The 72,089-nt window shown below is 44.5% G+C and overlaps 1 protein-coding gene across 1 annotated transcript; it reads right to left on the reverse strand.

Annotated features, from left to right (window-relative positions):
• Positions 1 to 40,523: 40,523 nt before the first annotated feature.
• LOC129342350 (uncharacterized) lies at positions 40,524 to 43,205 on the reverse strand. Its single transcript, XM_054998056.1, has 4 exons — positions 42,334 to 43,205; positions 42,148 to 42,222; positions 41,106 to 41,189; positions 40,524 to 40,987 (listed from the first exon to the last, which is right to left on the reverse strand). Exons 1-4 carry the CDS (start codon positions 42,866 to 42,868, stop codon positions 40,524 to 40,526), a joined length of 1,158 nt encoding a protein of 385 aa, XP_054854031.1. The 5' UTR covers positions 42,869 to 43,205.
• Positions 43,206 to 72,089: the final 28,884 nt, after the last annotated feature.

Here is a 72,089-nt window from a genome sequence, read left to right on the forward strand (position 1 = left end):
GATAGGAGACCACTGGGATCTCCATGGAAGAAATAGTTGTATTTCATTCATTCATTTATGGACTTTGTTTATACCTCACCTTTTCTCCCTAGTGGGGATACAAAGAGGCTTTAATGGTTCTTTTCGCCATTTTTAACTCACATCAACCTTGTGAAATAGGTTATGCTGAGAGCATGTGTCTAGCATAGGGATCCCATTCCCCCAGTGGGGGTGGAGGATTCTCCGCTCCCAGCCTCCTCCCCTGCCTACACCTCTCACTTGACCGGTGGGGGGAAAGGTGCAGAAATGGGGAAAGAACCCTGCAGAGTGAGCTCCTGAGCTGAAAATGATGTCACTCCTGCCCCAATGTAGAAGCATGGAGTTGTGCCAGGATCTGATTGGGTAAACATCAGCCCCAAACACCAGATTAAGCCCCCACCCAAAGCCCCCTTGTCCCCTGCTTTCATGTCAGGGGAACCAGGCAACCTTAATCTGGTCCAGTGTCACATACAAGCTTCCATGGCAGAGTGGGGGTTCAAACCTGGGTCTCCCAGATCTTAGTCTAACCACTAGACCACTCTCAGAGTCAGTTATAGAGTTACAGGGGCTGAGCAATCATGGTTTGGATCTAAGCCACGAGGGAATGGATCCAAAATTGCCCTTAGACTCACAAAACGAAGTCTTCTGCTTGTGAAAGGGCTCATTTAATGGGTTGGATCCCACCACTTTGTTCATCGAATCTTGTCCAATTCTCCTCCCTCTTCCAGCCCCTTTTCTACATGGCTTGTGTCCATGCAGGTCTTATGATCCCCAGCATAAAGTATTGGGTGGTCAGATGGGACTCTCTCCACTTTTTCTTCAGCATGAGAAAAAATGGCTGGATCCAACCCGATGGGAGAACTCTCCTTTTGTTGTGGACAAAGACTTCTGGATCCAACCCAGTTGTTTATTTCAGGCCTTCCAGTGAGATCATGGCTGTGCTCAGAACTGAATATTGGGCTTGTAGTTCAGGTTTTTCATGATTCAGTTACACAAGCTCTGAGAAATGTGCAAAGAGGAAGCTCTAGTGCACAAAACAAGCAATTTTTTTGTAGACACAACATCTCTGGGCCACATTGACAGCAGCACACTCCGTAGGCCAGAAGCAAGTTCATTCAAAGTCATTCCTCTAAAGGTCTACACAGTGCGTGCGTGCATATGTGTGTGTGTGTAAGTGTAAGGAGAGGGAGAGAGTCACTGTTCTAGGAGATCAAATAAACTCCTTGCTTGCTCTGCCCAGCTAGTGCTGCTTTATGTTTACACCTCCACTGACAAGCAAAAGCCCCTTGACAGCCCAATTACAATCCGCTTGGGTGTTCCTCTTTCCAACACAAAGGATCTCTAAATGTTCTCTCCGCGAGTCCTTAAACTCACTGTTCGCCGAGGAGCAGTGACAGGTATGGCATGAAGGCCTTATTAAGAGTGCAAGAAAGATCATTTGGGTTTGAATACACACGCTGCCATAGGAGCCCAGCCTGAGAAAATTTGGCTGTTGTAATTCTGTTCCATGGCTCCCAATTAACAAGCAACAGCCTGTCACCAAGCTGTTAACACATGGAGTTCTCCGAGGAAGAGCAACACAGAGCAAACCAGAACAAGAGGAGAAGGTGCTGGGAAGTTGAGTAAGCAGCATAAGTATTTTGGATGTTGCAACAACGAGGCTGAATATGTTACATGGCATCCAACTTCTTTCAGAGATTTATACACCACCTTTTAATGAAAAGATAGCATTCTCCAAGCGGCTTACTCAACATGAGGGTTAAAATGAAAGAAGAGGATAAAAGCGATCGTTATGAAAAACTGAACACAGCTAAGACCAGCAGCACTGCCAACTGTTAAAAAGCAATAATAATGGCAAAGCAATTAATTACACACACATATATACTCCAGTCAATCACAGTAAAACATTAGAATCAGGGGACAGTAAGACAAACTCGCAGTGCAGATAAAAACTACATTTTATCAGATTCTCAGAATCACCTTAAGTCCTCTGCAGGGAAAAAGGGGACATCTTTGGAAGACCAAAAGTGGGTGGGTGGAGAGAACTCCTGGGACAAGGAGGTCAGGAGTTTGGGGAGGGGAAAAAACTAAGAAAGTTCTGCCAAATATATAGGGTTGTCAGCCTCCAGGTAGTGGCTGGAGATCTCCTGGAATTACAACTGGTCTCCAGGCCACAGAGATCAGTTCACCTGGAGAAAATGGCTACTTTGGGGGTGGACTGTATGGAATTATGCCATGTCAAGGTCCTTTCCCTCCCCAAACCCCACTTTTTCCAGGTTTCTCCAGGTTCCTTCCCTCCCCCAGATCTCCAGGAATTTCCCAACTTGGAGCTGGCAACCCTACCAATATACCCACCAACCTCACCTCTATCCATGTGAGAACATAGGCTTCCCAACTCTGGGTTAGGAGATTCATGGAAATTTGGGGCAGCAGTCTGGGGAGGGAAAGTCTTGGGGAGGGGAGGGACCTCAACAGGATTTAGTGCTATAGAATCTGCCCTCCACAGCAGCCATTTTCTCTAGGGGAACTAATCTCTGCAGTCTGAAGAGCAGTTATCCCTGGAGATCTCTAGGCCCCACCAGGAGGTTGGCAATCCTAGAACAGAAAGCAGCATACTAATAGTGACTGATCACTGCTCACAGGCAGGCTCAAGCAATTTAGGGCTCCAAGTAGGGTTGCCAGCTCCAACTTGGGAAATTCCTGGAGATCTGTGTGGGGGGGGTGAAACCTGGAGAAACCTGGAGAAAGTGGGTTTTGGGACCTTGGCATGGCATAATTCCATAGAGTCCATCCCCCAAAGTAGCCATTTTCTCCAGGTGAACTGATCTCTGTGGCCTGGAGACCAGTTGTAGTTCCGGGGGATCTCCAGCCACTACCTGGAGACTGGCAACCCTAGCTCTAAGGGTAAACATGAGCTCTTTGGACTGGGCCAGGAAACAAAGTGGTAGTCTGTGCGGTTGGCTCAACTTTTGTTCAAAATTATCTCTTCATCTGGCCCAGTCACAAATCTTTACAGCCACGTTTGGACTAATTGAAGTTTCTGGAAGTGCTTTAAGGACAGCCCAAGGCAAACTCCAGAAACCCAATCAGGAGGTTATCAAAGCAAGTGTGACTGATCAGCTATGGATTAATAAACTCTTCCTTTCTCAATTGATCTCCAGATTTGGGGGTTCTAAATTCGCTGGTCTTGTTAGCAGTGTTATTCATTCATTTCTGATGAGCTTTGTACCATTTGCTAGGCACACTATTTACCACAATTGTCCATTCTTTTTGTTCACTTTTTCATCTGTCCTGTTTACCAATGCCTGCAAGCACTTGTGTGCATAGATGCAAAAAAAGCATTTTGAATATTTTTTACCAGATTTCACAGAGGAGGATTTCAGCAGCTCAGGACGGGCAGCAAACACATTTTAGATGGCGCTCCAGTCACAGACACCTGTTAAGCTACAGAAAAGGTCAAGAGTCCTCAGAATTGGCAGGCTGTATGAAACCTCTGTACACCTTAGAAAAAGAGTAGGCAATGTGACCTTGTGGAGTTTCTATCTTAAAGTACCAGCTCCAAGAACTAAGAGTTCCCAGTCTGGAGAATAAATCCACCTGGTCTGTATTCAGGCATAACTCAGCCCGGTTCTACTTGGTTGCTCCCATTTTTCTTGACAAAGGCCCTATGCTTCCAACAGCTACGTACCCATATCTTTTCCTGGGTGATGTTAGGTGTGGTGGAAGATGCTATTCCTACTTGAACACTCAAAGGAGCGTCGGGGGATTCTTAAATTAGCTGGAGACCCTACCAACTTTTGGGCTGGTGAAGGCAGGAAGTTTGGCTTCTTTTGAACACTAAAAAGGCCAGTCCAGGAATTTGGAATTGGAGCTGCAATGAGGATGGGAACTGAGTGAGAGCAAATGGAAGGAGGTTTACCTCTAACCCAATGTAAAGCAACACTGGAGCTTGTTGATTTTTTATGGATTGTTTAGCCAGTCGTTAATTTTATTTATTAAAATACCCCCAAGTGTTTACAAATGTTCACTGGCACTACTACACAGATCCACTAAAAACAAAACATAGAATCATAACCATCTAAAACACCTACACACAGCTCCCATCGAAATCACACACAGATGCGATAAACTTCCCTGCTGTCAAAGGCCTTTTAGATAAGACAGCTTTGCAAAGCTGTGCTGATTGTGCTAGTGTGTTTGGATTTACAATCCCCATGTGGAATTGCAGGCGTATCAGTGCATCTAAAACCTGCAACTTCTTTGGTTTGTCAGCACCTTCACATTTCGATTTCATTTAGGCCTTCTTTAAAAGGGTACAAGCATAAGAGCAAGCACCATCAAGGAGCTTCATTATTTTGTATGTTTAGCAGTGGTTACTTGCTTTCCTCAGAACGTTTGCAAGCTCAAATGTGTTGTGAACATTTCTCCTTCTCTCAATATTTCTGTTCTGTAAGGATGGGTAAGATTAGATAAAACAAATACATGTTTTCAGGGGATCCGAATTCTTGCAAAGAAGGGGTACTTGTTTTACCAAGAGCAAGATTTGGGTCCAGTAGCACCTTAAAGACCAACTGGATTTCCAGAGTATGAGCTTTTGGGAGTCAAAGCCCACATAACCTGGAAATCTAGTTGGTCTTTAAGGAGCCACTGGACCCAAATCTTGCTCTTCTACTACAGGCCAACATGGCTACCCACCTGAAATTATGTTACCAAGTTTTTTGGTTGAAGGACCTGGAAGCTCAAGTAAAATACAATTCCCAAAGTTCTTTGCAATGGGATAGGGCAGCCCGGCCTCCCACTATGTCGAGAGGCTATGTTGCTACATCAGTTCTGGGGAAAACACAGAAATGATATAGGGTATCTCTAGGAATCACTGGAAACTTTATGGTTTCCCGCTAGAGTTTCCAGAAATTTCTATGGTTACCTGCCGCTTCCAGGTTTTCCCAAGATTTAATGATGAGGCCGACCTCACCTCCTTCCATCCACCATTTCCCTGCCTCCATCCCTACAGTGGTAATTTCCTGTTGGTAAGGATTTGAGGCCCAATGAAGGTCCAAAGAGTAGCTGCTCTTTCTCCTCACCCTGCTGGAAAGTTAATTTTGAGAAAATGGGAATCAAAGAGAGGAATCACAAGCCAGGGCTGTGACTCAGTAGTAGAGCATCTGCTTTGTATGCCAAAGATCCTCAGTTCAGTCCTGGGTATCTCCAGTTAAAAGGATTAGGTAGCAGGTGGTGTGAAAGCAAGCTAGCCAGGCTCCAGGCAGGGTAGGGGATTCCATGCCTGGAGGCTGTCTAGCCCCTGGCACGTGGAGCAGCAGTGAAAGAAAAAAAATTTAAATGGCCCTTGGGCTGATGCATGACGTCACTTCTAGGAAAAAATCAGAAATGATGCCATGCCTCTCTAGGCACAGTTGGGAAATCTATAAATTTACTGTAGAGTTTCTGGCAATTGCTAAAGAGGCATATTGTCTGGGTCTTCCTAGAAGTGATGTCACGCCATTGATAATGGCTCCCCCCATGTCCCCACCCCCTGGGTTTCCTACTGATTGCTAGGCCATGCCTAGGAATCCTATGAGAAAGACCTCTGCCTGAGACTGGATCAGCCACTGCCAGCCATAGTAGATAATAATGACCCTGACAGCCCAATGGTCTGAAGGTTCATTCATGTGAGAAAACTGGGGACACTGGACAGGGGGTACTTAGGAGGCATTTGGCATGATGAGAGGACTCTCACAAAAAGCCCAAGCTCAGAAAGAACAAGCCCATCCTGAATCAAGATGAACACATACCAATCTCTAGCAAGGACTGCTGCTTGAGCTGCCCAGATCTTGCAAAACTGGCCATTTTTAGACTAAAACATTTTCAACATTATTTTGGATGTGCAACCAAAGGATTAATGTAATCCTTCAAACAGAACTGGCAACCAACCCACACAGTCCGGGTGACCCATGTGATCATTCGTTATTCACATCAGCAGTGCAATGTAGAAAATGACCGCGGAGAAGCTGTTTTGCCCCGTGCAGTTGTATTTGGAGGCTGCACACACCCTTGTTGGTTGTTCCCGTAATCACAAGGCATTCACTTGCCCCCTCTAGCAAACCAGGGCCATGGAATCCTGCTTTGCAGTTCTTGTGGTGCTCATTGCCATATGGTGCTCATTGAGGTCCTTTGCGGTGCCCCTTAGTGAATGCGACAGCCTCCTCGGTGCCTTTGCTTTGCAGGAATTTTATCAGTCCTTTGAGTTTCTCCTCTAGCTGATTCACACAGCAACATTTCCAGAAACATAGACTGCTTATTAAACCTGAGTCCAGAAGAAGAGGCTGCCTTCTGGCATTTGCTGCTTGCAGGAGTCCAGCCCCCAAATTGCCATGAAACCTGTCCAACTGGTTGAGGTTTTTATAAGTCTGTTTGAGCTCTTAATTAATGAAAAGCCGTGCTGAATGGTAGCAGTGCAGAACACAGCCCCAAAGTGTTTATGGCTGGGCTGCAGAACTGTAAGCGCTCTGCACAACCCTCCCCGAATTGATAAAACCAGTGTAGGGAAGTTTCCATACATTTTCTCTCCTCCTAATTTCTCTCCATTTTCTGAAATACCTGGTTTTGTTTCCTCATTGTAAACCACATGCATTAGGCAATTTTTCTTGCCCCTTTATTTCAAATTTTCTATTTTCAGGTGTAATTGACTGGGAACCCAAGAACTGCATGTTGGAGAATGCGCTACCTGTGATGCTTCTGATATGCATACTCACCACGTTGCCTGAAAAGAGAAACGTGTGTTTTGCATGCATTCAGTGGTTGGAAAAGTCAGTGGTTGTTTCCTGCATACTGAAGATGTACATGCATGCAAAATACACATGTTGCTCCGATTTATTTAGATAATTTGTATGTTGCCTCTTCGGAGACCTGCTTGAAACAACTCACAAAAGAAAATAAAACTAATAAAAACATAAAATAATGACAAAATATATAAAATTAATAAAATTGCCATTAAAAACCAACTAAATAAAACCTAGAAGCAGAAATGCAAATAAAAGCCTAGAAGCATAAAAACACTGCTGAGACAATGTTGACGATTGATACCACGGCCAAGCTCAGCTATAATAATTAATAATTAATTGTATGCTGGTGGGCCTAATGCAATCAGTGATTTCTTATGTGTTTGCTATATAAGCAGTTCACAATTGCTTAGTAACTTTGAGAAGCTGTGCTTAGTTACATTGAGTACCAAAAGCAAGAATTCAGAGCTTTGTCTCAGAAGAGAACGGTACAGGCTAGCATTGTGTATTTGCCAGATATATCCAGGCAGAAAGGAATTCTTAAAAGGTAACATACTCACCTACTCAGACAATGGCTTATTCTGTAGAATCACACATGTGCAAGTGTAACAGGAGCTGACTTTGCACTAAAGCAGGTGACATGCGTACTAAAATTTCGAACTACAACATAACTATGAACCAATCATATTGTAATTAAGTACTCTGATATTTTGATGTCATAATTGTTATAAAAACTCTGCTGCTCAAGGAAGGAGCGAGAGGGAAACAATTTGGGGGGCTTCTAAGGCTTGGTTTCCTCCCACTGTTGCAACAATAAAATAAATCAAACCCTCTTCCTACTCCTGGCCTCCAGTGTCTTATTGGGTGGGGCACTTGAGGAGATATCCTTTTGCAGGCATAACACTATGAGCATCTGTGTGGCATCCTGGTATACGTGGACATAACATCTGAAAAAGTCTGCCCCAGCACAGCAATCTCCCTCCCCCTCTAGGCTATCAACGCACAGGTGCATATTGATAAAACACTGCAAAAGAGATGTTTTGATGTTATTGTAGATACAGCAGTATTAAGAGTTTGTGGAGGTTCGCTGGTGCACAGGACTGCATGTATGCATTAGTGCATGCACACCTCTCCGGGAGGAACAGAACATGGGAAATCTGACTGTCCCTGCATCAGTAAAATAATAATGCCATATAAAACCTTTCTATGAATCCAAAATCCAGATTGAGGATTTTAACAATTCAAGGGTTAATCCCAAAGAATATCAGAGAGCACTCGGAGCACATGAACACAGAAACAGCAGTGCTATGCAACACATAATGCATTCACCGGTCACCACTGCCAAATTTACATTGTGCACCACCAATCATGTCTAATCCTACCCGCCATATTGTGCTGCTTTCTTCTTTTTTCACTGCTGATAGCAGGGCCCACCACACCCAGGTGTCATATCAGACAGAGATCAATCGATTTCCCATATCAAACTAGAAAGCAAGGGGCATGTTTTACTCTGCCTCTGGTCTCCTTCCCACACTTTGCATACAAACTGCACCCCAAACCACAAAGCTGTCTCTCATTAATGGCAGCCATGTCAGTAAACATGCACTTCCTCCAAACGATTTACCCGTCCCTTTTTGTTGTTGTTATTTTGTCTTTAGGCCACAGTGCAGGAGAAAGCATTCTGGTACGCCAGTTCCCTTGGAGGAAATGGCTGATTTGGAAGGTGAACTCCTCAAGCCCCGCCCTCTTCATGCTCCACCCCTCAGGAACCTCCCAACCTCCAGGCAATCCTAGGCAGAAATCCATTTGGTGGGCTCCATGGCAGACATTCACACCACAATGGAGATTGCTGCCCCTGTACTCGTGATTCAGCGTTAACGCTGTGGATCACAAAGACTGAAATAACTGAAAGGGCTATGAACATCAAACCCATTCAGTGAACGTCATGCCAACACAAATGGCCCTCACAACAGCGCTCACATTCTTTTAAGCACAGACTTCACCCAGGATACTAGTTGACTTGCAGCTGATCAGTACAGGTGCCTGCAGGAATAGTCATCCAAATAATAGTCTCAAGGAGATTGGTACAGTGTTGGGGAGTGGGGGGTGGTAAAAAACTAGGCTTGCCAAGTCTGGGTTGGGACATTCATGGAGAATTGGAGGTGGATCCTGGGAAAGGCAGAGTTTGGGGCAGGGAGGGAGCTCACTTGCGTGTAATTCCACAGAACCCATCCTTCAAAGCCGTCAGCTTCTCAAGGGGAACGGAGCTCTGTCATCTGAAGAGCAGTTGTAATTCTAGGAGATCTCCAGGTCCCACTTGGAGGTTGGCAACTGTACAAAATGAAGATAGTGACGATGACAATAAGTCAAAAAAGGAGAGGTGTTTATCTCATAAAGCACTTTTAAAAGCCAGCTCAATCTCCCATTTACTTTTAAACTCTGGAACTCGGCTGAATATTGGGGAGGAAAGCACTCAGTATCGATCAAAAGTGACAGAACCACCAAATGCAAACAGCGCGGGGGGGGGGGGGAGCTAAAGGAGCCTGGCTGATCGGCCGCAAGTCAGTCACACCGCTTCAGAGGGTCTTGTAAGCATCATGCTCAAAGAATGTGCCATCTTTTGATTTGCGCATGACGTTTTCCCTCAAGCCATAAAAATAAGAGCTCTGCATTCATACTTGGAAGTCTGGCTGGAACAGCAATTTTATACACTCTTAGTCGCTTCTCTCTCTCTAGGACAAGAATCAGCCTGGGATAAGAATGCCTGCATTCTCTTAGCTCAGTGTGATATACTAGATGTGCACGATATTTCCACTAAATAGCATGAAAACATGCAGTGGGGAACAAAGATGCCATTCACCAGCAGCTCAGAACTGATTTTTCTCTAACAAATTCCTGGAAATCTTAAATTTTTATAATCTCTACATCAGAACATCAAATACCTCACATAGCAGAAGATCCACCAACCTTAGTATCCCTTCTCTGATGGTGTCCACATGTTTCAACACATGGGTACAACAACTTGAGGCAGAAGTCACATCTGCTTCCAGCCTTCGACAGCCTAGGGGGCCATGAGAAGTAATTCACAGTGGCACAATTTTTCAGTCCTGGTTAATGCAAAAAAGTAGGCAAAGAGGGTAGAGAATCACTCCATCATGGGAGTATTATCCAAAGGCTCTAATATAGATTATCAGCATTCTTGTCTGTCACTGCTCATGCCTCTTATGAGCATTGGAAGACCTAGCCCCAGTCCGTGATAACTAGGCATCCAAGCCCAAGCCCACCATAAGCCACAAGTCTATCAGAATTCTGCGGGGAGGTTATGTTATGTCACATTTCCTCCCCAGCTGGTTCTACGGGAGGTTCATCCCTTTGTTAGCCATCAATGAACACAGGCTCCATTAAGCCACTTCCTGATCCTCTGTGGCATAGGGGGGTCTAGGGATCCAGGGCATCCCTCACTCCCACCTTTTGCCCCCCACCATCACTTACCTGGTGGAGAATGGGCCTCTCGGACATGCTCCTGGGGGCTGGCACAGCAACGTCACTAACGTCATCACATTGCCCCAAGAGCTCTCCCACACTTAGCAGCAGGCTGATTTGGGCCCCAAATGGGCCGAATCAGGCCTGTTTGGGGCCCCAATCGGCCCCCTGCAAAGCCCACACACGCTACTCAGCTTTGTGCAATGATGTCACTTCCCAGAAGTGATGTCATTGTGGTGGTACAGGGCTGTGCACATGCAGTACACTCCCAGGAGCATCAAGAAGGTGAGCACTGGGTACTCCCCCTCCCACCAGGAGAGGAACGGGACCTGGCAACCTTAGGGGGATCCTAGACAATCCTGCCTCCTGCCAGCCCGCCTCAGTGAGCTCCTCTGCTGCTCCTGTACTCCCTTTTGTTCCCCCTGGTAGCTTTTCTAATGCTTTTTGCATTACCCAGGCTTCTGGCAGCATCGGATCCACTTCTGGATGCCAGATGCACCTGATTGTGTCTTCTTATTTTAACAACGTATCCTTGACCGGATTTTAACCAAGTAGCCCTAAAAATTTCCTAAAATCAAAAAATGGAGATGTTTAGTAAGTCCAGGCTACAGGTCTCAAGCAGATCTCTGGATAGGTGGCATATACATTTTCTAAATAAATAAATACAGGGCATCAGAAAACAGAGACTTTCCTTGGAAAATGGGGGCATATTGAAAGTCTGAATTACCGGCAGCTGTACTAGGAACAAAGCAGGATCAGTGTTTCTCTTTCATTCTCATGCTTCACAGATCCCTTCACCAACAACAAAATATTACTTCATGTCTACTCAGAAGTAAACCCCACCATATTTAGCGGGGTTAATCTTAGCTAAACATGCTTAGGATTCCATCTTAAGTGGGACCTCTTTCCCATTTTGGAGCAGCTGTTAATCCCATATCAGGCAGATGGACATTGAAACAGAAATAATGTATTCAGGAAGATTAAAAATTATTCTACCTCCAAAGGCATTAGATTTACAGAGTTTGCTTTCTTACCCATTACTTACGATCACCATAAATTATATTGCTGCCAATCTTGAGTCTGAGTTCTATAGTATCAGCCCACGGGTTATGCAAGGTTTCCTTGCCCTGTTCTACCATATAATTTCTTCCCATTTTTTTTAAAAAACTGTTCTCCTCTGGAGTCTTTACACAATGGGGTTTTGCTCAGAAATAAGGGTCAACACAGCAGCAAGACATTGCCTATCTGAATGAGCAGTTAGCAACTTTCTATTAAGTTTTCTTTTTTTTCAAAACTCTTGAGTACGGGGCCATCTGTTTCTGGTGACAGATGACTGCATCATCTATCACCTTGCCCTAAAAACCTCTTCTATGGTTTCTTCAATCTGAAGATCTACCACAAATTGATTATATGCAGGTGCAGGAAGCTCGCTACTAACACCCTGTTCTGTGAAAACAGAAACAATAAATATGTTGTTTGGCTCTAATGTTTATGACCTTTTAAAGATGGTCTTTCTCCTTGGTGGTCCTGTTGTGGTAGCCCCTGAAGGTCTTCTAGTTTTCAAATGGATTCCCCCACCCCCACCCCAAAATTCTTACACTTGATCCTCAAATTCCTTCTTGGCATGGATTTCTTTTCTTACATTTAAGTTGCCAGAATTTATGTTCTCTTTGGTTTGAATCTGCAATTCCCCCTTCAAAATTATGTCTTTGTGCATTTAATAGCTTCCGTAATGCTGCAATTTAGCTATCCTGGTTCGCCATTTAGATCTCTTTCTGTCGTTCTGAAAATTTGTGGAGCACATATACTTTTCTTTAATTTGTAGTCGGCATATATTATTTGCGGTTTAGTGGAGGATTCTAAGCCTCTGTTTGTTACAGTGGTTTTAAAGAGCATCCATTAATTTCTCAAACCTTTGGTTACTTTATTACCTGACCATTAATTCAAGCAATCAATCGTATCTAGTGTCCTTCAAGCTTTGCAATTCCTCCTTTCTAAATATATATCATTCTCCAATGCATGGTTACTTGGAAGCAAGACCCGCTGATTTTAGTGGGACTTGCTCCCAAATACATGGATTTGCAGTCTTGGTTCAAAACAACAAAGAATCCTGTGGCACTTTAAAGACTAATTTATTGTGGCCACTGGCCAATTAAACACAAATATACACACATGCAAGGAGAATGGTGCAGGCCAAAAGACACCATATTCCAAATCAAAGGTGTGTTATACTAAATTGCAAAGCTGGTGTGGTGTAGTGGTTAGAGCATCAGACTAGGATCTGGGAGACTCAGGTTTGAATCCCCGCTCTGCCATAGAAGCTTGCTGGGTGACCTGGGGCCAGTCACACACCCTCAGCCTAACTTACCTCATAGGGTTTTTGTGAAAATACAAGGGAGGAGAGGATGCAAATGGCCAGACTAGAGATAATTATTCCATTAAAACAATGGGTAAAGTTGCACCGTGTTTCTAGCCATGAACTGAGGACACTGCCGACTTTCCACATGCAGAAAGAACTGAAAAAGGCTACAGGGGGAAAGCCACTATGAGATTAACCCCAGTAAGGGAAAAAATGATCTGATGAACTTTGGAGGAATTTAGCCCCTCCTTATCTCTGATAACAGAGTATTATCAATCACAAAGGGCATGTTTGGGCTGTTCCAAGATGCTTAGAGGCATCCCTTTTTCAAGTAGCTGATCTGAGTTGACTCTTGCCACCTGACATCCTGCAGGAATCCCTGTCATATCCTGTTGCCTGAGCCACAGTTGACTTTGGCATGGCCCATGAAATGGTCTCAGTTCAGCCCATCCATTCTCTCTCAGCCCCGCCCACCTCACAGGGTGATTATTGTTGTGGGGATAATAATGACATACTTTGTAAACTGCTCTGAGTGGGCATTAAGTTGTCCTGAAGGGCAGTATATAATTCGAATGTTGTTGTTGTTGTTATTGTTGTTATTCCTTATCCAGTTCACTCTGATGGCCTGCCATTAGAGCATCAGGGAAAGATACTACATTGATTTCAGAAAAAGTTTCAACTCCAGTTAACACAGCATGAGAGGAGTGAATTGAAACAAGCAATTTTATCTCTGTAAGCTGCTTATATAGCATGATGTGATATGATATGATATATCATGTATAACAAATTATACATTGGCTTCTAAAAAGGTTCACAAGAAGAAACAAAAAATTACATTAAAATACAAATTGTTCCATGGAGAGGGAGATGCCATCCAAAATGGATCCAGGGATGTTGGAGGGATTATTTCCTTTCCTTCTTCTGGTGATTTTGGAGGTGTTTTGCCATATTCTGGGCATGGAGCAGGGGTCACTGGGGGTGTGGGAGGAAGGTAGTTATGAATTTCCTGCATTGTGCAGGGGGTTAGACTAGATGACCCTGGAGGTCCCTTCCAACTTTATGATTCTATGATTTCATTGATGACTGTAGTGAACCTTATAAATCAGGAGAGTTAACAATCTTGTTGAACCTCTTAGCATTTTTGAAAATAGAGACCAGGGAATGGATGCTATCACAAAATGGCTACCATGGGGTACTGTACAGGGGCCAATCACAAAATGCTGGGAGGCTACAAGCCTCCTATGATGATAGATGCTGCTACTTGCTGCATGAGTACTGCCTGCAGGCACAGAAGTGATGCTTCCCGGCATCTTCCCAAGCACTTGCTTCTCCAGTGAGGGGGAGGAAAGCCAGGACTCAGCTTTTGCTTTGGGGTAGAACAGCTTTGTTGAAATGTGTTGGCAGGAGGGGTTTTCTGAATTGTTAATTCCTGGAGGTGTGGGGCGGAGCCAGTGGAGGGTGGAATTTGGGGAGTGAAGGGAGCTTAGCAGGGATACGATGCCATAAAAACTTGACCTTAGCCAAAAGGCCAAGAAGTGATGTGAACACATGAAGCTGCCTTATACGGAATCAGACTATTGGCCCATCAAGACCAGTACTGTCTACTCAGACCGGCAGAGGCTTGCCAGGGCCTCAGGTCTTTCACATCATGTATGACCCTGTCCTTACTGGAGTTGCCGGGGATTGAACCTAGAACATTCTGCATGCCAAGCATATGCTGTACCAATGAGCCATGGCCCCTCCTAACTATTGTGATGTTATAGAGTAAACCATCTGCAGATGTGGTTTTCTCCAGTGAAACTAGTATCTGTAGTCTGGAGATCAGTTACAATTCTACAATTCCAGGTCCTACCTGGAGGTTGGCAATCAAACAGTGAAGATGGGCACCCTGTTGGGGATCACTATATTTGTAACTATCCTGGCAACTGGTTGTTTTCAAAAGATTCTATTTTTGCAGGTTTTCATATTTCTAGAAATTTATAAAACAGTAACAGAAAATTAGACGTATGATAATTACTGCCGTTGTGGATATAAGATAACTAAGTTAACAAGGTGAGATAAAAAGGTGATTGGATTGGGGGGGAAATCCTGGAGAAATTAATGGTTTATTGTATCATAGGCTTTATATTTTCTAATGAAAAGGTGGACTCTGGCTTTCCTCTTCTTGCTGCTATAAAATTTTTGCACTAACCTACATTGGATGCTTTAGCTGATGCTTCCCAATGCTTCCCCCCCCCCCCGCCGCCTTTTTTTTTTTGGCTTGACCCAGGGATGGAAGAAGAGGGAGCAATCTTTGCCTAGTCATCCTGACTTTCACTTTCACAAGAAAGGATCAACAACAAAGGCTACCATTCAGAATGATGGTGCACATCCTGTGAGATGCAACCCCCCAACACACACACACACACATCTAGAACATCAGAAGTCATCCAGAAATAGTTAATTCATTGTTGTCGAGCACTCTAGGTTAAGCTTTTCCTCCTCTCCCTCAAGAATCCTTCATTTCAGCTCCACTTTGAGGTTATCAGGGTTTTCCAAAACAAATGGATGTAGACAATTTAGCTGTTGACAAGCTTCTTTCAGTTCAGTGCAAAACTCAAATCCGACCATCAAGAAAGCCTTGAAGAGAAAGTTAATAAATGTTTTCCCCCTAGATTCCCCCCCCTTGGAGGTACTCTATTGTTTTACTGCTTGCTTTGCTAGACTCTTTTTAATTACTTTTTGGATTTTTAATTTACGGCTTGTTGTACTCCAACTGGCTTTATGGCTGTGTTAGCCTTTAATTGTTGTGTTGGTTTTATTATATATCTTTTTAATGCTTTACTGAAAGCCACCTCTGGAGAGTTAAGGGGATGGAAACAGCTTAAATACATAAATAATACAAATGACATCTAGCACATTTCATTCCATTCTTCCCTTTAGTGAGCTCAGGACAGCACACAGTTCTTCCCTCCAGACCCAGCTCATTCATGAGGTTCTATTTAGTCATGATAGCTAGTAGCCAGTGATGGACTGACCCTTGGAATTTGTCATCTCTCCTTTTAAAGCCAACTGAAGTAATGGCCATTATTATATTTTGCGGCAGTGAATCCCACAGGTTACTCTTTGAATGAAGACCTTCCTTTCGTCTGTCCAGAATGTACTGCTGATCAACTTGGTTGGCTGCCTGCAAGTTAGTTCAACTATTACAGGAGATGGAGAAAAATTTCTATCTGACCACATTCTCTACCTCATTCATAATTTTATCATCAGACCCCACCCCTTAATAAAATGACAGCTCTGCTCTGCATCAACCAGAAGTGGTTTCTTCAAGTCAGTGATACGGTTGCCAGGTGCTTTGGTGGTGGGACAAGGGGCAGAAGTGACATTGCACAATGTATCGACATCACTTCCAGGCGAAAACACAGATGTGACATTAGTGCATCAGGCGATGCACTGGTCTCCCCCCCCCCCCCAACTCTATAGTCACTGTTTTTCTCCCAGAAGTGATGTTGACACATCTCACAACATCATATCCACCCCCTGCATTTCTCCCACTGGCCCAAACACAAGGCAGTTGGGAGGGCCCCTTCTGCCAGGAGGTTGCCTGCCTATGGGAAACTGTAAGCCTGGTTACTGTTCTAGTTTGGCAGTTGGGTCCTAGCCAGCTATGGCTTTCCATTCAGACTGCAGCACAGCTTAGAGCTCAGGTTTTCCCACGTGGAATAAAAGGCTGCCAGGCCTACCACACAGGAAAAGAAAGCCACTTTAAAGGCAACTGAAACTGAAAATAATCCATTTCTTCAGTAGAGGGTTCTGCTTTATCATCTGAAAGGAGATCTTTGACTAGTAGTGACTGATGAGGAAACTTCAAATGCCTTGGTGAAGCTGCTTGAGATAAGCACTCACAGGGTCTCCAAACATCTTTGAAATGGAATTAAGGCTAGGGGATATCTTTTGCAAGATCTTCCCTGCTCTGTGAGCTAATGATCCATGAAGCAAACTGGCAGCCATCCATGGCTTCTGCTTCTGGTGTGAACAGATAGTAATCAAAGGACAGAGCCCCAGATGGATCACATTTTACAGTTCTCACTCACAGTGGGACAATGTATGACTGTCCTACTCTGAGAGAATTAGGACCACTACTCTGAGCAAGGGGCCTAATTCTCTTTCAGTCTGAATTCTGCAGGTGGGATATAGTATGGAAGGAAATTAGCAGCATATATTTGCTTTGATTGCATAATTCCACATTGCGCAGTTGCAGAAAAAGACAATAAGCTTTGCTCATTGGTCAGGATTTCTATACCATTCTATAGGAAAGCTGCCCAAGTGGCTCCCAGTGACATCAGAAATGAAATTAAAGTAATAAAGTAACGTATGTAGGATTGGCTTTAAAAGGGGGATTGGACAAAGTCATGGAGGGTAGCTGTAAATACCCGTTAGCCATGATTGTTAAAAGCATCCTCTATGTTCGAACCCAGAACCTAGAAGTGATGTCACACCACTCTAAGATTCAGCAGAAACTCTATGGTAAAATCATAATAAAACCACAGAGTTTCCACTGATTCCTGGAGCTGTATGCTGTTACTTCCAAGTTCAACCTTGAAATTATGTCATGCCATCGATGTGACAGGTCCCCCTCCTCATGTTTAATAATTATTTTGTTTTGATCTTCTGCCTTTCCTTTTTTGTAGTTTTGAGGATTTTGTTTCTTATTTTTCATTTTGAGTTGTTTTCCTTGGCTAGTTGGCTTCTCTGTTTGTTTTGGTTAGTAGGTTACTTGTTTTCTACCATTTTGTAGATCAATTGATGATTTGGGGAAACATAATTAATTGCTTAGGCAGGCTTCTTTTTCTCCATAATGCAGTTGGTGTGAGTGGGGGTAGTATTACCTGGTGAACCATTGAGAAGTCAGGAGTGGGGACATGTTACTTACTTTGTTTCCTTCTCACATGCTGTCATGATCTGGCTGTGCCAGGAAGGCCCAGCAAGGCCTCAGAAAACTGTTAGCAGTGGGAGTAGGCCTGCCTACAATTCCCAGGAGCCCCTGGGCCATTTTGGCACCCTTTTTGGCCAATCAGAACACAGAGGGCTAGTGCTATATAAGCCTGAGAGGGGAAAAGCCTGTGTTCTTTCTCTCAGGGAGCAGACCAGAGGAGGTTTCTGCTAGGGAGAGAGGCCCTCATCCAGGTAGAGTGAGAAGATAGGCATTGCAGATAGAAGGACAGTGAGTTCAGTCGCGCTATGGCCTTTTTTTCATTTTGCTTTCACCCATCTATTGTTGCTAGTGCACCTTGCTTGCTTGTTTGTTTGATATTAACTGACCTTATAAATAAATCCTTTTGTTTGTTGTTACTCTGCTGGGTCCTCCTCACTCCTCACGCCTGTTTATTGGCCAAGCTATGGAGGTCAGATGGGTTGGGAGGGTCCCTAAACCCAGAGTGGTGGCAGCGTAAGGTGGCTCACCCCACCTGAGGCATGACACATGCACACTCCCATGCCTCAATTAATAACATGACTTCTAGAAGTGACATCATTGCAACGGAGCATGCCCAGTCTTCCGGTGAGGGCCTATTCTTTAAGAATCAGTCCAAAACATAATGTTTTTATCTAATTCTTAAAGAACTGGCCATAGCATGATGCCAGTTACACGAGAAACGATGTTATCACACATGTGCAGGAGCACAGGAGCATTTGCCCAAGTTACCTGCTAATGATGGATGATTTCTGGGCACCTTGCCTCCTCCCACCAATCCCCAGCAATCACTGGGCAGAGAAGCAAATCACTGGGATTTTGCCCACCACCGGCAGCCACAAGGCAAGCCTAAGTGGGTGCCTCATTAGACAGATTCTCTGGAAGGACTACTTTTACTTGCAGTTACGAAGTTTGGTTAAAACAAATACTGCTCCAGAAAACCAGTAGCCATTTTTATGCCTTTTCCCACTATGTAGTGATGATGGCTGGGGGCACTTTATTCAAGAGGCTGTAAAACTCGCCCCCTTGTCCAATTCACTTGAAACTGAGAAGTCTGCAGAATAGATGGTGGCCTCGGTTCCCTGATATTTTAATACCATGTGGTGAAAAAACATCTGCTCCAGAAAATCTGCTGCTTTCCATGCATGGAAAAGAATGGGCAGACATCCAATCCAGGCTTAATAGAAGTGGCACCCGACAATTATTCACAATATAACAACAACATGTCTGAGAATTCTTAAAAACAGATACACTTTTCCTTTCTTAAATTACAATGAGAAATTAAAACAATAACATTTCCAGTGCCCACTCCTACATTGCATGTCTGATCATATGTAGGGCCTCATGGCAGGCCCAGGCAGCATGCAAGGACTTTGTAGCATTTTGTTGAACCCTCAGCCGCTACACCTGCTGAAAAGGTTAAAAAAAAATATTTATTCACCTATTCTCCAGTTTGCTCCCTTGCTGTGTTGCCAAAGCAAAAGCCTCAGATTTACCTAATGGTTGTTTAAGAGTCTGTTCCTGCATAGATTGGATTTTTTTTTCTCCAGTCCAACAATAGTAAGCAAATGTTCACATAAAGTTGTCAAGCAGTCTCTGCAAATCCCCACTCCGAATGCAAAGAGGATGGGGGAAGAAGATGTGATTCACATCCTTATTCTTAAGTACAAAACGTGTCACACCTGGAAGTAATTAGAATAAAACTTTACTAATTCATAGCTAATTGCTGAATTGCTCTTCGGAGGGAGCTTCAGCTTTTGAACAGCACTTCAAGATTCACGAAATAAGTTCCTTCGTATTTTGTTACCAGAAATGGCAAGGAAACGTTTAACTTGCTTTGAGTATATTTTAGTGGCTGCAGATTAAGTCATTTTGCCTCTACTTTTTCTGAACAAGACTTCAATTAAGATGGAGAGGATTTTCTCGCTAATATTCAAAAGTGAAGTGTCAGCAACGTATCAGCAAAACGACAGAGTGTTCAAAGTACACTGTATTTTTAAAAATACATTGTGTGTCATGTACAAATGAGGACTGGTGTACTGTAATGGAATAAGTCTAAGACCTGGGATCAGAGCTCTGGCAAGATAAAGATCACTGTTCTTGTCCCATCCATAAAATGCAAATTGCAGGCTATTTCAACCTCCACTCCAATTTGCTATTTGAAACTGGGATCCTGCTTTGCAAAGAAGAAAAGATGCGTTATTTTAAAACATGCACTTTTTCATTTTTAAAAATGTTAACAACAAAGCAGGGAGCCCAGTTTTGAATTGCAAATCTGAGAGGAAGCTGAAGAGTTAAACATCTTTGTTCCCTGCATGGCCCTGAGTCAAACTGAGGCTGCATAAGCATACAGGAGGGGCCATGGCACAGTGGTAGAGCATCTACATTGGTAGAGCATCTGCTCTTCATGCAGCAGGTCCCTGGTTTAATCCCCAGCATCTCCAGTTAAAGGATGGGACAGCAGGTGATGTGAAAGACCTCTGCCTCAGGCTCTTGAGACCCACTACCAAGCAGAATAGACAATACTGACTCTGATTCAGTATCAGGCAGTGTCAAGTGTTCACGAGTTCATATCCATGGGAAAAAGAAGAGGTACAAACTTCATCTCATCTGTTTGAACTGAGAAAGCTCACTCAATGATCCTGGGCTGGCCACGCTCATTCATCCTGGCCTACTTCACAGGGTTCTTGTGAATAAAGAAAGGGAGTGTTGTGTCCTTGGAAGAAGGATGAAATTCAAAAGTAATAAATCTATGACGCACTGATCATGATCGCCTTGCCACAAGGAAGTTGCTAGACACATGATGAATGGTATCACTCTTTCCTGATTGCTGCAGGACTCTTCATATGTATTTATTTTATTTCATTTTTAAACATATCTGTGTTACACTCAAGGCAGCTTATGCATGCATAAAAACAAAACGTCAGTACAAATCAGCATTTAATCAGAGGCAATCGACAATGGAAACAAAAGAAAACACAAAAGATTAAGGAGCCGGTAACTAAATTCCAGCTTCAGTAAATCCTCAAAAACCATCAGCATATTGGCTGAGGAAAGGAAAACCATATGTTCCATGTTATGAATGACATGCCGATATATCAAGCTATTTCCTAGTGGCTTTGCTGTAGAGCATATTTTGGAATCCAAAAATATTTCCTTATTTATGACCTTTTCTTCATTCATTGGGCAGATTTTATAGTATACTGCATTTATATCCCACCTTTCTTCCATTAGATCTCACCATCAGAGGCTATTTCTTCCATACCAGCTGTTTAGGCTGGAACAGAGACAGAGATAATTAATTCTCTTAGATTTTACAGAGAATCCTGTTGGCATGGTTGTCAGTCCATTGAATTCTAGCGCTGTCTGTGTTGCCTTTCCATCTTTTAAAACCAAATCTGATTTTGTATTCACTTAAAGCACTGAAACATCAGCCATCTGTGTGTGCTACCAGAAGACTATCCCTTTAAATTTTCTCTGTAACATTTCAAAGCAGTTTACACTTTCCTGTGCCTGGTTAATTACTTCCTGTTAACTACCAGTGCTGCTAATGTCTAATATTCCTGTATGGATCCTTATTTTCTTGGGAAAGAGGGAAGAGGGGTTAATCACTGCTTTTCCCTTTGCAACAAAAATTGATGTTCATTAATTTTGTTTTTATTACCATAATTGCTCAATTATGAAATTACAATGATTATGAAAAATAAAATTAATGAGCAATCTCCCAGTTACCACCAAAAACAATAATTAAAGCTTCCCCTTCCCCTTCAAGGAAAATGACCTGAATAACAATCTATTTGGGATCAGCAAATGAGCAGAAAATAATTAAGCAATTGTGGAAGCACCAGAACTTTCTATGAAACGCTAAGCAGCTGGATGAGGGACAGTTGCAGGGAGAAGTAGAAACTTTGCCAAAAGTGACATATTTCCAAATAAAATGGAAGGATGTTGCCTGCGGAGACTGTCATTGCCAGATTTTTATTCCTTTAAAATATTTATATCTCATCATTCAAAAAAACTCAGAGTGGTTTACAACAGAAGTTAAAACAGACTTTTAAATATTTTAAATAACTATAAAAGACCCCTTCCCCAATCATACCAATAAAACTTTAAGAACAATTGTATATATTTAAAGCATCTGTTTATCAAGTGCTGGTGGAATTACCATTCCAATTCTACTTGCAGTGTTTTGAGCAAAAAGAATCCTTCAACAATGCAAAATGACCATAAAATAAAAGCAACCAACATAGACAGCAGACAGATGTGGCCAGGTGTTGGCTGAACCACCACAGGAAAGGCCCAATCCCCCCTAGCCACCCAGAGCAGAGCAGAAGGCCTGTGCGTCCTGTGGAAAAATCACGAGTGACATTAGAATTATGGGATATGCATAGAGTTACGATGAACTTAGGAACCAATCAAACATGCACTTGGGACTGTGTTCAGAGCTCCAAGTGATGCTTAAAACTTCATTCTCAGAGTCAGAGTCCAATTCAGATTTGTACTTTGATACACAAGGGGAGGGGGCTTAAGCCTTTCCCCTGACCCCTCACAGTTTCGACACCAAAGGACCTTGGAGAGACACTGTTTGTCCCATTTGGTTAAGCAACAGGGAATATACGGCTTTCTATGGTCATAGATCCAGAGGAGTTAGCCGTGTTAGTCTGTAGTAGCAAAATAGTAAAGAGTCCAGTAGCCCCTTTAAGACGAACCAACTTTACTGTAGCATAAGCTTTCAAGAGCCACAGCTCTCATCGTGACAAAGAGAGCTGTGGCTCTTGAAAGCTTATGCTACAGTAACGTTGGTTCGTCTTAAAGGTGCTACTGGACTCTTTTCTATTTTGCTACTACAGACTAACATGGCTAACTCCTCTGGATCAGGAAATATAGTGGCTCCTTTCTGGTTGAAAAAATGGCACAGGACAGGAAGAAAGGATTACCCCCCCCCCAACTCCCCTCCCCATGAACTACAGTTTGAATCTGAATTGGACCCATGCAAACATGAGAATTAACTTTTTTTTAAATGCTGGAAGCTCTGAATAAGGAACTCCAATTCATGTTTGGTTTGTCCCTTAGCCTAAAGGAAACCTGGATAGGGATTTCTGGTCACCCATAAAGCTGCCTAGGTGAGTAACGATTTTGCAACTTACCCCTCTGATATTATTCCAGTCAAGTAGCACCTTCAACAAGATTTCCAGGATATAAGCTTTCAAGAGTCAAAGATCGTCAGATACCTGACAAAGGGAGCTTTGACTTTCAAAAACTTATCCCTTGGAAATCTTTTTGGTCTTGAAGATGCCACTGGACTCCGTTCTTGCTCTTCTTTTACAGACCAACACAGTTACTCATCCAAAACTCTCTGATAAAGTTTAACATGAAGGTAACTCTACTGGATAACCTCATGAATGCTGAAATTTTATCCCTTCTGATATTCATCTGGTTTCAAGGGTTATTTTTTTGAATGAAATTAAATTGAAAAGTATTTTATCAATTTCAAGTTGAGGCTCCTTAACTGGAGAATATAGGAATCCAACCGCAGGACCTTCTGTAAACAAAGAAGTTGTTCTGTTGGGATTCCTCCTCTGTACACTGTAACTGATGTTGATCTCAAGTTATACCACAGAGACCTGGCTTCTGCCAAGCCCTTCCTTCAGGCCTTCCTTCCCAGTCACACACATTTCTGTGGCAGAATAGAATCTCCACTCCACAGCATCTCTTCATGAAAACTTCCCCACTCCTATTTGACGTTCCTGCTGGCATGTTGTCTGTATCGCCGGTGCATTTGCAAATGATGTTTATTATTTTATAAAGCATGATGAGACTCTTCTGATACTTCAAAGCTGGCTGACAGTTTTGTTAGAGATAATCAAGGAACTTTTGGACAATTATGGCAACAGCTTTGACAGCAAGAAAATGCACAAACCTTGTAACAGTAAAGTAGCACCAAAGTCAAAGATTCCTTGCTGAAAACAACTTGAATATTCATGTAATCCATCAGATTTTTTTTAATGCTGCCTGTGTCTGCTCCCCACAAGCTCAGGAAAGCTTATATTTATTTGTTGAAGCTGAAACTGCCACCTCCTCCCCACCCCCTTTTAAAGATCTTATCGTGGCTCTGAAGAAATTTTCTATTTTAATTTCTCCCATGGAAGCCAAACAGACTTCCATTACTATCTAACCAGGAGTTCTTAGCAAGCTAATGCTGCCTCAGAGTTTCAGCCTGACACCATTATCTGTTTCAGACGCCCTCGTTCTGATCCCCTCTGGTTTTCCAATTTAAAGTCCATTAGAAGTGAACCAAACAAAAGCCAAGCCATGGTGAATGAGTTTTCCCAAGCAATCTTTTACTAGCAAAAGAGTCATGTGAAGGCACCCTCATGTGGTAAGAATAGGGTTTGACAGCAAACCAGAGTTTTCCTGATCTGTCCAGCCCCAATACTGGGAGTTTGAAAAATGAGGGCAACCTACATTCTTCCAGGCTCCACCTGTAACTTGTAAGATCCTATCAAACACCATCCATAATCCACCAGGTTTGGAAATGGCTCCATTTCAGGGTTGCCAAATGCCTGGAGAAAAAAATGCTCTAGCCTTGTAACATAGGCTTAATGGGATGTTATTTACGAGGTGATGTTATTAACCTTCATGCCATAAAAAGCTTCAACTGTCCGTTTCTACATCTTAAGTCTCGATTAAAGGGCCAGGATATTGTCTTTCTGGCCTGTTGGCAACCCTTCTCTAACTTAAACAAAAATTACACTGCATTTCTAACCTACTTCTGTTGTGGAATGCAAAGAGCGAGTTCAGTTCAGTCTAGGCACTGGCTAGATTCTGACCTAAGCTGGCTACACACATTGGTGGATATTGTAATCAGGAAGTGAGTGACTGCAATAATGCAACCATAGTGCAATATCCGATGAAGGAACCGTGGATCCATCCCTATGTTGCTTTAGCAAGATTGCTGCTTCATGTGCTTTCCAACCATATCTTGGGACAGGTTGGCATCTGGCCTGATTCTCTGCCTGTTGCACCTGATTCCATCTTGGCTCCATGAATGAGATCCAACCCTAAAACCAAATGTAGATCTCAACTCTTGTTGAACAATATTTTAAAAGGAATGGTTTACTAGACTTGCAAAACAAAACCTTTCCATATACAGTACAATTATCAAGACTGTTTTATAATGAAAATTCGCTTCATATGGACCTTTCCCCTGTGCTTTGGCTCCATAATTGAGCATTTGCTCTGCATGCATAAGGTCCTACGTTCAATCCCTGCCATCTGTACTTATTTATTTGTTATTTACTTCATTTATATCTCACCTTTCTCTCCAACAGGGACCCGAAGTGGCTTACACTATTCTCATCTCCTCCAAATCATTCTCACAACAATCCTGTGAGGTAGGTTAGACTGACAATATGTGACTGGTCCAAGGTCACTTAGTAAGCTACCATGGCAGAGTAAGGATTCAAACTTGGGTTTCCTAAATCCTAGTTGGAAACTAATCATGACACTACACAAGGATTAAGTAATGTGTGATATGAAAGACCCCTTGTGAAATCCTGGAGAGTCTGTGCCAGTCAGAGTAGACAATACTGATCCTCCATAACTTGACATGATCCCTGGACATGGAACCACTAATAATGCAAGACTCCACTGGTTTTTATCTGATAAAAATTTTAGGATAACACGTCAAGTCGCTAAATTTTGTGCATCCATTTTTAAATTACAGGAATTGCATTTTAAAAATTCTTAAAGTCGATCTTTTTTCCTTTGTTGTATCTTTGCTTGATTAATTTGTATGCTGGTCTTAGGACTGTAATAAATGAAACTTGAACTTGAACTTGACAGTACTGATCTTGAGGGACCAATGCTCTGACTCACTATGAGGCAGCTTCTTATGTTCGTAAATAGCTATACGAATTGGGTATGACTCAGGGGTCAGGTAGCAATTTCCCACAGACCAGTTTGGCTAGGGATCCTGGAGGTGTTTTGCCATCTGAGCATGGAGCAGGGGTCACTGGGGCAGTCGGGTTGGGGGGGGGGAGTAGTTGTAAATTTCCTGCATTATGCAGGGGGTTGGACTATATGACCCTAGAGGTCCCTTCCAACCCTATGATTCTGTGATTCTATGATCCTATGACTCTGCTCTTCATCAGGTAAATAAATCGGTGCAAGTGAAATAAAATACATAATAGACACTACAAGCCAAATGCTGATCAAAAGACTTGGAAATTTAAGCATTATATTATGAACTGCACATGTCTTATTTGTTCCTGCTCTATGAGATTCCTCTCCCAAGTCTGGGGCTTTGTTATCTTCCTTGCAATCTTGACAGATGGAGGAGGAAAGCATCGGAGTGATGAGAATCTAACTGAGCACGCCTATGCAGAGTCACTCCCATCTGAGCCCAATGAAATCAATTGGATTGCACTGTAAGTGACATTGAAAGCTGTGGAGATGTCTCCCCTGGCACCCATATTCCAACTTTGCAAAGACTGGCTTATTCCAGGTTAGAGAAAATTTTCTCTGTTCCACTGCTTGCTTGTTTCATGAGTTCAACTGGCCTTGTATTCCACTCCTCCTGGATTTCAGTAGAAGGATTTTTGAACATAACTGTGGAACTGGGGCATGCCCAGTTTGTTGCAGCGTTCAGTTCATTTGTATCTCCCTTTTCCATTTCTATTGTAGCACATTGATAAAACATTGTAAAAAATATCCATGTGAGTGTATTCTATTCCTTTTATGTGGTGTTTGATTAACAGGCATGTGCATTTCTGTGCATTAATAAGATACCATTCTAAAGGAAACTAGACACACACCCATATCGGGATTGCTTTTTAAATATTGTTTTATCAATGCACTCATGTGCATTGGTAATTTATGTAGGGGAGACCCAAAAGAACTGGGAAAAGTGTGGCAAATTGTACATGCACAGTGTTCTGTCCAGAATTCACACTTTAAATTGAGGATTTCTAATGCACTGGTTCTATTTATTTATTTATTTATTTAAAATATCTGTATCCTGCCTTTCAGCCCAATCAGGACCTCCAAGGTGGCTAAAAATTAAAACTACATAATTATAAAACCAAGTAAAAACCAGAGCTAAAAATATACATATGAAACAAAATACAGCTAATTTAAACATACAGGAGGAAGGAGGGATCATTGAGGGAATGCCAGATGAAGCAAAGAAGTCTTTATCCACTGGTAGAAGGCAACAAATGAATATACCTGGGGAAGGAGTTTCATAATTTTGGTGCCATGACCGAGAAGGCCACTCTCATATTGTCTCCCATCTAGCCTCAGAATCAGGGCACCAGAAGCAGGGTCTCTGAGGATAACTTTGGAAAGAAGCCCAGGTAATTCAGAACTCTTAAACCCAGGAGAATCTTCAGATGATGAGAAGCTTTGGACTTCTAGAGTGAACACAGCATCCAATGATTAGCAAAAGGTGCAAGTCTCTTCTGTTCTAAGTCACCTTTCCACCAATTCCATGTCCAGAGTAGCTCCATCTTAAAGACATCCAGTTTAAACACCTCATTCAGAACCCCACCTTCTACCTGCCTCCGTTATCTCACATGCCAATATTAGTTCTCGAGCAAATCTGATCATTCATACGACATTCCCGGTTGTACTGTTGTGTCAGCAAATAACCCATCGTGCCTGCCATGTACCAGTTAGGATTAGGTCCTCCTTGCAGAATGAGAAAGAGGAGGATATGAAGACTTTGCCGGACAAGGCCAACAACTTGAGCTAAAGTAGTAGCTGCGTGTCATTATATGTTGTGCTCTCGTAATCATTCATCCACTGGATTTTCCAGAGCGGGCAGGAAAATCCAGGAAGCAAAGGATTGCAATATCACAATATCCAGTGTCATGTGGCTCCAGTCTAATAAACAGAGCTATGCACCCCTTCCCGGTGAACAAAGAAAAAGCAGGGGGAGAAGAAACATATATGCAGGGTCGAAGCTGAGGCTGGAAGAAAGTGACAGGCTATGGTAGGTAAGGCACAGTAGTGCCAGATCTGGGATGGGTTTAGGATGAATAGAAAGAAGCTGCAGATAAGAAGGAAAGATTGTGTAGGGGCAGGTGTGTCCTGCTTTCACCCACGTGCAGGCAGAAGTTCTTCCAAACAGAATCAAGGCAGGCAGAACTGCTGATTCCACAATAGCCAGAGCTGGACTGAGGCTATTTAAAGGAACTTGTGCCTGTAGCTGCAACAGCAGCTTAAAGCTTGCAGGTATATCTGGGCCCGGTCCAACATCCAGAAAAGCCTCATGGTGGGTCTCAGAGCTCACAGGCAAAGGAAAGGCCCCAGGTGGGTTTAGAGTTACTAGGCAGAGCCTGGCAACTAGTGGGAGGGTGAGGACAGGGACAAGAGGCACGTGTGTGATGTCGCTACATAACTTCCAAGTACAACCCTAGAAGTGATAAAGGGTAGCTCTGGGAATCACTGGAACTCTATGGTAAAATCATAGAGTGGCATGACTGTTTTTATTTAATTTTTCTCCCACTGCCACTCCTAGAGGCAGCAGGCAATGGGGCTTGCCAGTGGGAGGCCTCCTGCGATAACGGGAGGTCTGGCAAGCCTATTTCCATCTGAGCTAAGCTTCCATCTAGGATTTCCATCTGCTCTGCTACTGTGGTTCTAGGGGCAACTGTGGGATCACTGATAATCAGTGGGTCTCCTTAGTGGATCCCTCAGCAGCCCCAGTCCCTGACTCCAGCCTCTGTTCTTGGGCAATCTGAGTTTTGGCCTGGCAGCCACTGCTAACAGCTTGTCTGCTGTTGGATCCTGAGAGCTGGACAGCCCAGGAACTGCAGGGTAGGCAAGGGGTTTGACCTTCATGAGGTTAGATGCCATTTTCTTCAGGAGAGGAACTGAGCTCTGTAGTCTGGAGATCTGTAGTAATTCCAGGCTCCCCTGGAGGATAGCAACTCTATTGCTACAATACGGAAATACAAGATCTATAAGGAAACAGGAGATCAGAATAAAAACCAGCTGAGCATGTTTTCTGGGTCATCAGCTATGCTGATTGCCCTGCACATTGATTGATATTCGACCCATGGACATGCTGTCAACTTGACATGCAAGAATTTCTTCCCTGTCGATGCGCCCAGGGATTGTTTCGTTTTATCACCAGCCGTGCGCCATCGAGAGGGGGATTGGATAATAAGGATGTAAAAATCAAAGGCACTGATCTAATAAGACTTTTGTGTGGAATTAGTGGGAACAAATACTGACAGATTGCTAACATGTAACAGTGAAAATTACCGACATGATGAGACTCTTCCACCCTAACCAGCACCTCACGTTATCCTATTAACAAAATTGATGAGACAAAATTGCTAATAGGAGAAAACTTTCAGGTTGGATTATATCATTCCTGCCGGTAATGAAAAAAAAGGGGAAATTAAAGGAAATGTGGCCGGGGTGACCATACCTATCGTGGCTTTACTAGACAAACCCAATGTTGGAGCTGCCCATCAACTGACATCATGTTGCAGGTCAGATTCAGCCTTCTCCCAAAAGGCTATTCATGTTGCAATGGCTATGGTTTCGTGCCATGAAAAGCACGGGGCAACTGCATTCTGTCTTGGGATACAGATTCTCCCTGGGAGCAAAAAGTAAACCTATTACCTGGCTTAATTAAGTGGGAAATTAGCTATAGTGAGAAACACTTGACATGTTTGTCAATGAGGCCCTAGTCCTCATGGAGTTGGGAAATCTGCATATGGGTTTTCCATTCATTCCAGAAGGGTAGCCATGTGAGTCGATTATAGAAAAAGTAAACAGGAATGGATTTGTGCCTAGAAGACTAACAAAGACAGCAGTCCTAAGCAGGGCCGTCGTCACACGGGCATCTCTTCCGTTAAATTTACAGCATATAGCGCCCTACCTGTTATCGGCACAGTAACGTTTCTTTGGGTCACCTAACGGCTCTTCGCGCCACCAGCTGTCCACACCGAAGCATTCTGTTCTGTTCCCTCTAACCGCGCAGAAGCAGCTCCTCCCCCGCTTTTTTTATTATTCTGGCGTTTAATTCCGCTATAACGGAATAACAGCATATAAACATTCCGTTAGAGCAAAACATTACGACCCTTTTGTCTTTCCAACTTTGAAATTATATAAATTGCCCGCAGAAAACTCCCTGTCTGGCGTGATCCCCATCACTGAAGACTCTGCCATGGCGATTGAGTCATTTTTACTTCAGCAGAAAGTTTGCATTGCGTTATGTCGTTATGGCGTTATAAGGACATAATAAAATTTAAAAAAAGGGGAGTCGCAGGAAGAAATGGATTCTGGGATTGAAGGGAGGGCATAGGACATTGCGAGGCGAAATACATCGATGTGAGGCATTCACACTGATGTATTGTCGAAGGCTTTCACGGCCGGAGAACGATGGTTGTTGTGGGTTTTCCGGGCTGTATTGCCGTGGTCTTGGCATTGTAGTTCCTGACGTTTCGCCAGCAGCTGTGGCTGGCATCTTCAGAGGTGTAGCACCAAAAGACAGAGATCTCTCAGTGTCACAGTGTGGAAAAGCTCTCAGTGTCACAGCTCTAGAATCAGCACCCCACAAACCTAGTGTATGGTTCCGGTTTGTGGATGATACATTTATCATTTGGAGCCATGGGGAGGAAGAATTGATGGGGTTTTTGAATCATCTCAACAACATCCACCTGAACATACAATTCACCATGGAGAAAGAAATCGAGGGAAAACTCCCATTCCTGGATACCTGGGTCATCCGCAAAGCAAACTTTCAGTTAGGTCACAAGGTCTACAGGAAACCAACTCACACTGATCGGTACCTACACAAAAACTCCAATCACCACCCCCGACAGAAAAGAGGCATAATGAAAACATTAGTGGATCGTGCAAGACGGATATGTGAGCCGTGCTTTCTCAATGAGGAAATTAATCATCTAAACCACGCACTTCAGGCAAATGGCTACTCCAGAAATGAAATCCGAAGAGCAATCAAACCCAGGATGAATCAAACAACCAAGGAAAAACAAACTCCTACAGGAAAAGTGTTTTTGCCATATATCAAAGGAATTACTGATCAGATGGGAAAGCTTATGAAAAAGCATAACCTTCAAGCAGTATTCAGACCCACCCGAAAAATACAACAGATGCTACGATCAGCAAAAGACAGCAGAGACCCCCTCACCTCTGCAGGAGTATACCGTATACCCTGCAGCTGTGGACAAGTTTACATCGGGACCACAAAGCGTAGCATCCAGACAAGAATAAAAGAACATGAAAGACACTGCAGACTTGGACAGCCTGAAAAATCAGCAGTGGCTGAACATAGCCTAACTCAAACAGGGCACAGTATCTTATTCCAGGACACCAAAATACTGGACAACACTTCCAACTACTTTGTCAGACTGCACAGGGAAGCCATTGAAATTCACAAGCATAAGCAAAACTTCAACAGGAAAGAAGAAACCTTAAGAATGAACCGAGCATGGTTGCCAGTTCTGAAAAACACCAGGCTAACAAAACACTCTACACCCGACAATAGTCCTGCAGAGAAGATTAGCACATCAAGTACCAATCCATATGCAAAAGAACCTCCTCAGGATACAGTGAAGCCTCCCGCCATTAGCATTCCACACCCTGGGAAACTCTTACAGGATGACTCAGCTCAACCCCACCCCTCCTGAGTAGATACAAATAACCTACATCTTTTCCACACTGTGACACTGAGAGATCTCTGTCTTTTGGTGCTACACCTCTGAAGATGCCAGCCACAGCTGCTGGCGAAACGTCAGGAACTACAATGCCAAGACCACGGCAATACAGCCCGGAAAACCCACAACAACCATCATTCACACTGAGGCACAAAATAGCGCAACTATCAAGCACAAAGCAGAAGAGAGAAAATCGCTACAGTGTTGGAATAAGGTGGGTGTTTGCCGGGAAATAGCACCATTTTAGCGCTAAATAAAAGCCCGTGTGACGACGGCCCAGGTCTAGTCCCATTTTGTGTAATGGAATTTACTCTCAGGAAAGTGTGTTCAGGATTGTATCCAAAATTTACTTCAGTGTAAGCTTTCGTGAATATCAGAGGCCCCATTTATCTACCAACAGAAAGGGAAGAAGGGAAATATTACAAAGACAGGTTGGGTCAAAATGAGAAATACAGTGAATGCCCTGCAAATGACCAACATTCATAACAAAGGGGAGATATAAACTCAGGAGGACTACTGCTGGACTTCATTTATTTATTTATTTATTTATTTATAGTCCACCTTTCTCACTGGGAATCAAGAGAGATTGCAGAGTAAGTCAATACAATCAACATCCAATAAAACAATGCAATAGGATATGTATTGCAGAAATTGGGACTCAGCCAGAAATCTGAAAATAGGACTGAAGCAGAACATAAGTCTTAAACTGAAGTGTTAAAAGATGCAGAAAATCACATAGCAGAGTTCTACTTACAGCAACAGGAAGCCTGGATTATAGTAATATAGACCACAATCCTTTACCCAAGTAGCTTTGCCAAGCATTCTGTACAGTACAATCCTATTACCTTTGCAGAAAAGCCCTCTTGAATAATTCAGGTTTGCATAGTTTATGGAAAGCCAAGAGGGCGGGACTTCTTCTGACCTCATCAGGTAGGCCACTCCATAAGGTGGGAGCCACAACAGGGAAAGCATGTGTATGGTAAATTGTTGATTTTGCCCATTTGCAGGTTGGTTCTGCAGAAGGCCCTGCTCAGATGGGCAAATCTGTTGGGGGTGGAGCATAGAGGAAGATAGTGTTGGCTGTATCTGTCAGGAATGCCGAGAGAATGTGTTAAGAGCTGCTATTAGAATGTACTTTGTCTAGTGGCAGAATGACTTTTTCAGCCCCTGATGATGTACTTGCTATGAAACAAGTTGGAATAACTAGCCAGCCACTTGTTGGGCAACAGGGTCCTTCAGGTCCCTCTCCATCTGTATGGTTTCCACTTGAAATTTAAAATATTATATTAGAGATTTTGTATTATTGAGAGTCTTACCTGTGCAATACTTACCTTTCTGAATAATGGAGCTTTCTGAGTCCCTTCACCATCTTCGCATTACATAGTCTAGTCTTGATAGGGTTGCCAGATCTCTCTATCTCCTAGGCATGAGGTGGGAGGCTTGGCACCTACCTGCTATTCTCTGCTCATGTGCGCATGCTCCCAGCTTGCGTGATGATATCACTTCCAGGAAGTGACATCATCTGTGCTCCTGTGCTCCGCAGGGGCCCTATCTGGGCCAAATCTGGTTTGTTCCTGGCCAAATTGGGCCCGATCTGGGCCGACTCCGCAGCGGCTCAATTCAGGCCTGATCCAGGCTGATTTGGCCTCAATTTGGTCCTGATTGGGCCACTGCAGAGCACAGGAGCATACTGCGTGGCCCGGGAGTGCACCCCAGGAGGCATGTTTCCCAACCACCAGCAGCCAGGTAAGCAGGGGCGGGGGGTGCGAGTGAGGGATCGATCCCCTGCCCCCAGTAGGGGACTGGCAACCCTAAGTCTTGATGTTACTGTGGATCCTTGTGGTAGGGTTGCCAGCTGCCAAGTGGGGACTGGAGATCTCCCAGAATGACAACTCCAGACCATAGAGATCAGTTCCCATGGAGAAATTGGCTGCTTTGGAGGGTGAACTCTATGGCATTATAGCCTGTTGAGGTCCTGTCCCTCCTCAAACCCTATTCTCTCCAGGCTACACTCCCCAAATATCCAGGAATTTCCCAACATGGACCTGGAAACCCTACATGGGTGGCCAAATCACCCATATCAAGGTAGGGGACCACCTTCTGGGCTAGACTGATTTGGAAGAAAGCCTTTTTTGCAGCTACATTAACTTTCTTATCCAGCAGTAATGTTGCATCCAGTACAACCCCTAGGCTCTTTACTGAGTCAGCAAGTGTCAGCTAAACTCCACTATAGTGGCTCCTTGGACAGGGATTCAGAGGGAAATAAAATAGAGGCAGAAAAGCAGAATTGTCTCTGGTAAAGGGGAGAGTTAGAGTACATAGGAAGAAAAGCTTTGTTTGTTTTTTCTCTGACTTTAGATAGTCTGGGGCATTGCTTTTTGGGTGAAACAGTATTCACATATTAGGTTGAACTGATTTACACCAATTCTGCCCCCCGCAGGACTTGGGATATTCCCCCCACAAAAGGTTCCAATACTCAGCAGCACCAGTGAGTATAATCACAAAATAACCCTTTTAGGCTTGCCAGCTCTAGGTTGCGAAATTCTTGGAGATTTGAGGGGCAGGGTTTGGGGAGGAGAGGGACCTCAGTGTAGTATAATGTCATAGAGTCCACCCTCCAAAGCAGACATTTTCTCCAGGAGAACTGATCTCTCTGGGAGATCTCCATCCACCACCTGAACATGGGCAACCCTGGCTGAATCCACACTACCTTCCCCTTCGCATTTCTTCCGCTTGTCTTCTGTTGTTCTCCAGCGCGCATTTCCCCCTTTGGTGTTCTCACACCCTTTCCGATAGCGGATGTTGCGCGCCGAATTCTGTTCACATCTCCGTTAGAAATGCGCTTTTCGGGGCGTGTCCTTCCATCGCATACGCGATGACATCACTACGCATTTTTTAAAAAATTGTTGTTTATTTCCGATATATCGATAGTTTGTTGGTATGTGTAGTCGATTGCCCCTAATTTTCACTTTGGGTTAGGTCCGTCGTTTGCAACATTCATTACACCAACACGCATTTCTCCCAAAAGTTTATTTTATTCCGTACTGACAATATATCGGCAACTTGAAATTGCGAGGACCAACCCACCAAGTGTTCAGCGATAGGATGCCCACGTTTCACGTCAGCGCTCCTTCCAACTATTGGTCCCCTTTTCAGCGCGGGTGAATTTGAATCGGCATAAAAGCCGTGCGCTGTGCGTTTTTCCTTTGTGGGTAGTTAGAGCGGTGGGCGATCACTATGGCTCCAAGAGAGACGGTTCTGTTTCTGATCGGACAAGTGGTTGCCATGTTGCTTCGTTGCAGTTCAGAGATGTTTCGATCTTACAGTCGATACATCGCTCGTTCGAATCGTGCGACTGCTCGATTCCTTCATCAAAGAAGACGCATCCGTCGTCGCCTGCTTGCCTTTGCATCCCGACGCCGTCGCCGGATCCGAGCTGAAGGGAATGACCCTCCGTTACAGTGGTGTTCTGTGGCTGAGTTGAATGATCCCAGAGATTGCTGGGTCTATCCACGAAGCGATCACTGGTGGGAGCGGATAGTGCTCCAAGTCTGGGATGACCACGAATGGATCTGCCGATTCCGAATGTCCCGCAGCACCTTTGGCTATCTTGTTTCTGTGCTTCGACCTCGTCTGGAGAGGCAACGGACCACGTTTCGAGAAGCCATATCTGTGGAGAAGAGGGTGGCTGTGGCTGTGTGGTTCCTGGCAAGCGGCTCCACTTACCAGGTGGCAAGTGACATCTTCGGGGTCGGTCGCTCCACCGTCGCCAGTCTGGTGATTGAATTCTGTCTGGCCGTCGAGCACAAGCTGCTTTCGAAGACCGTTCGGCTAGGGACCAACGTTGGGAGGGTAATGTCTTTCTGTTAGTTCATTAAACCGTTATATCGACACCGGTAGACATTGAATAATTCCTGACTTTAATTACAGAGGGCTGCACCATCCACCACTTGCGTGTCTGTGTGTGTGTGTGCCTTAACATTTCCAAAAAGAGTGTGAGTGTAACTTGTGAAAGTTTTCTTGTCACTGGCTTTGCACAATGAAGTTGACATGGTATGGTCCTGCCTCATTGCTGACATGAACTGTCTTCTCATTGACATGTGATTCCCATATGATGGTTATGGAGAAAGCAATTAGATGTGGTTCATTGAATGCCTTTGTTTCACATCTTGACTGGTTTGCATTTTTTATTTCCTTTTCAGATAATGGACGGTTTCCTGCAACTTGGGATGCCACACTGCATTGGGGCCATTGATGGCACACACATCCCCATATGTTCCCCTGGAGGAAGGCCCGACCAGTATGGTAACCGTAAAAGTTATTCATCAATCCTTCTCCAGGGAACTGTTGATCACCGGGGAAGGTTCATCGATGCGGAGATTGGGTGGAGTGGTCGAAATCACGAAGCCTTCGTCTTCACTCACTCCGCATTCTGTGTTGCTATGGACTCTGGGTCCTTTGTGCCTGGCAATCCTACCATCTGTGTCGATGGAGTTCATGTGCCTCCCTTGGTGCTTGCAGATGGTGCCTACCCGATGCGCCGTTGGCTGTTGAAGCCATTCGGAAGATTTGCGGAAACAGAGGCACATAGGAGGTTTGACCGGTGTCTTGCTAGAGCACGCAATCGGGTGGAGTGTGCTTTCGGCCGCTTGAAGGCCAGGTTCAGGTGCCTGTCCCACAGACTATTGGCCAGAGAACAAAACGTGGTGTCAATTGTCACCGCCTGCGTGGTCCTCCACAACCTCTGTGAGGATAGGGGGCACGACATCGTTGGAGGGGTGGGCGATGTAGACCCACTGCTCATCTCCAGGGTGGCAGGACAAGATGGGGAAATGCAAGACAACCATCTGGATCAGGGCAAGGCGGTGCGTGAGGTGGTGTCGAGTTGGATGGCTCGTGGGTTACAGCATGGACATCATACATAGTGGGTTTAATGCTCTGATGTCAAGAATGTTCCTTCTCAAATTACTTTTTGAATGCATGATTCTTTATTAAAAATAAAGTTTGGATTTACTTGGTTCAATGACTGTGAAATTATTGAAAGGGAAGATTGCTCCACAGGAATCATTTTCAATACATTGAAGACTCTGATCAGTAGCACAAACGTTGTGGGGGTTCACTCCCACATGATCAAAACAAAAATTTATCCTGCACTTATGCATGCACTGTTATGCGACATCCTATGATCCAGAACGCGACATTGGGTAAGATGATGGTCTCTGCACAGTGGCAAAACCGGTTTCCCACGTGTGCCCCTTTGCCGTGTCTTGAAAAAAACTAGCCCAGGGTGTATTTCACCTAGGACTACCGTTGAAAATATTGACTCATACATAGAAAAATTAAAATAAAAAAAAAAAGGGAGAAAAAAGACAAGACACAACCCCCCCCCCCCCCCGGTTTGTTCACATTATTTTTTTATCTTTTGGTAAACCAATAAAAGGTTGTCTCCAATGTCTCAAGTACAAAGCCAATGAATCCAACACGTTTTGTTTCAGATCACGTTGAAATGTCTTGTAAACAATCCACGCAGTGTCCAATTTTTTTTGGTAACTTTTGCCTTCCTTTCTCACAATTTGATAGAGTTGTGTTCGCCATTCACGTTATTTTTAAAATTTGAAATTTCGATCAATCGTTAAAGTGCGCAGCGCTCTCCGCAAGATGATAACGGATGGTTTTTATTCGCGCCTTTTTTGAGAGCTGGAGACGATTTCGTGCATGCGCAGAAGAAGAAGTGCAATTTATCGATAGGGCATTAAGCACTAACAAAAATGGCGCCCAGCGGCAAGGGAGTGTTTTGGAGGGAAGCGGAGGTCGAGGCCATGCTGGAACTCCTCGAGAGAAGTGGAAAAGCGGAACGGGTGATGAAAAGCACCCATCTGCCTACTCGCCTGATCTTTCTCAGGCTATCAAGGCAGATGGGTGCCCGCGGTTTCACCCGTTCCGCGGAGCAATGCCGCTCAAAGTTTAAGCGGGTTAAGGGTGCCTTCTTCGACGCCCTGGAGGCCTGGCAGGGCATTCCCCGCCAAAGCGCTCGCCCTGCACACTTCTCCACGATGCTCCGCCTCTGGGAGCAAGCCGGGAGACCGAGCTGGATCGCCCGCCGTCATTCTGGTAAGGTGCTTTTTTTTTAAAATTTGCAAAAAAGACTCTTTGCATCATTGCTTCATTCCATAGTCCTGTCCCTCCCCAGAGGACCTAATCTGCAAAGTGTCCAACATGTGTCTGGGGTGTCCTTGAGAATAAAAGAAAAAAAAATAACATCGAATCGATATATCATTGCCTTTTCAAGTGTCACATTAGAGAACCCAATATCTCGTTTTGACTGCCTGACCCATTTGAACGATTAGTGGACGGTCTGGCCCCGGCCCAATTTTTTTTCTAATAAAGCGCTACTCGTAGTCAGACCTGCCTCACAAAGATTAAATCCTCAGGTGCATTGGCCATCCAGCTCAAGCACTCTTACATACACAAGGAGTGCCCAAGCATCTTCCACGCCCAAATGCTGCACCAAACAAAAGGTTCCTTTTTTCCTGTCTACAAATTAAAAAAAATTGGGTGGGGGGGGGGGGTTTGTTGCTGATCCAGTGATAGGAACCACTGTCCTTTTGTCCTTGGCTCATAAAGGGTCAGCAGTTAAGTGTTATATACTGGAATGAAAAAAATCATGTTTTATCACAGGGCCAGGAAAACCACTTAATGAGATGTCACTAGTTTATTCTAATTTTCTTGGTGGCTGCTGTAGCTTGCATAAACATAAAAAGTCATCTGAGCATCTCTGTTCTTTGTTTAATTTTTTTTTTAGTGGTTCATCGCAGCCAGGACGAGCGGCAAGCCTTGCCAGCAGAAGGGGAGACCAGCGGTGTCCAGGAGGACTACTCAGAAGAGTTGCCTGGCCCTGTTGATGTTGCCCAGGTTCAGACTCCCGCCACCTGTAAGCATGATGGAGTCGTGTGTGTCGAAAATCACAAATGGCTTTATCTTTGTAATGTGGATTACCCAGACTAGAAACCCTAAAAGGGGCATTTAAAAGGATCACATCTGCACATTGACTGGTTCCCTCTCACATCATGTTGTTTTGTGGTGAACTGTTCCCTGTACAGTGGTGTGCCGTTAATCCGTGTCGCTTATCAATAAGCGTTGAGCACACCATCAAAAGAAAATCAGATGTTCAACCCACCAAAATTTTCCTTTTGGCATGGAAACTGCAGAATGAGCACAAACCTCTAAGCACAATCCGCATCCATGCCAAAGGATTGACATGCAATTCCATTTTGAACACCATGAAAAAAATTAAGGACAAGAACCCTTTTGCAAAGTAAGGCATATTCCCATTTGGACAACACTGCGCGCAATGTCTATGCAGAAGTCATAACTGAACAGCGTGTATTTCCCTTTTCTTTCCAAGCTGATCCTGCTGAGGCACAGCCCCATTCATCCTCCACACAGCGGCATCCAACTGAACAGCACACGGTGGAGGATGTCTACCGCCTGCTTAACGGCCTGGAGGGGAGAATTGGAGGGACCAGTGAGTGTTTTTTTCACCTCCCTGTTCTGATCACACCTGAGGGTTGCGGGACATCACTCCACATTGCCGGTGATTCTCCAACACCACATTGTCCAGCACAATAACTGTACCTTGCATATCGCCACGGCACATGCTGACCATTTTTGGGGGGGTTTTGGAACACCTGCTGCTTTTGAAAGAAACAGCTAAATTCCACTATTGTTGTACTGATAAGGCCGGGCGAACACACCCCCACCCACCCAAAACTCGAACCGTTCACTGATCCAGAGGTGCATTTCTTTTACCTCGAGGTCACCTAGAGGTCTCTGAAACATCAAAATTGCAATGTGTCATCTGTTGACGGAAAGGAAACATACTTTCTCTCTAACCGCCCGTTAGCAATAAAAGTTGTGGGTTGCATGGTGTGTGGGCCACCCCATGCTCCAACAGATGACAGCAAAGGAAGCGCTATCATGCATTCTTTTATTGAATCCCTGGAAATCTCAGTTTTGTTAAACATGACTGTTGTCTGTTGTTCTAGCAGCGATACACTTACTGGAAATGTGATGTGAGGGGCACATTAACATTCGCTTAACACTTCACTTGACACTGTTTTCACAGTTACCAAAATGATGGATAGGATGTCCTCGTTCGATGCCAGACTGACAAGGCTGAGCAGGAGAATGTCACGGATGGAGAGGCGGGAACGGCAGCGGGGACAGACCAACAGGGGTGCAACTCCAACAGAGGAGGGCGTTTAGTCGATTTTTGTTTGTGAGCCCCTTTTTTGTCCAGTCTGAGTTGTTGAATTTGGCCCTTTCCAGATCACTTTCTGAAATGTTAATAGTTGGTCCCATCATAGTTATAGGCAATTTTTAAGAAGCCTAACGTATCTTTCTTGTTGTGTGATGTTAGTTTGTGTGTTTGTTAATAAAAATTTATTCTGAGTTTAATAATCCGTTTGTGTGCCCCCATTCTTTCCAAAGGAAGGGCATTTGGAGTGATGTCTTACCACTGTGGCCGTCTTACAGGCATCTTTTTCCCAAGCCATCCTCAATGGACTTCAATTTTGAAAATTCCACACAAAACAACAATCCACAACATTGATCCACGATAGGTTCCTTGATCACATCACACCTCCCACACATTGATAAGGTGGATCTGCTAACATGACCCTTGTCTCAGCCGTGCTGATTGACATTCTCACGAGTAGCATCAGCTCACCTTTACGCTCCAAGACATACAAAAACCAAGGATTGTTATTTCAAAGTGAGTTATAAGGAGACAAAAAACGGTTCTCATTCCCCTTGTGGGTGACTATTGGAGATATTTAGTGTAGACCACCACCAAACCATGTTGACCGATGCTCCCCTTTATTTCTCCAGTGACGGTCAGTCATAGACAGAACAAGAGGAGGTGAGAATACAGAAAGATTGTCCTCAAGTTTGCAACATACAAACACTTTATTTTGGGTTTAACCAACAATGCTGAGTTCTTAGTTCGCCACATAAGTGATCATTGGGCTTTGGGTGGAATGTCAAGGCTGAAACTGCCAACAGTGGTTGTTGATCAGGGGCATTGACCGCAATCTTGTCTAATAGATTTGCATCACTCATCGCTATTATTCAGACATGGGCAATCACTTGATACTAACTGTTAGAAATGCTTTCCCTGACAGTGGATGGTTAACACAACACACAACATAACATGAAAGAGGGCTCTGTAAACAATTCTACAACGTCAACCTCTCCCGGGCCTTTCCCACACAGGAACGCTTAGCACCGGCTGCTCTGACAATTGATGGCTGTGATTCAGGAATTCTGAGTGCCATGTCAGAGGGATTGACCGTCTGCTTTTGCTGAACCATCAATTCCCCAAGCGTTTGCAGTGTGCCGACTGCAGCCCTCATTATATCAAGGTTTTCCCTCCATGCCTCCCTCAAATCATTCCTTTCCCTCCTTGCTTCCTCCAGAAAATCCATTTGTACCCGCTTATCCTCCTCCAACCACCTCATATTTTCCTGTCTTTCTGCTCTCCATTCCTTAAGCTGCTCTCGGTGCAAAGTCCTGTTTTGGCTGAGCATTTGGTCCGCCACACCATAAAGAGCGGCATTTTTTCTTTTTCTGTTTCTGATTTTTGAAAGACGTGTTCCTGGTGAGAGCTCTGCTGGTTCTAATGCTGGAGATCCTGCGCGTTCTGTGAATGAAAACATTGATTTTTGGTAGAAGTGAGACAAACATAACTCATACTGTGGCGGAAATCAATTCATGAAAATCTTATCAGGATCAGAGACAGAAAATGCAGAGTGAATTACCAATTGTTGATTCCTTGGGCGAGGTAGGGGACCCCCGCACACCAATCCAATCTTCCTGTGCATCGTTGCAAGGCGCCATGTTTTCTGAGGAGACCACAAAAAAATGAGAGTCAGTTTGGAATCACACATAGAGATGCAGTTAGCCAGGTTTTAGTTGACATCCTGACATCCTTGTTTTCCAATGGGGGGGCCAATAGATGAAATGTCTTGTTGAATGCCATTCAAACTTCGGTGGGGGAAAGCTCTGTTTCCGCAGCAAAGCGCAAGATGATCGGCAGCATTTCATTGAGATCTCCATGTTCCAGCTGAGTTGTCACCCTGGAACAGATGTGCCACCAGGACTGATTTCACACATGATATGCACTTAAGAAACTGATAATCATTACCATTTTCAACTAAAAAGACAGCGCCTGTCCTTGGACAGCAATATCGGGTGGTAATTTGCAGTACTAATCAGCGCATTTCACACCACCAAACAGCAACCACCTTGTCTATTCAGGAACCCTGTCCTGGCCATTCTTGGGCAAGATTATTAAAAAAAAGGGCAGAGAATGACATAGGGGTTAGCAAAAATTGTCAGGATTGGCATGATGATGAAAGCATAGTTTTCAGTCATCCCTCGGATGGCTAACCATTCATGGACACATCTTGCCATAAAAATTTCAAAGAGTCAGTTTGCCGGGCACACAGGACATGGGACCTGTCGGTGAAGCTGATACAAATCACGTTCTGTCTATCTCCACTCAAACTTAACCCTTGTAGTCCAGATTAGTATTGCAAGGAGGAAAAGGAGACCGCTCCTTGATCAAGGGAATGGCGACGTGCACTAGTGGCACACAAACATCTTTCCTAGCCCTTCACAGTCACTGATGGTCGTTTCCGGTGTGCTGCAATTAGACATGAATGAGGGGCCCTTGCATCATTGCCTTGCTCTCCCATACACGACTGAATGTTTTGTTACCCATTTCAAAATCTCGATGCGTGAGAAGATGCAATGTGCAAACTGTGGCATGTGTTGCATTGTCAAGCCCACTAATCTCACCTTTGTCTGCCAGTCCATCAACTGTGCTGTCCAGGTCACAGTCGGTTCCCTCTTCTGTGGACACGGAGGATTGAACTGTGGATTGGGATAAGAATAAATTGTCACAGTCCAGTAACATTTATTGCTGGGTCAATCAACAACACAGTAGGCGGTGACCATGACGAAGGCACGCACACCCCTTGTTACCTCTTGGAGCAGGTGTGGAGCTTCGTATGTGATCGTAGTCCACGGTTACAAGGTCATGAGAGAAGAGTTCTTCTGAACCGTCTGATGGGATCAACTCTGGGCGACTTGGAAGCTCCTTAACCGCAATGTTCAAGCTTCGAGCTATGCGCTTTGGCTTAACGCTTGCGTCCCCACGCAGGATGCTGTGCAACTCCCTGTAGTAAGCGCATGTTGTTGGGGAATTACCCGATGTGCCATTATGAGCCACGACCCTTTTATACTCCAAGCGCATGCTCTTGGTTTTGTTGCGGCACTCCTGAGCGGATCTGTTGTGTCCACGTACAGCCATTTGTGAGGCAATCTTATGATAGCAGTCAATATTTCTATGCGACCTGCGCAAGGCCTCCTGAACCTTATCCTCGCCCCACAAGTCCAAAAGATCTAATATTTCTCGTTCACGCCAAGTGGCGGAACGGGCAGTGGAGGATGCATCTGCTGACATGTTTGGGGTCTCCCTCTCTGATATTTTCAACCCACCTTGAGACACTGTGGACATCAAATGGCTCTATTGAAGGGGTCGAGTGATCATTGATTGCTGCACACCGCTCGAATGTCGCCTGCTCAGTAGCTCCGAACATGCGCAAACCGTTCTTTCCGACCGTTACATTTCGCGCCTAATTTTTTTCCACGGTTGAAATTGTCGACATATCGATGAATCAGGTAAACGTAAAAGGAACGGTTGGGGCAACATTGGCGGTGTGTGAGATTAAAGGATACTAGAGTTTGCTGTTCAATGAAGCACGGATTGAACATCAAAGGCAGTCATCACCTTTACCAAAAATCGATCATCGTGATGTTTATGTTTCGATCTATATATTTATGGTTGCTTTGATTTCTCGTTATAACGGAAATCTTGAAAAAAAAAGTAAAAAAAAAAAGGGGGTGGTGATAGAGTGAAAGTTTGAGCAGGCGTCTTGGGAAGGATTTTTTCCCGAGCTGGAATTTCTTTTTCATTTTCGGGATACTGTCGACTCGTGGCTGCGGAGCAGCGATATAAGTTAAGTTAAATAAAAAAAAAACATATAAAACAAGTGATTTACTTACAGGGTGAAAGGCACAGCAACAGAGGAGGGGAAAAAAGGACAATGGGAGTGGTTTGGATTGGGCAGAAACTAGGAGAAACGGATTCTTTTGTTCACATCCGCGGTGCTTGCTGCGCAAGAGACGCGCAAGAAACCCATGAAATATGCGTTCGAAAAAAACCGCGGGAAATCCGGATGTGCGGTTAGAGTATGTGAATTGAAACGGGACCTGCGGATTTTATGCGGGGAAAAAACGGAGGAAAATGGAAGTGTGGATTCGGCCCCTGTTTGGGATATGAAAGCTATGCATATGTTGACATGTCAAAATATCATTGCACTTACATGTTTCAGAGATAGGGGGAGATAGGGATGTGGGGAATGTACAGGGAGGAGTAGCAGCAATGCAATCCAGGTGAATAGCATCAGAGATCCACCTTCTGTCTTCAGTGTTGCAATCACACAGCATGCAAACTAACACTTATGCATTGGTTAGGAAGCCCACACGGAAAAGTAACTGATGTAGTGTGACTTAATTTGCAGAGGGTGCCCACTCATTTGGATTGGTGCAACAACAGCCCTCTCCAAGCATCCACAAACTTGTGCTGCCCCTGGGCCAGACATCAGATTTCTTTCTTGCAAGCTTTGGCATGCGCAGAGCTGCAGCAGTTCTTGTCTTGGTCATTTCCGGAATACGGGGAGTTGAACTCAGCCACTTATGCCTGTTCACATGCATAGGAAAAAAATGGCTTCCAAAGTCTTTGCTTTTCTGTCATGATGAATGGCCCTGCTGAGTCCAAGAAATATTGCATAAGCAAAGAATTCATTTTCTTCCTTCTAAAACCTTCTCGATGGATGTGTGTGAGAATTCCAGCTCAGAACGTCTCCAGGGGCAGTGGTTTTACTGCTACAGAGCAGTTCTTTTAACTGTTCCCAGGTTGTGGGCAGTTTATTTAGATCCAGAGATTCTTCCCACATGTCCACAAAAGCCACATGGGTAGGAGTTACAGTGATAAGTCCTGGCTTTTTAGCAGCTGCATGACAGATAGACACTTCACCCATCACAGCTTCTCCATACCACATAACATTTGATCTAATGAAGTGATGCCCAGTGCGGTGAAAAGAACTGGGAATCTGCTAAATACTCATGCCTGAAAGCAGGGTACACCAAACATGTGGAAGAGGGATCAGAGGGGGGAATTGGGATATCAGCTCCACATCTAACCGCTGCACATAAATTTTATTTATTTATTTATTTATACATACCCTTCTTTTCTCCCCAATGGGAGCCCAGAGATTACCAGATCAGTCTCCACTTCTACATTCTCCCCTCACAACAACAACCCTGTGAAGTAGGTTAGGCGGAAACAGAGACTGGCTCAATGTCACCCAGTGAGCTTCCATGGCAGAATAGGAATTATAACCGGGATCTACTTGATACTAGCCTGCCCCTCTAACCACTATTCAATACTGCCTCATTCTCATGCAAGCTGTATGCATGGAAGTTTGGTGCATAAGGCACAACATGAAGGCTAGGGGTAGAGGGGAAGCTGCCGTGGCCTCCCCTCCTTTCATTCACTATACCCTGCTTGCAGTTTTCTGCTTAGAGTTATAGATGAGCAGCACCCCGGGCACACAGCCAAAAAATGCAGCTAATTTGAAGGTCTACGTGACACTTATATGATATATAAGTCCTAAGCTAACCTTTGCATAGGGGTGAAGTTTGTTCAGGAATGGAGTCAGCAATACGATGCTTCCCCCCTCCAAATGCCAGGAGGACTGTTGGCAAGATACAGATAGTAAGCATAATATCACGCTACTCAGCACTAGCTCAGCCTCCACTGGCTGTGCTGAGCTCTGAGGCCTCCAACCATCCTTGTTGAATAGGCAAGATTTAATCTAAGCCAAAGCAAATCAGGCTGCAGTTTCCAGGTCCTGGTTGCAATGGCAGCAGGGCAGCAATCGTGGGGGGTGGGGGACTTCACCAAGCATGTGGGCTTCTGGGTATATGCAGAGTGGATTTCCTTCCCCACTGAGCCAGCACCGGCAGCCTCACAACATCTGGAATTTGATAGCAGAGATTCCTGTTTGGAGGGTGTAACAAATCCAGCACCATCTCCTTTCAGAAATGAAACCACAGGTGACATATATTTAATAAAGAAGGGACTGAACTTCACACAACTAATGAAAACATCAAGTATCAGGCCACCTCCCATAGAGGCCTGGAGATCTCCTGGATTACGCATGATCTCCAGACTACAAAGATCAGTCAGTTCCACCAGAGAAAATGGATGCTTTGGAGGTTGAACTCTATGGCATTATACACTGCCATAGAGTCCCCTTCCCTCTCCAAACCCCACCCTCCCCAGGCGCCACCTCCAAGAATCTCCCTACTTGAATTGGCTGACCTAAAGTAGGGTTTTCTACATATGCAGGGTCCCCTGTACTGAGCATGCTCCATGAGGCCCAGAATACTATCAATCAGAGAATCAGTTAAAGGAGGGAGGGAAATCACCTTCCTTAATACCTTAAGGTTTTATAGAATCCTGAAGGGGGGAATTAAATTTGAGGAATTACCAAATTATTTTTTTCCCAACTGCGCTTCTTTTCAGGCTTCAGTATGTATTCCAGTATTTCACATATGACAGGGCCCCGTGGCACAGAGTGGTATGCTGTAGTACTGCAGCCAGGGGTCATTTCGTAGAAAAAGAGCTGGAGGAACTCATTAGCATAACTCATTAGCATATGCCACACCCCTTGCCATCACCGGAAGTGTGTCATTGGCATAGCTGATTTGCATATGCCACACCCCCTGACATCACCTATCCTGGCTGTTTTGGACCCAATCCTGGCCATTCAGGACCGAAACTGGGCCCAAAATGGCAAAAAGGGGCTGAAAATGGCCAAAAAGGGACCCAAAATGGTCAGGATCGGGCTGCTGCTGAGTGGGAGTGTGATCCACCACCCATCAGAGGCCCGATCTGGGCCCTTTTGGTCCCAATCCAGGATGAAACGGGCTCAACGTGGCTGAGAGTCAGGTGGGCGGGGCCACCTGACATGTGACCTCTTTGGGGAACTGCTTGAACTGCGTTCCTGTGCGTTCCCCCTCGAAATGAGCCCTGACTGCAGCCCAAACTCTGTTCATGTTCAATCCTGATGGAATCCTGGTTCAAGTAGCCAGCTCAAGGTTGACTCAGCCTTCCATCCTTCCAAGGTCGGTAATATGAGTACCCAGGTTCCTGGGGGTAAAGTGTAGATGACTGGGGAAGGCAATGGCAAACCACCCCATAAAAAGTCTGCTAAGAAAACATTGTGATGTGACGTCCCCCCATGGGTCAGTAATGACTTAGTGCTTGCACAGGGGACTACCTTTACCTTAATTTCACATATGAAAGTAGCTTTACTACCCCAGTTTGCATACTAAGGATTGCTACCCAGGGATTTAGCAACTCGAGCTTTGGAAAATCCTGGAGATTTGGGTATTTTGCCTAGGGAAGTTGGAACTGGAGGAGAGGAATGAGCTCAGTGGGGATGTGATATCATGGAGTCCACCTTCTGAAGCTGCTATTTCCTCCAGGGGGGAAATGGTAGGAATTGCTGGCTATCAAGGGGAAAATGGGAAGAATGACATCAGCATCCTGACATGCTGATGTCACTCCCCATGCACCCAGTAGTGCATCAGTGTGTCACTGGGAGATGCTAAGGATGCTCTGGTAACTGGGCAGAACTCTATGGTTAAGCAGTTATGTTGCTAGCGACCCCCCCCCACACACACAACCAATTAAGTCCCCCCACTCCTTGCTGGTTGCCAGGGGGACCTGGCAACCCTATCAAAAATCCTACTTTCAGTTTGGTTTCTCCCTTGTGTGAATCAAACCCACTAGTCATCATTTGCACACCATTTTCTGTTCCTTGCTTCAAATTTCTCCCATTAACTTATCTCCACAGTGTTTAGCATACAATGATTAAACGGCATTTGAAAAGATAAAAGAAACATCAGAAATTCAAGCAACAAATGTGGATGAAATTGAAAAACACGCAAGAACAATTTATGAAACAAAAAGGGGGCATGTCCGTTCATCCTGTTCTTAACTACCAGCACTGTGAATGCACTATGTATCTAAACAAACAAAATGGCTTCTGTATAATAAAATAGTATGATGGCACCCCTGAGGGGGGTCAACAAAAAGCAGCAGAACTCTGCAAGGGAGCCAGAGATGGGGACAAACACTGGTGGTGGTGAACTTGCCCCCTACCAAGCATGTGAGCTCCAGGCCAAATAAGGAAGCTTGGTTCTCCTTTCTGTTTATTTTTCTGCCCCTCCCATCCCTCCAATCTCTTGCCTTTGGAGAGTGGATCTCAATACTGTACTTGTCTGTAGAGAATGCTGGAACTCTGAATATGTCTGTTTTCAGGGAATGAAATGTTTTGGGACATGAGAAATTTATGATGTCTAAATGTGCTTTCTGTCAGAGCATGGCACCAGCCACATGGCAATGGCTTCCTTATGTGTTCTCACTAGTTTGCCATAAGCTTCTTGCGCCCTCAACATCAACAAATCATTCCATTTTAGTTCCAGGTCAGTTTTAAATGGGTCTTACCAGAGGTTTAGAGAAGAGTGGGGTGTATTTTTTACCTCCCTATTTTTAGTATCAGATATTATGGCACTCTAAATTTGCATGGATCAACAGATGAAAATGAGAAAGGATTTTTTTTTCTTTTTTTCTCTGAGAGAAGTGGGAAATGTTCAATTTAAGCCAGATATAAGAAACGGAAGAGACTGGGGAGGAAATGGAGTCTGGTTCACACAACCCAATTTGGCTTAATGAGGAGGTGGGATGTGTTCACCCACGCTGCATGTCCAACTGGCTGGAGAAGTGCTATGTTCAGTTTTCAGTATATTGTAATTGTAAGGCATATTAAGGAACAGTCATCTTGCTGAAGATAAGCAGACCTGCCTTTGTTCGTTGCCTGAGTAAAAGATCTGAAATTGTTTTGTGCCCCATCATGAGTTGCATGAGGGAAGAGAGGCTGGATGTAAGAGTAACAAAATGCATTGTTAAATATCTAGCCTATCTGATATGAAGTATTCCAAGCATATTCAAATAAAACCATAGTTAAAAGAATCTGTTGGCTCTTCTTGGCCACTGTATACCTCCAGAAGATAGGGTTGGATCCAGCCATCTTTTCTACTGACGAAAAAGGAGGATGGTCCTCTTTGACCACTCAGAAAGGCAATGGCGAGAGTCATTGGACCTGCATGTTCAAAAGCTACATGGGATGGGCTGTAGTATGGAGGGGGACTGTGTGAGATTCAGTGGAAAAGCTGGCTGGATCCAATCCATAATCTGAAGTTTTGGCAGACCTCTAGAGAAAGCAAGTATCAAACACAGAGAGACCAGAACCCACCTTTGTGTTTTGGCTTTGGCTCCAATATAAGAACACTCTTAGCAGACTGTAAAGGTCTAGATGGGCAAAAGAATAGCTCAATGGATTAAAAGCCATTTTGAGATGAGTGTGGCTTGAGTGTGAAGCAACACATGTGGAGCCATGCTAAAGAAGGCAACTTCCCTATCTCCCACTGTAGCCCTTTGCCCCCTCCCCTTCCAAATCATGAGTTATTGGACCAAGAGGAACAGTGTGGGAAGCAAAGTAGGGGCCTGCAATGAGAAGGGGAATTGGCAAAAACATCCTCCCCTACTTTGCTAATGGAAATGCCATTCTGGAAGTGGAACTGCTGATACGGCAGTGGAACAGCCATTTAGGATCTAAGCCAAACATAGACAATTGCATGGCTGCTGTGAAGGCATACCAAACTCTGCATGGGTTCACTGAATCCATATTCCTAGAATGTTGACATGGTTGTATGAACCATCTTTAACCCAAGTGAACAGCATCCATGGAAAGGTTGACAGAACTAAAGATGACCAACTTTGGGAAATGTGATTCCAGAGGATCAATGTTTGAAGGGATCGCTAGATCCTTTCAGGCTTCTTAATTTCAGCTTGCATGAGGTGAATGTGCACAGCCTCCCCTTTTATTCCATGCCCTCCACATGGAACAAAAAAAAAAAGGCTCCTCAAACTCCCTCCTTCAGTAGGCTCCTTTGCCTTTCAGTTTTAGCCTCAGTGAAGAAACCTGGCAGCTGTGCATTGTATTCGCCAGTAGTCACTCAGGAAAGTAATTGGCCAAAGATTATTCTGTATAATTGAATGGCAGGGGCTTTGTATACCAAAGAGGGGCTTGTCTTTGTCAGAAAAGTCTTTACAAAGTATCCGAGCTCTGGGTGTCACAGAGGACAAGTTTTTTAATCATGTTAAAATGATTTATTTAAACGTCAAGACGTGTCACCTCACTTCCTTTCATTTTTCAAACTGTTTGTGTTTTTTCTGGATGATAAATTTATCTTCAGACAGCCTCAATATGACTAATTAACTTTGAAATATAAGAACCAGATGTGTGAGCTGGAGAGCAGTCTGAACTCCTGCCAGACACCCCCCCCCCCTCCCAGCTTTTCTCCCTGCTGGCTGAAACGATCTGGCTAAGCAGACTACACTCCGTTCTCATACAAGGAAATCCACATCATACTTTAGCAACCAGAATTGATTTCTTTTTCCCCTCACAGTAGATTTCTTTTTTCTTTTACAACTTTGAAAATGACCGCAGTATGTTCACAACACATGAGCGCAGCCCAGAAAGTAGGGGGGGGGAAGCTTGGCGTACCTGGATCAAGGGTATTTAAGGCAGAACATAAGCCATTATAATGTGCTCACCACATGAAGTAACGGAAGCTCTCCGGTGACATCAAATGATGGCTTTTCAAGGCAAATCTTCCTCTGTGAAACACCCCCCCTCTCTCACTCTCTTTTTTAATGGCACAGCATGGCAATTTCAGAAGTAAAGGATTTGGGGGTAGCTGTTAATTAAGCCAAATCTCCTGACTCAAACCACTTTATACTGTCAGCAGCATGGCCGCTGTTGGGCTTCCAGGCCTGATTTGAGATACTGGGTTTTGGGAGGGTGGGGACTGCTGAAGTCCCACACAACTTGGGACCCCCATAATCCTGGGCCAGAACTGACATCCTGTAAATCATGGATCAGTCTGTTAAAGGTGAATTTCACACACAGATGCCATTTGAATCAACCCTGTAGACAGAGAAAGCAGGATTTAACTTTCCAACCACTTGCCTAGTTTGGCTAATAAATTATAATGGGGTTGTTAGCAGATTTTAAGAGAAAAAAGATGTATCCTTGTAAAGCCTGTCTTTCCCCCCTTGAAACTGCTAATAATAGCATGTTTGTTTAGTGAAACCAAGTGGAGGTTGAAGGGATAAATCCCCTATTCCCTTCCTACATGGTCCTGCTGTCAGTCATGACTGTATATACATGTAATTTATCTTTAACAGACTCTTATGAGAAGTATACTAAAAAAAAATAAAGTATAAAAAAGACATAACCTAACAGGCCCCTATAAACCCTTGAAGCAGGGGAATAAACCACAAGTTCATCCCAGGCTGAAATGGTTTCCACCACCACATTTCACACACAATCATGGCTGCGAACCTCAAGCCAAGAGTGCTTTGAGTCTTGCCCTTTGCTGGCCACACCCATCCTTCAGTGTTCCTAATTTCCTCCCCCTCCTCCTACCAACAAGACAATAGGTTTCTCCTAAAATATAGGCCATAACCTTCAAGATCAATGAGTTCACTAGGAACCTTCTTAACCTGCGGACCAAGACCTTCCATCAGACAAGGGTTGCGTTTGGAGGTGTCTAAAGGAGGGAGGAATTCTTTCAGGGCAACGTTGCTTGGAATGCAAGGAATTCCAGAGAAGCATCTTCAAAATTTTCTGAGGAGATATTTTTAACAGAGGCCAAAACTTGGTCTAACTGAAGGGAATATGTGAGCTAATGACAGCCAGCATAGAAAGCTGGAAACTACCTAATTTTTAGTCTAACACAGAAGGATAAGTAAAAGAGGATTGCATTTTGTTTTTCTTCTTCTCAGTTGCTGTCAGATTTTGCTTACTGTATGTTTTTCCTTTCAGTAATTGATGGTTTTAATTTCAAGTAAAGTAATTTTTTTTTCTTTTTATGAATTTGGCTTTTGCTGCCATTCTGTTCCCACATAAAAGCCTAACTTGGCACACACATACCAAATTACAGAGAGAAGGTAGGGAAATGCTTGCCTGGATTTGAATTCCTACAAGAAGATAGATTCCTGTAGATGGTTAGGGAAAAGCCTGTGAGCAATACTTGAGGATCAACAATATAACTTGGGCCAGCCAAGTAAATTCCATATCCCTCTGGTACGTGCCTGTGAGACCCACTTTATCTCACAGAAAGGGCCAGTGCTAGAGTTTCTGGCGCCTAAGACCAGGGGCAGCTTCAGGGCTGTTGCCGCCCCCACGCACGTGCGCACTTGGACTGTGTGATGACATCACTGCGTGTGACACCATCACGCAATATGCCGCTGTGAGCTGGCCCCATTGGCACAGCAGGCAGCTGGGATGGAGTGCGGGTGGTCTCCCAGCTCAGTTGCCCCACACCACCCCGGCCGCCTGCTGCACCTGGCCCACAGCTGCATGCAGGCAGCAGCGGCAGCATGGGGCAACTGAGCGGGAGGGCTGGGAGATGCTCAGACTGCCTCACGCTGCCACCACCAGGACACGCTCCCACCTGGGCGCAGCAGCTGCAGGCCAGGTGTAGCAGCTGGCCAGGGCAGCACACGGGCAGCTTCCCAGCCCTCCCACTCAGCTGCCAGCACTGCTGCTGCCAGCTCCACTGCGTGCACTCCCACCCCCAGTGCCCCCTCCGGCACCTCAGTGTTCGAGGTGGCTGCCGGACCAGCCTCCATGGACACGCCGGCCCTGCTCACAGGTGACATGAATCGTTTGTATGAATGGAGGCACTGTGCCCACACTGAGATGAATGCACACAGGCCAGGATAGGACCAGCAGATCCACTGACAGTTTGTTTGCAAATGGTGTGTTAATGCATTGCTGAGTTCCTTTGTGCACTATATTTTACAGTCTCCCATCTTGTTCACTTCCTCCAACAGATAGATCACTTCATTTTCTATACAGCATGTGGGGATTTAAATTCAAAGGACTTGATGAAAGCTGCCCTTGATACAAGTAGGACTTCCCAAATGCTAGTTCAGTATTCTAGTAAATATGTAAAGTTGCCTTATGCTGAATCAAAATATTGGTAGAAATAATTCAGTATTATCTACTCCTTCTAGCAGTGTCTTTCTAAGATCTCAAACAATGAATGTTCTTTTTCAACACATACTACCTTAGGCCTTTCAAATGCAGAAACCAAGGATTAATAATAATAATAATAATAAAAAATAATAATCCCACTCTTCTAGACAGATAAGTGTCCCACTCAGAGTGGTGGACAAAGTCAGTTTTATTTTTAAAATACAGCTGGGGCTGAGAGGAGTGGCTTACTCAAGGCCACTTGCTGAGCTCATGGCAGGAGTGGGATTCGAACCAGCAGAGTGCTGATTTGAGTCCCAACCTTTAACAATATTGTTAGAAATTAGACATGGGGACATCTGTATTAGTGCAAGTATTGAGCCAAGATTTTTTTCCCCCTAAGCATTATTTCTTACTACCGCCACCCTATTGTGGTTGTAGGAGTAACTAACAGATACACCAATAATGAGTGAAGGGTTAACAACTTTCCAAGGGGAAGAGATACGGTCAGCGGTCATCACTTTCTTTCCTCTTGCAGACGTATGCAAATGTCAAGCTGTATAATGCCCGATTGTGGTGCTGTCATAAACAGAAGTAGCTGAAGAAAAATACAAAGACAGCCTCCCTGCCTCCAGGCTCCTGCCTTGATGGGCTGGAGTAAGGCTCTGAGTCTAGAGGTTATGACTGAGGCGACATTTCCACAGCCGTTTGGCCTGTTTCCCACTGCATCGTCACAAACTCTTTCCCCACATTGGAAAGAAAAACACAGCAGAGGTAATTATGGTGGCACTCTGATGACAGATTTTCAGAGTTTGACTAATTAGTGCATACTCACATGGCTTCCAGGATGTTACTAATTATCACCATAGAGCTGAAGGGCTGAATGGGGTGTGTGAAGTTCACCAGATCTAACCACCTACCTTGAGACAGGGTCTTAGACAACTAAATATTAGTTCATTAGAAAGCAAGTGTAATGCTATGGTTAGAGAGGTTTGGATGTGGAGGAGGGAGACCTGGCCTTGCATCCCTGCTTGGGTCCCACCTGCTTATTAGATGGAGCTTCAAAGAAATGAACAGAAAATCAGTGATTTCCACATGAGCTTGCAATGATACGGAAACTTCTTCCCTGTTGTGTATTTCGACAGAGCAAATGTTTGAATCGCTTGGGCTAACTGCAGCATTCTTTCTCATCCACTTGACCTACAAGCAGGAGAATGGGCAACAACAAAGAGTCTCTCTACACGAGACATCTTACACTGGGACACTCAAGTGACTTACTTTCTGTGCAGTCTTATATTCAAGTGTACTCCATCTCCCTAGCAGTGCATGTGTATCTACAATGGGAGAACAAGTGTAAGATGTTTAAGTTGAGCATCCCTGTGTAAGGTGTCTTGTGTAGAGAGACTCAAAGAGCTCTTGAGGGAAAGATGGGATTTAAAAAAATTACTGTCTGGATCGATGAACAGGCGGACGGGCAGATGGACAGATGGATGACGGGCAGATGGACGGACAGATAGATGGATAGCTAGGAAGGAAGGGGGAAGAAGGGAGGGAGGAAGAACCTAAACTCTAGCCTGACTTCAACACCCCCAATTCATAGTATTCTGCAGCTGTATAGGATTGAATTGGGAAAGCAAATCTCATACCATTGTCAGTGTATGCAAAGAGGGATATAAGTTCGAGCTGAAAGAGAGAGAGGAACTCTTTGTAGTGGTGGCTCTCCCCCTGCGCAGATTTGCCTGGCTCCTATGCTAACATCTTTTAGATGCCAGGTAAAAATTCTGTTTGAATGACATATTGGATAGTTGTCATTTCTGAGGTTACGTTTGTTTGTTTTTTGTTTTTTGTTTGTTTGTTTGCCCAAGTTGCTGTTTGGATCTGTGCTTCTTTTACTGTTGGTTTTATTGTGCTTCATTTCTGTAAGCTGTTCTTGGGTGGTTTTTAAAAATAGAAATGTTGGGTAGGAATTTTCCAAAGGGGAGGGACTGGGACCCTGGCATAGCACCTCTTCAGCCTGGGATAGCTGATCGCATCTGCTATTTCATCTCTTCTATGCAGGGGCTGCATCTTTAGGGAAATCAACCTGACTTACCAATCTCAGAAAGTAAGCGGCCTGTCCCATCATTCCAGGCTTTCACATGCCAAAGGGTTTAGAAGAGAGGGCCTCAAGAAAGGCTTTAAAAATCCAGTTACATCTGTGCTTTAGGTTTCTATGTTCATTAAATCAACCCCAGATTAACAAGGATTTTCTTTTCCTTCCGTGTTCCCATCCCCAGCTGATGAGTAGGAAGAGCCTGGAATTTTTCAGTTGTTTTATGTGAATGTGTGAAAGAAACTCACCAACACCAATTCATCCCCAGTGACTCCCCACCGAGATGGAAGGAGAGCACTATTTTTTGAAAATGCTTCGCAAACCCTGAAGTTCACTACTGCACAGGACTACTTCACTTGGCCTTCAGTACAATCTTTTCATACTTTCTGATTTTCAAAAAAAAATCCTGCTCTAAATGCGTGCTGAGTTTCCTGTACAAAACATGATCCACCCAAATTCATTTTGCCACATAGATCATGCTTGTCAGAGATCCATGTGAATGGTTGAAGGGCACAGTGGCTTGGATAGGAATTTCATCTCTCTTGTTTGCCCACTGATTCTCCCCATTACAGGCAGAGAAACTCCATTCAATAAGAGGCAGAGGCTATCACTGCAAGCTGTCAGCCTTGACAACTCAGAGAAGGGTATCCAACAGTATCTCTTCCACTCTGTAGTGCTAGGTATTTAATAAAGCAAAACCCCCAGGATCAAGGCAGCGAGAGGGACTGCAACCTTCTTTCTTCTGCTTGCTCCAGTTCTCTAAAGCTCGCCTCCTGTCTGGCTCACTCTCTTTCTCTCTCTCTCCCTCTCTTTTTCTCTCTCCAGAAAATCCTTTCATGCCTCCCTCGCCAGACTGACATTTTGACAAGTTGCCACAAGTGACATCTGATTTGTACAAATTTCAAGACTAATAAATCTACCTGTCAAAGCGGAAACTTTAAAAGGAGCTAAGCCCAGCGGGTATAGTTTAACAGAACTCAAGTTGATGAAACTGTGGGATGGAGAAATTATATCTGTCACAATCCACCCACATTAGTTCTGCAGAGATGTTGGCAACTGAAACAAACGTCTTTCACAGCTTAGCAAAAACATACACGCACACACACACACTCCCTGAGAAGGAAAGGAAAAAAAGAGAAAGACTGTTAATACTATGGCTAACAAGTAACAGTTCTATTTGTAAACTAACACATTGATGTATTTATTTAATTCCTCATTTGCTCAGGGTTTGTTTGTGTGTGCATGTGGGTGTCAGAGGAGCTCGATTGCGTCTCTGCGCGCCACAATCCATTGAAAGATCGGAGCTTATCCAGGTCTGGATCCACTAAGCCCCGAAGCGCAGGCTTAACTTCAAACAAGAGAAGCCGTTCCAGCAAATTCAGCTGTCCCATTTTTGTGCGCTTAATTAAGAGCTCTACCACATCAGGGGTGGGGAACTGAGACAGCTGTGACAATCAGAGAAACATCAGAAGCGATAAGGCAGGGAATCAAAGAAATGAAGTATGTGTTACTAAAAGCCTCCAGCCCCTCCAGCCGCACCCTTAAGTTCCTGGAAGGTTCCATTGTGTTAAATATTTTGTGAAGCTCACATCAGATATGTTCATGATAGAGGTTCTTTCATATTTTCATTGTTAGGAGTTTCTTTACATAATCAGTAACAACCAAGTCAGCATTGTTGCCCTGAATTAACCCCTCTTTGTGTAGGCAGTGAGTAGGAGTTCTGTCACTATCACCACTGTAGATACCTGGGATCTCTACAAACATGTGACACAATAACCCCATTGTCTTTTGTACAATTCGTTATCTTCATATGAAACCAATGAAAGATCCTAATTAATTAGGGCCTCTTTTTCTTTCCCCTCGCTTTGGTATAACACCACTCATATTTTTCTCTCCCTTTTCTTCCCTGGGGAAGAAAGTTTGCCTCCCATCACAGGGCAGACAGAGGGTTCCCACCCCCAACCCTCAATGGTGTACTTGGTTCTCCCCTCATCTGGTTTTACCTCACACAACACTAGAATTTCTTGCATGCTCAACTTAGAGCAGATTTTCAACCCACGAGGATCAGATCCGTTTTGGGCCTCTAATTCCACACTTGAAGTAGTCAAACTAAATTGGTGCCTGTCAGTGTGTCTTTTGTTTTGTTGCACATGTGTTACAACATTGTAATGTATGCATGTTAGAGGGGTTGCAGTTGTGATTCTGCTTTAATAATAACATCTGATTTATATACCGCCCTTCAGGACAACTTAATGCCCACTCAGAGCAGTTTATGAAGTATGTTGTCATTATCCTCACAACAATAATCACCCTGTGAGGTGGGTGGGGCTGAGAGAGCTCCTAGAAGCTGTGACTGACCCAAGGTCACCCAGCTGGCTTCAAGAGGAGGAGTGGGGAATCAAACCCAGCTCTCCAGGTTAGCGTCCTGCGCTCTTACCCACTACACCAAACTGGTTGTTTTGAATAAACAAGGAACGTTTCGAAAGTGATGATGTCCTTGATTCAGTTGCTTTTTTTCCCAGTATTTCCCTCAACATTGCAATTCTGCAAAATTATTATTTTTTTAAAAAAGTTAAAATAAAAAAAACCCTGGGAAACAACTGGATGGAAAAGTACAGGAAACGCAGGGACTTCTGTACAAAATGTCATCCTAAATAGCTTGTGCTGGTGAGAAGATGATTTACTTCATACTGTCAAGGTTAGTGTGCACACACAACACACAGTGACAATATTTAATTATATTTTTAAAAGGAAAACTGATGAGGAATAAGATTGGTGGAGGAAGAAAGCAGAGGAAGGGTATGGTTACACATGGCTGATCAACCAATCAGGATGCGGGGGTCGGGGATAAACGGGAGGGCAAAAGGCAGGGCCAGGGCTTAGTACTTAGTACTCAGGTGGCTTACAACGAAATAAATACTTTAAAGCAATAAATATAAACAAACAGTGAAAACAAAACAGTGAAAAAACTATGCATGGTATAACAAGGAAAAACATTTTCTCAGTCCATGCTAATATTTTAACAATTCCAAATCAGAATACAGAATCTAAACATGAAATACTGTTCCAATATGTGCGTGTGTTTTGGGGTGTGTGTGTTGGGGGGGGGGTTGATATTTGTTTTGCTGCTTAATCACTTTTGTTTAATATTGACCAGGAAGAGTTGGGCGCCCCTAAATCTGCATATGAAGAAGAATCTTCTGGAACATATCACCCCAAAACCAATCCTTTCGGATTCTGTGGTGCAGCTGGTAAGAATGCAGAGAGTTATGCAATGCACCATGAGATATGTAGTTGGAAGGAAGAGCTCTTTCCCTTACAACATTCTCATTTGAGAACTGCAAAGACAGTTTATGATCATTCCAATGCATTGCTCAACTTGTGGCCACTTTCCACACACTTTTCTTCTCCATTATAAGACAATTGTGTGCATGTTGCTAAATTTCAGTGAATTAATTCCCACCCAAATAAACTTCAGGCAAACGTAGCTTTTAGAGCATTTTTAAAAATTTGCCGAAAGCCAGTCTGGTTTGAATTCAGGAGATGATGGTTACGTGTCACAGATTTGATGTGCTGGAAACTGGCAAGGCCTCAGCTCATTTCTGTGGCCATTATACAGCAAGATGGTTATGTACATTGTGCTGTGAGAACGGCGTAGGAGTGGATGCTCCTCTGCTTAACTATGACGTATTAATGAATCAAAGGACCTACGTGCAAGACCCAGAGAAGACTAGAATGTGTGGAACGAACACTTAACTTGGATCCTGCTTGATTTTGGGACCTACCTGCCTCGTGACTACTGCTGGGGGATTGTAGCAAACTGGCTAAAAATTAAAGCAGACTCTGCCAAACACCTTGTTGCAAATTGCTGCAGAGTCGCTGCAAAGCAATGCAGCAAGAAACAACAAAGATAAGACCAAACCAATGAAGCCTGTGGTGGAAACCATTCCCTATGCAACTAAACAGACAAAGGAGGCTGTAGGATAAAGAAGCCAGAAGGGCCAATCTACTTGTTGAGACATATTCTGATTCTGCTCTGTGGATTGGCAGGCAGGCATCCAACCTGAGCAGAATGACCATGCACCTCAATCGATGGATAAAGATGCATCTCACATGCTGGAAGTTGATTGCACATAGGGTTGCCAGCCCCCAGGTGGGGCCTGGAGGTCTCCTGGAATTACATCTGAACTCCAGGCAACAGAGATCAATTCCCCTGGAGGAAATGGGTGCTTTCAACAGTGGACTCTATGGCATTATAACCCACTGAGTTTCCTCCCGCCCTCAACACCCGTCCACTCAAGGCTCCACTCCCCAAATCTCCAGGAATTTCCCAACCCAGAGCTGACGTTGCAAGGTCAAGAATCAGACAACACAGGGAGGCCTTCATGGGTTGTGTGTCTCTCGGTGTGTTTCAGAGAGATCTGTAGGGTTCTGCAGTATGGATTTTCTGTGGTGGGTACAACTAAAGCATTGCGTCTCTTTTCACAATCTGTAAGCATCCTTTTCCCCCCTCAGATTCTCTGGGATGTTGAAGACTGTTAAGGAATCATAGCATAGATGCCTGTGGTTGATGTCGCTACATTTCCTCATTTTATTGCTGTTTCAGTTTCAGCCGAGCAGATTTGAGTATCCCATTTGTTCTGTCCTCCTGTGATTGAAACATAGCGCCTTCCGCAGGAGCTGCCATATCCCTGGCTGCAGCGCTGAGGATGTCTTCAGGTGTGCCTAATGACAGCTAGCAATTGCTGAGATGATGGTTTATGACAGCTGGCTCGGTTGCAGCTTCCCTTTCGCCTTTCATGACAGGGGAGACACGAGCATTCACGCTTTCCTCTCCAATCCCATCTGCCAAGAGCAAGCCAGCTCCCTCCCACCTGCCATTGCCCTGCATGTGTGATTGTGGCCCTCTGGCCTGCTTAAGCGTGCCTGTGGTACATGGACAAATGAGAAAACAACATTGGCATTTGAGTTGTAGAACTGGACTGGATTTGTCGGCATGATTCCTGTCATCTGATGGAGCCAACAGGAGAGGCAGGCACATGGATCCCCTTGAGCAAAGTATATGTCAATCACAACTGTGTATAATGGAGCCCTAATTTTTTTAATGGATGAGTGATGGAGAAGCGGACACTTAACTATTTCCCTGATAAACATTTTCTTCTCAGAATTGCCTCCTGCAGGTTTTGTCTTCCTGCCATGCAGTTCTAGATATGTGTTTATTTAACATATTTGAATCTCCCTTTCCTGCTATATTGATTTATTTAGAATATACCCACTTTGTTCCTCACTGGGGCCCTAAAATGGCTTATGAAATTACCCCCCCTCCCCCTTCCTCGCAGCAACAATCATGTGAGAAAGGCTAGGCAGAAAGTGTCTGCTCCAAGGTGATCCAGTGATTGGGGATTTATATGTTGTCTTCCCACTTAGAAACGTGCCAGGCAGCAATTCAAACTGTTTAAGCTTCATATTAAAACAGAAGACGAACACAGCTATCCAACGACAATAAAAGCAAACCTACCTTGAAAGGCTGTTGTAAAGGCAAATATGCCGGAGTCAAGATCTTAAAATGTCGATTTAAACTTCTGAGGATTTCCAAGAACATCCTTACAAAGTTCTCCAGTACCTCTGCCCCATATTCTGTAACAAACGGACCCTCTCCTGGGCAAAGCATAAGCATTTAATCTAATTCAAGCCACAACCACCCTCAGCCAGCCAACCCCTTCCAGTGCTTCTGGCTAGATTTCAAACAAAGCAATATTTACTTTTTGGATAAACTACTGTAATCTTCCCAGCCAGAGTTTAGCACTGAGAAAGGGGCTCAATTCTTGTGGGATAATCTCATGGCACCATGCTTTTCTCAAAGCATGAATCACTAGGTGGTCTTTCAAACCATTCCGAAAGATCAGCTGACAGTGCGGGCTGAACCAGTCTTTGGTGAGAATCCATGTACTCCCTCAGCCCCATGCTGCCTGTGGACATGTGAGAAAGTTCTGGAGGAAAAGAACATGGGGGAAATCAAACAGGCTTGTTGAAGGAAATGATTTTGGAAAACAAAAGGGAGAAAGCAACCACACACCGCCTCTGGGCTGATTGGCAGAAAGCAATGTGGTTTTCTTCTCAGTAAAAGATGGAAGAAGGCGCTACCCTGTCCTCAGAGTTATGAAGATCCAACTCTTCTCTCCAAGCATGATGTTCCAGGTCTTCTGGCCTCCCCATAAGCAAACAAAAGACAGCACTTTACACAAATGAGTGACACCATGTGAATCCACAATGCTTATCCATGAGAGCCAAGATGTATTCAATGGCTGAGCTTTTCAAAGTTTTTCTCCAGTCCCTTTGCCTATAATTATTTAATAATAGCTAGCAAGGATAGCAAAGATGGCTTCTCAATAGAGACTAAGCAATCTGTGTGAGCACCTCATAGTGAAGAACCTGGCAAAAGTCAGCATTTATATAAAGCCCTATGGGGTCTTGTTGGTTCACCTCATCTCCACAGGGCCAAAAGTTGCAGTACACCTTGTGGCCAGCTGCAATGGTAGTTCTGTAGAGTTCATTTTCCTCTTATTTCACGTTAGTGTTTTGCCGCCAGGTAGAGTTGCCAACTCTAGGTTGGGATAAGCATTAAGACTTCAAGGTGGAACCTGGGGAAGTATCTCAGCAGGGTACAATTCTATAGGGTCCACCATTCAACGCTGCCATTTTCTATAGGGAAATTGATCACTGTAGGCTGGAGAACAGTTGTAGTTCCAAGAGATTTCCAGTTTCCTGGATACCCTGGTGGTGGTGGAAAAAGCAGTCAAGTAATATAACCAGGGCATGCCCATGCCCATTGAGGCCAGGTAGGCGGTGGCCTCAGGGCGCACGGTGCTGGAGGGGGTGCCGGAGGAGGCGCAGGGGGCGGGAGCATGCGCCATGGAGCTGCAACCTCCTATCCCTCCCCACCCCACTGCCGCCACCAGCACACACCCCCGGCTGGGCGCAGCAGCCGCAGGCAGGCGTCTGCGGCGGTGCAGGGCAACCGAGCGGGAGAGCTCGGAGGCCACCCGCATGCCGTCCCAGCTGCCTGCCGCAGCGATCAAGCCTGCGGCATGCGCGCTCCCGTGATGATGTCACATGTGACGTCATCACGCAGGCCGGTGCATGTGTGCGTGCACGCATGCGGGGTGCCCGGCCTGCCGGCCGGCTGTAAACACCAAAAACCCTGGCGCCGCTGCTGCATATAACTGACTTACAGCGACTCTTGCAAGGCAAGAGACTAACAAAGGTAGTTTGCACTGCAATCCACCCATTCTTGGAAGGTGGGAGAACACAGAATAGGGTCTCTGAGTCTGACTTTAACCCTTAAGGCTAGGTTAGATTTAGGCAAGTGGTGGTGAGTGCCCTCAAGTCATAGCTGACTTATGGCAACCCCTGGCGAGGTTTTCATAGCAAGAGACTAACAGCAATGGTTTGCCATTGCCTGCCTCTGCTACCCTCATCTTCGTTGGAGGTCTCCCATCCAATTACCGATCAAGGCCAACCCTACTTAGCTTCTGAGGCCTGATGAGATCAGGCTCCCCTGGGCTATCCAGGTCAGGGCAGATTTAGGGATAAAGAGTGGCGTTATAAGAGTAGGAAGCAAGCAACACTGACATAGATAGACAAACAGTAATCCTGCCTCCCTCCCCCCTCCTCCTGTTGCCTAGGAAGCCTGTAAGGTGGGGGACATCCTTCTGCAATTTTTAAAATGAGATTCCAGGATATTCTTGAATATATCCAGATTATTGGGAATGTAAATACTGATTTATCTGAATTTGCCCAAATAACACCGAAAAGGTATTTTTCAGATATATATTCAGCTTGAGAACATTGAATTGCACACCCTAATGCATGAGGACAAATTACTGCCTAGTGGTGGGAGATTCTTAAAAATCAGCTCACAGTATAATACAAATGTTCTCTGTTTTGCTTCTTTTTATTTATGTTTGTGTAGCAGCTTTGATTCTTTGCTTCTCACTGTTGATTTTGTAGATTCATTTGTACTGTGAACGTGAAATGTATGATTTTATATGGAAATATACATACAATGTACATCATTTATATGTATAATGTATAATAGTGATTATTGACTCACATATAATATTGAAAAATACATACTTTCTACTGCAAATTTAGTACAAAGAAAAAGAAAATGCTGTGAAAATAAAGACTCATGGATTTAATTTGTACAAGAGGGAACTGAAATAAAAAATTGAGTTTGGGAAGAAATTCACAATCATCTCTAGCTGAGGCCCATGGCCAGTAACTTTGTGCCTTGTGCTGAAGAAAGGAATCAGTGAGGAACTATAGCAATTGAAATACAGCAACCTTAATATTAAACTAGATTTACCAACCTCCAGGGGGGCCTGACATCTCCCCAAACTGATCTTCAGATGACAAAGATCAGCCCCCCTGAAGAAAATGTCTGCTTTGGAGGGAAGCCTTTCTGGCATTATACCACACCGAGGTCCCTTCCCTGCCTAAACCATTCGTTTATTTTAATAATTCCTAGTTAATCTACATAGTACATTTTTATCTCATCCTTCTTCCAAGGTGTTCAGGATGGTGTACCTGGTGCTCTCTTCTCCTTCTTTGACTAGCAATAATCCTCTGAGATAATTTAGGTGACAGAATGTGACTAACAGGGCTTTTCTTCTGGGAAAAGAAGTGGTGGAACTCAGTGGGTTGCTCTCGGAGAAAATGGTCACATGGCTTTTGGCCCCGCCCCCTGATCTCCAGACAGACAAGAGTTTAGACTGCCCTCCGCGCTGCGGTGTTCCTGCTGAAAAAAAGCCCTGGTGACTAACCAAAAGTCACCCAGTAAGCTTTGTGGCAGTGAGAGGCTTTGAAACCCAAGATTCTAGCCCGGCAGTCTTTACAACTGTACTTGCTCATAATGAAGCATGAAAGTGTGCTGTTTTTTATTGTTCTCACAACACAGTCATGGTTACTATCCTGATGGATATTTTACTTTCTCCCTTTTGAACAGCAGACTCCTGTGCCATATCCTTATAAAGTCTCTTTAGTTCCACATTTGATTTCCTGTGTGACATGAAGGGGTGTTGTTTGAGAAACAGAATTCCATGTGGAGGCTTAGAATGTGGAGGCCTAGATGCATCTGTCCTGGACCCATTCCAGTCTGGCTTCTGCCTGGGCCATGAAACTGAGACAATGTTGGTCGCCCTCGCAGACGATCTCCGTAGACATCTGGATCGAGGCAGGTCGGCGCTGCTGGTGTTATTGGATCTTTTGGCAGCGTTCAACATGGTTGACTATGAATTGTTGACCCACCGCCTTGCTGATTTGGGGATACGAGGGACTGGCTTAAAGTGGCTTGTCCCTTTTCTCCACGGTCATGGACAGAGGGTGGCGCTAGGGGAGAAGGTGTCTGCATGCCAACCATTAGTATGCAGCGTCCCCCAGGGGGGTGATTCTCTCCCCATTGTTGTTCAATCTGTATATGCGCCCCCTCGCCCAGCTGGCACGGAGTTTCGGACTGGGTTGCCACAAGTACGCTGATGACACCTAGTTGTATCTGTTGTTGGACGGACAGCCTGGCTCAGCTCCAGTAGCCCTGATTAGAGCTTTGGATGCCCGGTGGGGCATCCCCTCCCCCCCTCCCCACACCCTGCCCCCACTTACCTGAGCAATGGGGGGGGCGTGCACCTTCCTTGCATGCTCCCCCGTGGTGCAGTGTGCTCCCGTGTGCCACAGCCACTGAGCTCAGGCCCATTTTGGCCCGGATCAGGGCCACTGTGGAGCACGGGAGTGCTCCTACACTGTGCTGCAGCGCCCCAAAACGGGCCCGTTCTTCCACAGATCGGGCCCGTTTTGAGGCGCTGTGGAATGCAGGAACGCTCCTGTGCTCCACGGCGCCCAAAATGGGCCATTTCGGCGCAGATTGGGCCCAGTTTTGAGCCGCTGTGGAGCGCAGGAACGCTCCTGCGCTCTGCAGTGCCTCAAAAACAGGCCTGATCCAAGGCAGAACAGCCCATTTCTGGTGGGCCGCGCAATGACGTCACTCCTGAAGTGATGTCATCGTGCCTGTGGGGGCACGCACATGCTCTGCACGTGCACACACACCTCTTCCCAAAGGTAAGTGCCAGACCCCTGTCCCCCACCAGGAGGTTGAGGGGGCCTAGCAACCCTACATGGGACATTGGAGGGGGATCCAGCTTCCGGCCTTTGATGGCACACCAGTTGTGCCCATTTCGCCAGTCAGAAGTCTTGGCATGATGCTGGACTTCTCTTTATCATTGGAGGACCAGGTCGCAGCAGTTGCCCGGTCTGCTTTTTTCCATCTTCGGCAGGCCGGGCAGCTGGCTCCCTGTCTCTCGACCCATGTCCTGGAAACAGTGATCCATGCAACGGTCATCTCCAGATTGGATTACTGTAACTCACTCTACACAGGGCTTCTCTTGAGTCTGACCCGGAAATTACATCAGGTCCAGAACACTGCTGCCCGTGTCTTGATGGGTGTGACTTTCACGACACAAGTAACTCCAGTTCTGCAGCAGCTACACTGGCTTCCCACAGAGTTCCAGATCAGGTTCAAGGTTTTGGTATTAATCTATAAAGCCCTAAATGGACTGGGACCAGCATACCTGAGGGACCGTCTCTTCCCATATACTCCCCGGAGGGTGCTGAGATCAGCCGGTAAGCACCTACTGGTGGTCCCTGGCCCCAGGGAGGCTTGATTGGCCCCAACCAGGGCCAGGGCCTTTTCGGTCCTGGCCCCGACCTGGTGGAACTCTCTGTCTAAGGACACCCGGGCCCGCCAAGATCTTGTCTCCTTCAGGCAGGCCTGTAAGACGAAGATGTTCCGCCAGGTGTATGGTTGAGGCCATTAGGGTTTCCACCAAATGAGCCTCTCTCCCAGTCTCCTTTATGTCTGTAGGGGGTATTGACCATCTACCCCCCATATATGAGCAACCACGCATGGTTAAGCCGCACCTCTACCTCCATCAGATGTTATATGGTTTTTATACGGTGAGCAGGTGTTTTATTAGAAAGCTGTGTTAATTTATTGTGATTTTATCTTGTATATTTTATCTTCTGTTGTAACCTGGCCTGAGCCCGCTTGCAGGGAGGGTGGGATATAATTAATAATAATAATAATAATAATAATAATAATAATAATAATAATAGGGAAACTACACAAGACGCTAGGCACATGTTCTCTAACCTGTTGGGTCATGCACGTTTACCTGAGAAGTGTCGTATTACAAGGAATGATTCTCGCAGTGCCCTCCTCCACCAGGGAGAAGAGGGATGCGAGGGATAATTTCTCTCTCTTGCAAAACACTGCCTGGCTCAGGTTTTCCTCGGGAGCTCAGGGTGGGGGGGGGCAGTAACAGGAGGCAGGAAATCCCAGGCAGCTTTTTGCAAGAGAGAGAGTATCCATGGTCCTTTGGAACCTGGGGATTAAATATATATGTATGTATATATCTTTACAGTCTTGTTTAGTTAATGTGTAGTTTTATATTTAGAATTTTGATTATTTTATATTTTTACCATTATGATAAGCAGCTTTGGTGGACCCAGATTGTCATTGGGAGAGGGGGGAGTAGGACCTACAGTGTATAAATTAAAGATATTATAAGTAGGAAATGTATTATGGATGGATCTTGGCCATATGTTTTTTGAAGGCAGATTTTGGATGTGTCTAAACACACTTCAATCAGTCCTTCCTGGTTCTTTTTTCTCCCTTTTTAAAATTACGTATGGGGTGGGGAGAGGAGAGTTGCTGGAGGCATCAAAAAAGCACATTTGCTTAAAAACAAGAGAATGAATAAGGGTCATTTGGTTTGCAGAAATACAACGCGGAGTTAGTTCAGTCATCACTCTGAAAATGGACATTGCTGTGTAGCAATAAGGAGCAATAATGAGCATTAGGCCCCTAGTAACCTGTTTTCCAGTGTTATCATTTAATAATTATGATAATGAAAACAACACAGGTAGATTACATTGGAGCTGCAAATAGGCCCCTTGACGGTCTGCTCATTTGCCCTACTGGAGTGCCTGTCATTTGCCAGGTAATAAGGTGGTACATGTTTAAAAGTCAACATCCAGAAGGAGGCTTGATTGGGACAGCAGTGTGCCATTGGTGAAGTTCCTATCAATAAAAAGTTAATGAAAGCAAATGAGTGATAAAGACTCTGACTTCTTTGGCTTTTCAATGTTGTGCATCCACTTTTTTTCCTTCACTCTAAGGACTTGGCACCAGCATTGACCATTTGTTGCCTGCAAATGATCCTTTTCAACAAAACATTTGCAGGTACTAAAGTGCCTTGTGATAGAGGCGTCTGCAGTGAAGAGACACACACACACGAAGCTGTGTTATATCAGTAAAGGCTATTGGTCTATCTCGCTCAGTACTGTCTGACAGCCAATGGCTGTCCAGGGGCTCAGGCACAAAATGCCATTTCCCAGCACTTGTTGTCTAAGTTCCTTGGAACTGGAGATGCTGTGGACAGAACCTTTAAAACTGAACACATGAACCTGCCTTGCACTGAGACAGACCACTAGATAGTCAATGCCGGAACTGGCTACTCTGATCGGCAGCAGATCTTCGGGTCTCAGGCAAAAAGCTTTCACATCACCTTCTACAAGCTTGATCCATCCAGAACTTTAAAAAAAAGGGGGAGGATCACATTTCTTAAACACATAGCACTTTGAAAGTCTCTGATATATTCCTTCAGACTGTCAAGACTATACTAGGTTAGATTCTATGATTCTTGGTTGTGATCCACTCTGAGGCCGGTTGCGGGGCAAGTGGAATATAAATCAAATTACATAAATAAATAATGACAACCTTCTGCTTATTTTTATTTTATTTATGTCATTTATAGTCTGCCTTTCTCACTGAGACTCAAGGCAGATTACACAGTGTGAGATTAGTACAGTCAGTATCAAAGATAATTTTATAAACAATGCAATAGGGTAAATAAAGGCCGTTTTCACACATCTTAACCGCTGCACAAAAATCGTGCCACGAAATGGAATCATGACGGGAAATTGCACCATGAAGATGCCATCATTCTGTGAGTTTTGCACGATTTTGCATGGCAGTAAGACGTGAAAACAGCCAAACACAAGTTTACAAAGACATAATAACATTAGAAAGAATCCAATGAAGAGTTGAAGAAATGCTGAAACAGAGCATAAGCAATTTTAGGGCTGACATAGGAGTACATATTTAAAGCAACAGATCGTATGTAAGGCAACATAGCGGTACGTAAGGTAACATAGTGGTGAAATCTATGAGTGAAGTCTATGGTCCCTGACTCATTAGCAGAGCAACTGAGACCCTTTCCTACAATACAAAAGCTGAATTGGATCCTACCATTTCATTCATCGGAAAAGAAGTTTCCAATTGAGAAAGTCTAGCGAGATTGCTGAAATTGAGTTCATTTGCAAATTTGGAACAATGGAACAAATCATTCCACTCACAAGCGGCCCTGGCTTTATGTACTCTTGCTCCAATCCACTGCAAGCTCCATCCCAAGGACACGTGTTCATGAAAAGGCTGGGGGCTTTTGAAGGGGCCTTTTCATTTGCAGCCACCTCTTGGTATAAACAGGCCAAGGGCCTAATGATTTCAAGGTAAAGCTTTTTTTGTATTTATTAAGACAATCCAGAGAACTTTTTCAACCCCTGCTGACATCACTGCAATAAATCACCATCTTGTCTTGCGGTAGAGGAAAAGCCAAAATACTGTCAGGTCTGATTTTTTCTGGCTACTCAAATCTCATGAACAAACCATGTGTTTTTAATCAACAAATCTTTGTTTTGCATTTCTGGAACCCCAGCACTCTTTAAATAGTTAGTTTTTTACCAGAGGGATATTTTAAATTCAACACGCTGCTTCCTTACTGGAGAGATTAGGAAATAGGACACCACATTACAGGTTTACCAGGCTTGTCTTGGTCTTGGGGAAATTTGTTTTTGTTACAGCACTAGATGGCCTGGGGGGCTTCCCGTTTCTTTCCTCTGGCATAACCAGACAGGTCCCCCCCCAAAAAAAAGACTATCAGCATTTGTTGTTTAAGTTGTAGCATGAAAATCAAACTTGGCCACAGCCCAGAGGCCTCGTCTTCCATCACAGAGGAGAGAAGGTGCTCCATTTTAGAGGAGAAGCAACTAAGGAATGTGAAGCTACTGGAGATTGTCCTTTCCTCTTGGCCGCTCAAAAAGGCTTCACACTTTGGGGAATCCTCAGAACAGTATCTTACAAGTTTTCAACAGACCATAGTAGTTTTGATTACATTCCTTCCTTTTTTTTTTCAAATTCTGTTTATTGTTTTTAAAATCACCAACAATACAAATAACCTTTACAAGAATAGGTATCTCTAGACACTTATTACATTCAGTATATGATTTCTAAATTATTATACATTCATACAATCATAAATAACATATTTACAATTCATATACAATCATATAGCAATGATTATATCTTACTGTATTGAATATCCATCCTGTTATGTGCCATTGTATCTGAGCATGTGAAAGTGGATGTGTATAAAGTATAGAGGAATTATATACTTTCAATTTACCACAGATCTAGATCTTTAAGTCTTTTGGGGATTTCATGTATTCTAAGATAGGGTGATTATGTTCCTTCCTTGAGTGGTGCTCCCACCACGACAGGAGGTACACGCACAAAATGTTCCAGCCATAAAACATGCTTGAGCATGTCTATTTATTTACTAACTGTATTTATAGATTGCCTGTCAACCATAGCAGTTCCCCGGGCAATTTACAATGTATTTATTTCTTAAAATATCATACTTTGTTAGTGTTGTCAGCACATGGCTGGCAACCTGTGGGAGATTCACCATTAAGGGTGAATTTCTCTTTCTCCTCTCTTTTTTTGGGACTCTCACTGGCAACATAATGACATCGCTGGTGACACATCTGTAGTTTGACCATAGAATTTTGACTGAATGCTAGTGCATCACTGGTAATGTGCTGACATCACTTCCGGTCACAATGGAAGTGACATTTGCATGTCAGGACACTGGCAACTGCCCCATACTCCCAGCTGAGTGGCAGCAGGAAGGGCTCACTGGGGGTGTGAGATTTCTCACCCCCCAGCAGGAAGATGGCAACTCTAGTCCTCGCTTCACCTGCCTGGAAAAATGGGGCTCAAAGAGGATAATAGAAGAATGATTTGAAAGTTTACTCTAAGTACACTCACCTAAAATGACCGCATTATTACACAGCAATTAAAGCCAGAACTTTTAACAACATTAAAATGGCCTCGGAAACAATTTAATTTCACATGATTTCCTAAATGACATGAGAGGTCAAGGCTTCCTCATTATGAAATCGGAACATCCAACAACATGCACATCCGGTCTCTGTATAATAAGACAGGGAATCAAACCCCATTGGGCTCAATAGAAACAGTTTCAACTAATGATTTGGAACCCATATTTTTTTTAAAAAAAAAAAGTTCACTCTCTGTTTTGGTTCAGGTTGGCTTGACTGCCTGCTCTTATTATGCCTGGCAGCCCTTCTTGTGAATTTCCAATCATAAGCAATCTGACGGGACCTTTCATTCGTGTTTCAGCTACAAGTTGCTTTCGCTGTCCTGAAATTAGGAAATTAAGCTGTATTTTTCTCCAGCAGCCATAGCTCCTTGATGTAAACAGGCCCAGTGCCAGGTTTTCTGGCGCCTGAGGCCGGGGGCAGCTTCAGCGCTGTTGCTGCCCCCACATGCACGCATGGGGGAGCTGAACAGGAGAGCTAGGAGGCTGCAACAACTGCAAGCCAGGCATGGGAGGCAGCTGGGGCAGCGCGTGGGTGGCTTCCCAGCCCTCCAGCGCTGCCGCCGCCAGCTCTGTGGCACGCGCCACTGCCCCCAGTGCCCCCTCTGGCACCCCCTCCAGCACCTCTGCACTCGAGGCAGCTGCCAGCCCTGGTTGTAAAATAGGCTTCTTGCAGTGCCATCCTAAGGAAAGTTACATCCTGCTGAGACTGCTGACTTCAGTGGATTTAGAAGGGTGTGACTAGGTTTGCCAACCACCAGGTGAGGCCTGGGGATCTCCCAAATTTCAGGTGATCTTCAGACTACTTAGATCCATTCCTCTGCAGAAAAGGGCTACTTTGGACTAGACATGGGCATGAACCCCCCAAAAAAACAAACCATGAGGTTCGTGGTTCATGGATTTTGACGAACCAAAAACCACAAACTGGAACGGAACTGGGGCCAGTTACGAACCAGTTCGTGGTTCGTGGGGTTTAAATACCCCTTTCCAGCCGTAGCAGGGAAAGGGGCATTGAACAGTTTAAAGGACCCTTTCCTGCCTTGCAAGCAGCAGGTCCCTTTAAACTATCAGCATGCAGGTGGCGGGGGGGGGGATCCCTCCCTCACCGCCTGCCAGCTGATAGTTTAAAAGGGACCTGCTGGTGGCTGGGGTTTGTGGGCCATTTAAAGGGCCCTGCTGCTTGCAAGCGGTAGATCCCTTTAAACTATCAGCTAGCAGGCAGCAAAGGAGGGATTCCCCCCGCCGCCCCCCGCCTGCCAGCTGATAGTTTAAAGGGACCTACTGCTTGCAAGCCACAGGAAAAGTTTAAATGGCCATTTCCTTGGGGAAATGGCCATTTAAACTGTCCCTTTCCCAATACGTCCCAAATGAACCTGAACCAGTAACCAGTTTGTGGAAGTTCTGCCCACAATTCTCCAGGCATTTCTCAACCCAGAGTTGGCAGCTGTAGATGTAACTGTGTTTCAGCTTGTAACTATAACTACTACTACTATTATACTATTGAGCTAATATACCACTTTTCTAGACAGATTAGCGCCCCACTGAGGGCCAACCTACAAGTGACGAATGACACTTGAACGGCAAGTGTATTTCTCTCTGTTCACTTGTGCTCCACTCGATCCACTTGCCATTCAAGTGTCATTCATCACTTGTAGCTTGGCCCTCAGACAGCTGAACAATATTAGTATTCCCACAATACAGCTGGGGAGCCGGGGCTGAGAGGAGTAGCTTACCCAAGGCCACCAGCTGAGCTCATGTGGCAGTAGTGGGATTTGAACCAGCAGAGTGCTGATTCACAGCACAACCACTTAACCACTATGCTAATGACTGTACTTTGGGTTATATCCTCTCTAAACATGGCATAGTACTGCCAAGTCTGGCAGTTATTGATGCTTCAACTAATGGACCACGCACAGATAATCTCCAGAATTGGAGATAATCTCCAGAATATTAGGACAACCATGTTTTTCTTTATTTTGGCCCTCTGCCTTACAAAGGACCTGTGTGTTCTATTCAGTGTTTGAGAGAATGCATTTTTTTAAAAACCAAAGGAGATTATCCATTTCTGACTTCTCTGTCCTTGTAGCCTACCCTGAAATCTCTTTTGCATCC

This window comes from Eublepharis macularius, chromosome 14 (assembly GCF_028583425.1).
Source record: "Eublepharis macularius isolate TG4126 chromosome 14, MPM_Emac_v1.0, whole genome shotgun sequence".
Classification (NCBI taxonomy): domain Eukaryota; kingdom Metazoa; phylum Chordata; class Lepidosauria; order Squamata; family Eublepharidae; genus Eublepharis; species Eublepharis macularius.

Bases quoted from the DNA above. Each gene is read 5' to 3' on its own strand.
- LOC129342350 (XM_054998056.1), bottom strand. From the start codon at position 42,868: ATGTCCACAGTGTCTCAAGGTGGGTTGAAAATATCAGAGAGGGAGACC. The intron at 41,190-42,147 runs GTGAGATTAGTG...TGGTCTCCTCAG, and splicing joins TGATGGACTGGCAGACAAAG to AAAACATGGCGCCTTGCAAC. The intron at 40,988-41,105 runs GTAATTCACTCT...TTTCATTCACAG, and splicing joins GCCCAAGGAATCAACAATTG to AACGCGCAGGATCTCCAGCA.